The sequence below is a fragment of the Drosophila simulans genome, chromosome 2L (assembly GCF_016746395.2).
Source record: "Drosophila simulans strain w501 chromosome 2L, Prin_Dsim_3.1, whole genome shotgun sequence".
Lineage (NCBI taxonomy): Eukaryota > Metazoa > Arthropoda > Insecta > Diptera > Drosophilidae > Drosophila > Drosophila simulans.
Window position 1 is genome coordinate 21,761,240 of NC_052520.2, and position 68,508 is coordinate 21,829,747.

At 41.1% G+C, this 68,508-nt stretch overlaps 9 protein-coding genes and 2 long non-coding RNA genes across 23 annotated transcripts in view; 8 read left to right on the forward strand and 3 right to left on the reverse strand.

Annotated features, from left to right (window-relative positions):
• The window catches only part of LOC6733109 (P protein), a 2,194-nt gene extending 383 nt beyond the window's left edge, over positions 1–1,811 (forward strand). The window contains exon 1 of the mRNA XM_002080150.4: positions 1–1,811. This exon is cut by the window's left edge and continues 383 nt beyond it. Within this exon, the coding sequence (XP_002080186.2) occupies positions 1–1,690 (1,690 nt within the window). The 3' untranslated portion in view covers positions 1,691–1,811.
• A 1,647-nt stretch (positions 1,812–3,458) lies between these two features.
• Positions 3,459–9,849, forward strand: LOC6733110 (protein tiptop). Of its 2 annotated transcripts, XM_039292304.2 has the most exons (4): positions 3,459–3,689; positions 3,751–4,274; positions 4,812–7,255; positions 7,531–9,849. In XM_039292304.2, exons 2-4 carry the CDS (start codon positions 4,219–4,221, stop codon positions 8,088–8,090), a joined length of 3,060 nt encoding a protein of 1,019 aa, XP_039148238.1. In that variant the 5' UTR covers positions 3,459–3,689; positions 3,751–4,218; the 3' UTR covers positions 8,091–9,849. The 2 variants fall into 2 exon arrangements, with proteins under 2 accessions (XP_039148238.1, XP_002080187.1); XM_002080151.4 differs by having other exon boundaries at positions 3,459–4,274.
• Positions 9,850–15,145: 5,296 nt separating this feature from the next.
• Positions 15,146–17,338, forward strand: LOC27208077. 2 transcript variants are annotated; one of them, XR_001600692.3, is made up of 3 exons: positions 15,991–16,270; positions 16,325–16,356; positions 16,440–17,338. It is a non-coding gene; the product is annotated as an uncharacterized LOC27208077 (long non-coding RNA). The 2 variants fall into 2 exon arrangements; XR_006542046.1 differs by having other exon boundaries at positions 15,146–16,270; positions 16,325–17,338.
• Positions 17,339–21,489: 4,151 nt separating this feature from the next.
• On the forward strand, positions 21,490–23,572 carry LOC27207026. Of its 3 annotated transcripts, none has more exons than XM_016182786.3 (3): positions 21,490–22,720; positions 22,792–23,149; positions 23,307–23,572. In XM_016182786.3, the coding sequence occupies exons 1-2, from the start codon at positions 21,791–21,793 to the stop codon at positions 23,107–23,109; spliced, it is 1,248 nt and encodes a 415-aa protein (XP_016025824.1). In that variant the 5' UTR covers positions 21,490–21,790; the 3' UTR covers positions 23,110–23,149; positions 23,307–23,572. The 3 variants fall into 3 exon arrangements, with proteins under 3 accessions (XP_016025824.1, XP_044779267.1, XP_044779266.1); XM_044923332.1 differs by having other exon boundaries at positions 22,792–22,950; positions 23,002–23,572; XM_044923331.1 differs by having other exon boundaries at positions 22,792–23,572.
• A 743-nt stretch (positions 23,573–24,315) lies between these two features.
• LOC6733112 lies at positions 24,316–27,498 on the reverse strand. 3 transcript variants are annotated; one of them, XM_016177961.3, is made up of 8 exons: positions 27,144–27,498; positions 26,955–27,074; positions 26,856–26,892; positions 26,706–26,797; positions 26,353–26,645; positions 25,996–26,289; positions 25,701–25,941; positions 24,316–25,358 (listed from the first exon to the last, which is right to left on the reverse strand). In XM_016177961.3, the coding sequence occupies exons 1-8, from the start codon at positions 27,259–27,261 to the stop codon at positions 24,448–24,450; spliced, it is 2,106 nt and encodes a 701-aa protein (XP_016025827.1). In that variant the 5' UTR covers positions 27,262–27,498; the 3' UTR covers positions 24,316–24,447. The 3 variants fall into 3 exon arrangements, with proteins under 3 accessions (XP_016025827.1, XP_016025828.1, XP_016025826.1); XM_016177962.3 differs by having other exon boundaries at positions 24,318–25,358; positions 25,996–26,645; positions 27,144–27,274; positions 27,329–27,498; XM_016177960.3 differs by having other exon boundaries at positions 24,318–25,358; positions 25,996–26,645.
• Positions 27,499–36,925: 9,427 nt separating this feature from the next.
• Positions 36,926–37,480, reverse strand: LOC27208954. Of its 2 annotated transcripts, none has more exons than XM_016184489.3 (2): positions 37,330–37,480; positions 36,926–37,275 (listed from the first exon to the last, which is right to left on the reverse strand). In XM_016184489.3, the coding sequence occupies exon 2, from the start codon at positions 37,268–37,270 to the stop codon at positions 37,133–37,135; it is 138 nt and encodes a 45-aa protein (XP_016025830.1). In that variant the 5' UTR covers positions 37,271–37,275; positions 37,330–37,480; the 3' UTR covers positions 36,926–37,132. The 2 variants fall into 2 exon arrangements, with proteins under 2 accessions (XP_016025830.1, XP_016025829.1); XM_016184488.3 differs by having other exon boundaries at positions 36,926–37,288; positions 37,330–37,461.
• Positions 37,481–37,617: 137 nt separating this feature from the next.
• On the forward strand, positions 37,618–39,216 carry LOC27207175. Of its 3 annotated transcripts, none has more exons than XR_001600312.3 (4): positions 37,618–37,961; positions 38,025–38,106; positions 38,157–38,419; positions 38,613–39,216. It is a non-coding gene; the product is annotated as an uncharacterized LOC27207175 (long non-coding RNA). The 3 variants fall into 3 exon arrangements; XR_001600311.3 differs by having other exon boundaries at positions 38,177–38,419; XR_006542079.1 differs by having other exon boundaries at positions 38,025–38,419.
• Positions 39,217–46,746: 7,530 nt separating this feature from the next.
• On the reverse strand, positions 46,747–47,549 carry LOC6733114. Its single transcript, XM_016177959.3, has 2 exons — positions 47,399–47,549; positions 46,747–47,333 (listed from the first exon to the last, which is right to left on the reverse strand). The coding sequence occupies exon 2, from the start codon at positions 47,329–47,331 to the stop codon at positions 46,855–46,857; it is 477 nt and encodes a 158-aa protein (XP_016025831.1). The 5' UTR covers positions 47,332–47,333; positions 47,399–47,549; the 3' UTR covers positions 46,747–46,854.
• Positions 47,550–49,475: 1,926 nt separating this feature from the next.
• On the forward strand, positions 49,476–51,319 carry LOC120284974 (RNA polymerase-associated protein RTF1 homolog). 2 transcript variants are annotated; one of them, XM_039294878.2, is made up of 3 exons: positions 49,476–49,564; positions 49,628–51,009; positions 51,059–51,319. In XM_039294878.2, the coding sequence occupies exons 2-3, from the start codon at positions 49,764–49,766 to the stop codon at positions 51,124–51,126; spliced, it is 1,314 nt and encodes a 437-aa protein (XP_039150812.1). In that variant the 5' UTR covers positions 49,476–49,564; positions 49,628–49,763; the 3' UTR covers positions 51,127–51,319. The 2 variants fall into 2 exon arrangements, with proteins under 2 accessions (XP_039150812.1, XP_039150806.1); XM_039294872.2 differs by lacking the exon at positions 49,476–49,564 and having other exon boundaries at positions 49,571–51,009.
• A 5,259-nt stretch (positions 51,320–56,578) lies between these two features.
• On the forward strand, positions 56,579–58,422 carry LOC6733115 (RNA polymerase-associated protein RTF1 homolog). 2 transcript variants are annotated; one of them, XM_016180526.3, is made up of 3 exons: positions 56,579–56,667; positions 56,731–58,112; positions 58,162–58,422. In XM_016180526.3, exons 2-3 carry the CDS (start codon positions 56,867–56,869, stop codon positions 58,227–58,229), a joined length of 1,314 nt encoding a protein of 437 aa, XP_016025832.1. In that variant the 5' UTR covers positions 56,579–56,667; positions 56,731–56,866; the 3' UTR covers positions 58,230–58,422. The 2 variants fall into 2 exon arrangements, with proteins under 2 accessions (XP_016025832.1, XP_002080192.1); XM_002080156.2 differs by lacking the exon at positions 56,579–56,667 and having other exon boundaries at positions 56,674–58,112.
• A 6,394-nt stretch (positions 58,423–64,816) lies between these two features.
• LOC6733116 (mitochondrial import inner membrane translocase subunit TIM50-A) lies at positions 64,817–65,931 on the forward strand. 2 transcript variants are annotated; one of them, XM_044923892.1, is made up of 2 exons: positions 64,817–65,386; positions 65,447–65,931. In XM_044923892.1, the coding sequence occupies exons 1-2, from the start codon at positions 64,885–64,887 to the stop codon at positions 65,914–65,916; spliced, it is 972 nt and encodes a 323-aa protein (XP_044779827.1). In that variant the 5' UTR covers positions 64,817–64,884; the 3' UTR covers positions 65,917–65,931. The 2 variants fall into 2 exon arrangements, with proteins under 2 accessions (XP_044779827.1, XP_002080193.1); XM_002080157.4 differs by having other exon boundaries at positions 64,818–65,931.
• The last annotated feature ends 2,577 nt before the right edge of the window (positions 65,932–68,508 follow it).

Genomic DNA, 68,508 nt, shown 5'->3' on the forward strand with positions numbered 1-68,508 from the left:
TTTGGAATGGCGGAGCTCCGATTTAAATGTGACTTACCGCCGGACCGAGGTGTGGAGCATTGGCATAAGCAATGATGACACGGCATACGCGAAAGTGTGGAAAAACTTCATGGTCAAGAGAACGGGAGGGGCAGACAGTCAGGCAGTTATCTCGCTGGAGAGTAAACGGAATTCTCCGATATCCCTGCACGTTGTTATAGACACAAATCCGATGGTCACCGATATGTGCCTCGTTTATGCAGGCCTCTTGATCCTTGGACTCTATATGCTGATCATCTTCGACGTAATAGATCACACCTTTGCTGCACTCATTATAGCTACCACAGCCGTCGCGATTCTCGCCATCCTGGAGCACCGGCCCAGCATGCATGCGATAGTATCCTTTGTTAACTTCGAGCCTCTGATGTTGCTCTTCGGGCTAATGACCATTGTGGATATTATGGCGACAACGGGTGTCTTCGATTTCCTGGTCGTTTGGACCTACAGGATTTCCAGGGGTCGACCGTGGCCGCTGATTTTTTTTCTGAGCATGCTGACCGCCTTTTTGTCCGCTTTCCTGAACAGCGATATCATGGCTATGTCACTCACCCCAATAACTATCCGTCTGTGCGAGGAGATGTCCCTGCGAACCAGCTACGTTCTGGTCGTAATGGCTATATTCGCAGATATGGGCGGTGCATTAACGCCTTTGGGAAATCCACCCAATGCGATCGTAACGACAAGTCCGGTGGCGGTTTCAGAAGGAGTTGACTTTGTCCACTTTATAATACACATGATGCCAGGTGTGCTGGCCGCGATGTTCGTGGTCTTTGGTATAATTTACGTGACCCACAGAAAAAGCATATTTGTCCTAGATCAAAATCAGCTGGACCTTATGGAGGAGAGAGCCAGAGGAAAAAAACCGCCCAGCCAGGAAACCCTAGATCGCATAGCTCTCCTCAAGGGTAGCTTGCCAGGCAAGTACTGGTTAAGGCCAGTGGAAGGCTATCCAGAAACTTTGGCTGAGTTGGAGGCAAGCAGTCGGATTCTCGATAAGCCGCTGCTGGTTAGGTGCTGCATAGCCCTCATCTTCGCCTTCCTCTGCATGATCCTCCACTCGATACCCAAAGTAGCAGACGGGGCTTCCTTGGGCTGGGTAACTTTGCTAGCCGCCTTCTTGCTCATTATCCTGGACGACAAAAACGACCTGAACGCCACACTCGGCATAATCCAGTGGACAATCCTCCTATTCATAGCCGCCCTTTTTGTTTTGTCTGAGGCCGTGGATCAGTTGGGATTTTTTGAATGGCTCGGGGAGAGAACGGTTGGATTTCTTAGAAGTTTGGAACCACAGAACCAGATTGCGGTAACCACCATGGTGCTTCTTTGGACAACCGCCCTACTTACAATCTTTATCGACAACGCCGCTGTTACAATATTTATGCTGAGGTTCAGCATCGAGATGGCCAGCAACGATGACATCCCCCTGACACCGATGTTTTGGGCCTTGACTTTTGGAGCCTGTTTTGGGGGAAATGGGTCTTTATTTGGAGCCGTTTCTAATGAGATTATTGCGCTGATCGCCCTACAGCATGGCTATAAGATATCTTTCTGGCACTTTTTCGCCATCGGATTTCCACTAATGCTGGTGACAATGGTAATTGGTTCGGGATACCTTTTAATAGCACACTCAGCTCTAAGTTGGTACTGACATTTGGTTCTTTAGAGAAATATGAAAATAATTAAATCGAAACATTTTTAAAAATGTTGGGTGTGACAGCGTTCTAAGGTATGTAGGCTTCGGAGTGGAGTAGTAACGATCAAGTTAAATAAACAAAAATAAAAAAATTAATGAATGGAACTTATATCCACACGGACAGACAGAAGTGCAAACGAAAGTCATGGTAATTTCGACTCACTCATAACAACCACATTTTCCAAAACTAACGTCAAAACAATTCTAAAATCGAAGTACACTTACATATTCCTAAGTTACAGGTTTCTAAAAATACGGAGTTGTTTTTCTTAATTTAAGGATTTTTTTTTTAAATTTATAGCTAGAAACCCGAACAATAAGAAAGCTTACTAAATTATATAAACATTTAAATATAAACATACATATATCATATACCATTTATTAATAATTATCTAAAAAATTAGCGAGAAATCGCCAAAGTCGAGTTCCCCTACTCATAGATACCCATTAGCTATTGGGAGTGCGGACGAATAGTTCAACATCCTTTGTGGGCGTTGCAGTTTTGGCAGTTTGTTGGCCCGTGTCCGTCCATCTGACCGCCCAAAGATATCAGGAACTTTAAAAGCTAGAGAGGTAGCGATTAAGCACACAGATTCTAGAGACAAGTTTGTTGACCCACGTTGCCACGCCCACTCTAACATCCACACACATCTTCTAACGCCTTTAGGCCGCCCATCACTTTTGAAAAATTTTTAAGTTGTTTCTTATTTTATTCCCCAATGTCTATCGGTATCCAGAAATATTATAGAATTTCGCGTTTCCACTAGCTGAGTAATGGGTATCTGATAGCCGGAAAACCCGACTATAGCATTCTCTTTTATTTAGTTTTAAATAATTGGGATTGTAACACTAATGAAATAAAAATTGTATTTTTATATAAATAAATTCTGTAAGCGGCTATACTGTTCTTTTTAACGAGTGTGAAACACCGAAGACGAACCGTAAAACTAATAAAGGTGCGTAATGGCCGTCTGCGCAGAAGTATTGGAAAATAATAACAGTGTAGGAAAAGCGGGAGCAACTTAAAAGGCGGGACAAAGGTGCATAGCTCAAGATTATTTCAGAGACCTTAAACCTCCCCCTGAGCTTGCAGGTATCCTTTAGCGATGTGCATGCAACAATTGTTCCCCAAGTGACTGTGCCAGCAGTAGATGGCCACACGAAGGCAGGAGCAAGCAAACCATTATAGGAAAAAACTGCGCAAAAATGAACGCTTTTCAAGTGCTGCAAATGGAAACTCTTTAACTTTAACAAACCTCCTCTCTCTCTCTCTCTCTCATTCTCTCTGACGCATTGCTTCATTTTCAATTTCAATAAATAACCTTGATTTAAGCGGCAGCGACGTCAACGTCGGCAGAGCAGTCACCATTTGACCAGCTGCAATACATGCACAAATGCGGGGGCCCCTTAGCGCTCACACACGGGTCAGACCGGCCCCTCCCCACACACAAACACCTGTCACACGCCGCTGTCTCTCACTCGCTCTCTCTGCAATCCCTCTGCTCACAGTGCAGGAGAGGTAAGCGTAAGCGAGAGCCGCCTCCATAAATCAAAACAAAGGTGCACGGCAAAGGTGCGCATGCGTCGGTTGGAGCGTGAGAGCGAACGGCACTCTCGCCCCATCTCATATCCTCTCTTTCATATATCATTTCAATGGGGAAACTGTCTCTTTCTCTCGCTCAACTCAGATGTTCTCTCTTCTGCTGTCGCTCTCGCTGCCCGCTGTCAGCTCTCAACGTTCCGATTGTCAAAAAGATATTTCAGTCGAGTGTTTTAGTTTCGACCTCGGCCGAGATGGAGACTCATCTAACGGCTTTCTCAGCGGCAAGTTCGAAATCATGTCGCCTTTGAACGGTGGGTGGTGCAGCAGTAACGGTACATCGCTCGACCTACGACCAAATTACGAGTGCAGAAAATAGTGTTCACGGAATTAACAGACCTCGAAAATCCAAGTGTAGGCGAATAAATAAACGAAATTATCGTCGAAAGCCATCAATAAATCACTAAATTAATAGCCCTGCCGAGCACCCACGGCACACGCACAGCTGTTGTGTGTGCAAAGTGAGAAGAGGAAGCTGAAGGAAGTGAAATTGGCGGCAGTTTGACCGCAACAGCAATAAAATACGTCTGCAACCCACAAACGCACGCTCACATACACCCGTTCGTCATCGAATCGTCGTGGTCCTCCGCTCCCCAGTCTCCGCCTGCCCCTCTTCGGCCCACGAACCATTGTGACATTTGATTTATTTGACGTGTGTGTTTTTGATAGAAGTTCAACACGAAACTGTCACACAAACACACGTATGCTCGCCGAGGAATTTATTCAGTGAACGAAAATAAAATCAGAGCTCCGTTCGTACTTGGCCGCAGTGAAACGAATCCGCCACCATCGATGACCAGGCGGACGAAATTCGGAAGTATCGCCAGGCAGTCCAGTCATCAAACCCTTGGAGAGCGAGCCCGGATACCCAGTTTTCCACAAAATGATGCTGCACGAGGCCGTCATGCTGGAAATCTATCGCCAGGCGCTGAGTGCAAGGTGAGCGCTTCCTCCGATTTGCTGTTCCACGCCAATAGCGATTCGATACGGGGTTTCCCGAGGAGGTTCACCAGTTCCGTTGGGAGACGCAGTGCTTTGTTTCGACTATTTTGTCGAAAGCGAGCATGAAATACAAAAGCTGCATAAAGTTAGTTAGTTGGTTGGTCATAAACGAAAGATATAACCAAAACAACGCAGGCGGCATTTTAATTCGAGTTTGTTCACCCTGCTTAAAAGTTTGTTGTGATTCCAACTCCTCGCCGATTAAGTTTACTCCATTTGCAATAGACTACAAAATTAATTAATTAGTCAATATAATATAGTGCTTCTGCTCCACATTGGAATGCTTGTTTTCAAGGCCCATATAGTACAGGCTTATTCCGAGTGCTACCAAATTGACAGGAGCACTGCTGTTTTGATGTCCGACATCTAAAGAGCTTAAAGTACGCAATTTTAAATAGAAAAAAATAAACCATTTTGTTTGCATGTCATTGTGACTCGATCATAACTTCCACCATCTTCGAATTTTTATTTTAGTGAGTTAACTAGTCCGCGATGTCAGTCTCGGGAGTCCAACACATCAGCTGGAGCGGGAGCTGGAACGGGCGATGTCCGATGTCCATCTAATGAGTCGCATTGTTCGGCGAGCGATCGTCTGACCCCAGCTGCAACGCCCACTCTCACGCCCACTGGAGCAACCATCTCCCCAAACTCGGTGGGACTTCCCCTGACGGCGACCCTTCCTCCTGCAGCTGCAGTTGCCCTGCTACCGCCCCAATCCGCCGCCATGGCCGCTTACCTAGCCGCTGCCCAACAAAATCACCTTCTACTAACGAATCCCCTGGCGGCAGCAGCTTCACTGGTCCAACATGCAACGCAGCAGGCAGTGGTGGAAGGGGAGGTGGAGTCACCGGCCCTCGATTTTAGCAGAAAGCGGCCTGCGAGCCACGGAGACGACGATCAGGAAGATGATCAGGAACAGGACCAGGAACAGGAGCCCGATCACGATGTCCAGTGCGATAATGGTCCTTTAGATCTATCTGTAAGCACAGGGATAAGGCAAGAATCCGTTTCTCCGCCTGCCAGGAAGATTCCAAGAAGTATATCCGCAGATTACAAGTCACCTCTACCACCTGGCAGCTGGATGCCCCCCATCAACCCATACTTGGCAGCTGTAGCGGCCAAAACGGGCGGATTGGGATATTCTAAGTTGGCACCCAGTGACGCCAGCAAAGCGTTGGAGAAGATGACTGAGATAAGCCGATTGGAAACACCCCCAACAGCTGGTCGAAACTTAGGCGCTACATCATCTCTAGGAGCTGGAGTGCCTGCGGGAGCGAGTTCCAATTCCGGTGGCCGGCACAGCGCGTGGCAGTCTCATTGGCTGAACAAAGGTGCTGATACAGCAAAGGATGTGTTTAAGTGTGTGTGGTGCAAGCAGAGCTTTTCAACTCTGGCTAACTTAACTGCCCACATGAAGGAGACTCAGCATTGCGGTGTGCAGATACCCTCGCCGTTGCCAACCGGAGGAGTCGGCACTCCGACTGCTCCTCCTCCCACAAGGTTGGCCACTTCAGCTTCCAACTCGGCCTGTTCCAGCAGCAGTAGCTCCACCTCCAGCTCTTCAAACTCCTCGAAATCAGAGTTAAATATGCTTATTAAGGAAACTATGCCCCTTCCCAGGAAATTGGTGAGGGGTCAGGATGTTTGGCTCGGAAAGGGTGCGGAGCAAACCCGCCAGATACTTAAGTGCATGTGGTGCGGACAAAGCTTCCGGTCTCTGGCCGAGATGACCAGTCACATGCAGGAGACGCAGCACTACACGAATATCATCTCGCAGGAGCAGATCATTTCCTGGAAGTCTGGCGATGAACGGGAGAGGCCGACAAACCCTGGAGTTCCGTCTACGTCCACCGCTGCTCCCCCTTCGCCGAGTTGCACAGCTCCATCAGTGAGTGCAGTGCTTACGTGTAAAGTTTGTGATCAGGCCTTCGGCAGCCTAAAGGAGTTAAGCACCCACATGGCCCAAAAATCGCACTACAAGGAGTCACCGGCTCCTTCAGCATCTCCTCCAGCTGCCGGCACTGGCAGTCTGAAAAGGGGAAGGCAAATTCGCAACGAGAAACGCAAGAAGTCTTTGCCGGTTAGGAAGCTTCTTGAGCTCGAGCGTTCTGGCTCGAATTCCAGTCTGGACTCAGCGCTAAAGCCCCTGAGGGACTTTGCTGCTGCCACCAAAATTACGTGTGAAAAGTGTGGCAGTAAGATAGAAACTGCGTTGTTTGTAGAGCACATTCGAAAGTGCCTAGGCGAGAGTATTCCAATCCCTCCCCGTCGATCTAAGGCAGGAGTAGATCGCCTGCCAAGTCCTAGTCTAGGACAAGGCGCTGAAAAGCCGCCATCAGTCCTAAATGCCCTGGAGCAACTTATAGAGAAGAGCTTCGAATCGAGAACTAGCAGAACCATGACACTTGGTGGCTATTCCGACGCTGGAACTCCGCTTGGAGCCAGCATCCTAAAGCGTTTGGGAATTGAGGACAGCAGTGACTACACCAAGCCTCTTATGGATGCCCAGGCGATGCACCTGCTCCGATCCTCCTTCGCCTCGAGAGACCGCAGTGCCAGCGAATCGAGCTCAGCTAGTAGGGTGGAATCATCTTACACCCCAGACAGACAGCAGGCCACCCCCCGCAGAAGTCCAGATACTCCTGCTCCGCCGCCTCCCCCACCACCAACCATCAAAGCTGAGCCACCAGAGGCGGAACCCTTGGAGGGTTGCGATCGGGAGGGCTGCAGTCCTCGGCAGCAGATCCAAGTGAAAAAGGAGTTCAGCATGGAAGCAAGTCGGGATAGTCCTCGGTCTGTAAGCAAATCACCTGCTCCGCAGACCGCAAGATCTCCACCAGATAATGGCAGTCTTCTGGCCTTGAACTCCATGTTCGATCAGCTCAGCGGAGTGGAAAACAGCGGCAACAACCACTCGGGTAAGAGAAAATACTCAATATATAAACAAATTGTATAAACAAATTGTTTGAAAGCGTAAGGCTTAACTAAAGACGAGGTATTAGTCCATTGTCAGAAAATCGATTGGCTCAGAACCTTGTAATCTATGCATGCAAATATTATTAGTTATTAGTTATATATTAAACATAAATGAAATGAAATAAATAACGACTCAGTGAATTGATTCATTAGTAAACATATCACTGACTGCTAGATATTATATTGGTTAACAATACTGAACTAATCATTTTTCCAGGGCCCTGCTTTAACAACAACAGCAGCAGTAGCGCCTCCGTCCAGAAGCCAAAGGCCCATCCCCTAGCTGCGCTGCAGAAACTGTGCGAGAAAGCGGATCCCCCAAGCACTGGCCTCCGCAGCGCGTCCTCCACCGGATCCTCCACAGCATCAGCAACACTTCCCTCAGCGAACGGTAACGACCTGGTGGCCTTCAGCTGGGCCTGCAACGAGGCCGTTCTGAGTGCAAGTAATGGTGGCTCCGGCGGCGATTCGTCTATCATTAAGTGCTCCTACTGTGATACCCCTTTTGCATCGAAGGGCGCCTACCGCCACCATCTCTCCAAGGTGCACTTTGTGAAAGACGCAGGCGAGGACTCGCCCCGGCTCAAGTCCCCCGCTGTTCAGAGCCCCAAGTCGATGCCCTTGGCCTCCCCCAGGAGATCAGCTTCCAGGAGTCCGGCGACAGGATCTCAGCAGCCCCCTCCCTCGCCAACCATTAGCCCCTATGACGAGAGTCCGCAGTCAAAGTTCCTCAAATACACGGAGCTGGCCAAACAGCTATCCTCTAAAAACGCCTAAACTGCTGGAGAACGGAGAACTTGTAGAGAAGAGATGTCATCCGTAAAACAGTAGAAAAATCTATTAGCAAAAGTGCTTAAAGGGAATTAACAAATTGGGTCACAGATTGCAGACACGTAAGCTGTATTTAATATGCAGAATTTATCCTTTGGACTTAGGCTACATTTAAATTGTTTGCTTTACGAAGCCAAAATCTTTCAATCAACAGCCCAAAATACATTAAACTGAATAACCATCCTAGTTATTGGGTCAAACTAAAAAAAACGAGGCTACTTTCGTTAATGTCTGTTTATCAAACTTTAGCAATCCGTTTGCAAATTTTTAAAAAACTGCATTGATTTCTGATCATGATTCTGATTTGCACAGCTCTCGCTCTTTCGTACGCTCTTTCGTCCGCTTTTTCTCCAAATATCAAAGTTCTCACTGTCTCTCTCTTTGCCGCTGTACACCCAACAAGATTTCCCCTACTTTTGCTGAATTTAACAGGAAATTTCCCCAGACCACTACGCTCTCTCGAGTAGTTGTTCCCCTTCGTCAGTGACGTCACGGCGATGCTGGTCTGCTGCTTATTGTTTCCCAATCGGACAGCCGCAGTCTAAAGCGCGAGCGAGAGAGGACTAGCAAGCTGGAAATTCAATTACCACCACTTTGACGAGCGGCTGTCCATCAAAGCGAGTCGGACAGGGACGGCCATAGTGGCGGAGTGACGAAAGGCGACAACACGAGTTCGTCAAAGTGGAATTGGATGGCGGCGAGAGAGACAGGCATAGCGCAGTGGGTGTGTAAAGAGCAAGAGAGTGAGTACTCCTACTGAGTGGCAAAAATTTGGTTCGTTTTCGAGTGCAATTGAATTCGGATTTGAGTGCACTCAGGGAACAAGCCAGCCATTACTTATTTATTTATCCGCTACTCCTTGTCACAATGAATGAAAAGGAAAAGGGTGCCAAATCAACACTGTTTAAATCTAGAAAGAAACCTAACCAGCTAAATTGGTTATTCTAAGCAATAACAAAACAAACGCAACGCAGTATACGTAAATCCTTACACTTAAACAATAACCTTAATGATAGAACCAGTTAATGGTTGCGATGCATATGTAGCCCAAACGATGAAATGCATTGATTAAATGTAAATACTAGCCAATGGCACTTTCCTTCCATAAGTCTAAAGAATAATGATATCTACATCAATATAAAGCCACAGCAACGCATGTATACGGAAACAATTTTAAAACGATATATTCATACACATATTAAACTATATAAAACCAATGTATATTAGCAGTTCGAGTCTCAACAATTACTAAGAACTTTGAGTATATAACCTAAGAGTTAAACCTAAGAAAAGGGCAATCTATGCAAAATGTGAACCATATTGTCCAAACAATCACTTTTACCGCCTCTTTCGTCAGGATAATTTATATCTATGATATATGGGGAATAATGGTTACTAACTATGTATACGAATTGTACTTCAGTTTTTGTGATATTATTTTTAAACAAAGCCACCTGCTTCCCCATCCCTCGCACCACAACACCCGTTGTATTTCCCGCAACACCTTCCACCCGCCCCCCGTATTACTCACTTTAGTTATACAAACGCAATAAATGCAGAATTCAGAATAGAATTAAAACGCATTTTTCCAACGATCTAATTTCCTGATTTTAAATCAGTGCACGAAATGCAGCTCAATGGTAACTTACCAAGTAGGAAGAGCAAATAAGGAGTTCAATAAAAAGTTGTACGTTTGACTCTCCAATTGAATATGTTTTTTGTGGGCTTGTGGGAGACATTCTTTTCAGAACGCCTGATAAAAAGAAATTTAGTCGATTTGTTTGCCATATTATTGATGCCTAGAAAATCAGAATGGTAACGCGGCAGTCAAGTGTCGCGACTATTAAATACAAGTTTCTTCTAAGCATTGTTGTAAGTGTTGTAAGTAGATAAGTATCCAAACAACAAAGGTATATTTGTGGCTAAGGGGTTTTCGACCGGAATAAGCTCATCCATTCTGCCGTAAACTCGGAATGTTTAATCTTTATTTGTAGCTATAATACATATAGTATAGCATTATTATAGTATATAGTATAGTATTATAGTATACATTAATTATTGTCGGTACACCCAATGCGACCCATAGAAGGCCTTTGAAGTAAAACATCCTCATACAACAACAAAATATAGCAAAGTTAACCAGAAAGAACCAGATTAAAGAGCTCATGAGCTCGGCAATCTTTGTATTGTATAAATATATTCTATATACCAGTTCAATATATATACATATATCACAGCAAATAATTTGGCCAATATCACGCTCTGTTCTCAAGCTCAGTTTGAGTTCCTTGCCAATCAAAATAAATGGGTCAGTTTAAGTTTCATTTAATCGTGTCACGACGCCACCCGAAAACCTGACATTTCACATTGTAAACTAATATGTGATAATAAACACTCTGAGTTAATTAAACCTGAATTATGGCCTACACGGCCGTCCTAACTCGGCGGTGTGGTAAATTGGTGGAAGGGGAAGTGACTTCCCAGGAACAAGAACATGTGGGAAATGTGAACGCGATTCGCTGATTTATGGGCAAGAAAGGATTGGGACAACGACATCCACATCCCGATACCAGCTTCATACCAAAATTCCTAACCCTCTCCTTCCACTATCCTATTGCCATCTTTTTCGGCCATAACTGATGTCGGCACAAATCTCCTCGGAAATGTTAATTGCCGAAGGATTTATTTTTACTCAATAATTATGGTGTAATTAAGAAATTAATTAAATTAAATTAAAGTAAATTAAATTAAATTAAATTAAATTAAATTAAATTAAATTAAATTAAATTAAATTAAATTAAATTAAATTAAAGTAAATTAAATTAAATTAAAGTAAATTAAATTAAAGTAAATTAAATTAAAGTAAATTAAATTAAATTAAATTAAATTAAAGTAAATTAAATTAAATTAATCTAAATTAAATTTGATTAGAATAAACTAAATAAAATTAGGCTGTGTACACCTATGTGATAGAGGGTAGGGCGTGCTGGATGCCTCACCTGTGCTAAGAGATACATTTTGTAAAATGTTTCACGCAACTTTCCTGGCCCTCCACAGTATTCAGGTTGGTTGCATTGACTGTACGTTCTTCTCGAATAGAGACTCCCCCCAAGAATTTTTTTTACTTGCCCTCGAAAGTTACGCACAGGACACCTTAGGGTTGACCTCCCACCTCCAAGCAGCCACTGCTCCACTCGTTGCTTCTGCTCCGCTTAATGAGATACAAACACATAAATTCTGAAAAGTGTCATGAATAACGGTTTACTTTTTTGCTCTTTGATAAGCCAACAAAACTGCCGACATTGAAACTGTCTCTATGTCTAAGTGGGCGGCTAAAGTGGGTGGCGCATTTAGAGGCAGGTGCGGGAATGCCAAGGTGAGTGGCCAAAGTTAATTCCTAAGTCCTAAGGCGATAGACAAGTAGATTTACTTATGTAATTTATGTACCCAAAATTTTAGAAACACGGTTGAAGCCAATGTGCGAAAATATTAATAGTGGATAATGAATGATAGGATAATGAAATAGGTGACTAGTTAGATACACTTTACTGCAGTTTTAAAATTAAGTCTTATCGACTTCGAGCGATTTAAAGGTTGCCTATATTTTAAATGGTTAGTCCTAAAAATGTACATATTTTTTAAGAAGTGACTTAATGATTTCATGTTTACATGTAAAACTATGAGATTTATTTCGTATATTTATAGAGGAGCTCTATAATGACAATGCACCACTGAATTATTCATATGCATAAAACGCCGTGTAAACATCGATATTTAGTATTCAATTCCCAATAAAGGCAACTCCCTATAAATGTTTTTTTTTTTAATAAAAATACAATTCTTCATGTATATATACTGTTGTGATGTTACGCGGAACTTGAATACAATCTCCAATGAAGTCTACTTGCTGATTGAGCAGCTCATTGCGTTCCCTTTCCATTTTCCAAGCTTAGACATTCATTAGAAATACATTCGTTAAAAAGTGTTCTTTGATAACTGGAAAAATAATAAATAAATAAAAAAATAAATAATAAAAACTGGATAGTCTGGAAATTACCGTCGTAATCGTGGCGATCGAAATCTAAAGGTGCCGTAGGAGATGTCAGGCCTCATATTTAACTTTGAGGTCGTAATTGTTTAATAAGTTTAAACAATTCTATTTAAAACTGCATTTATCTCGTACATATGTACCCCAATTCGATCATTCGTGACCCAAATGGCGTAAACCTCTTGCGGCGCGTTGCTACGATGTCAATCCGTGTGATAATTCGGCCCAACCCCAAGTCTACCCGCCGGAGCAAAAGCACCACTAAATGAGCCTGCGAAAATCTCAGTTCGCTGTGCCCTGGGTCTCTGTGTGCCCATCAGTGAGCCATACGCTTGCCATATATCCTGTGGCATGCATAAAGAAAAGTGTAATAAAATTTGATTTATTGCAGACAAGATTCGAGCTGGATATGTTTCCTCTTACCAGCTGAGTGTATATAATCGTGTATGTTTGTGTGCATTCGCATTCTCATTCGCTGCTGCGTCCACGCCTGCGTCTGGTTTACAAGGCAGCGTCTTCCGCACCCCGCACCCCGCACCCCGCAACCCGCACCACGCCATCCGCTCACCACCCGCACCCGCCCCTCCACTAGGGAGCACATAAGCCCTAGCGAATGAAGCTTCGGATTTCCAACCGACCGGCCACCCACCCAACGCCACCCGCCCCCAAAGCGACTCATGCATCATTCGTCTGGATATCATTCATCTCGTTTGCTGCCGTTTACCTCGGCACATTACCCGCTCCACCCTACGCCAAACACCACCCACCACCCCCACAATCGCATTCACATTTTCTGACACTTTTGCTAAACTTTTGCACTGCAGGCGCTTGTCCTGCGTCCTGTGGCAGTCTCATTAGTCTTTGCCGGGCTTCTGGCTTCTGGCTTCTGGCTTCTAGTCTCGGATTCCTCATCCTCATCGCCATGACGATGGCACTGGCATTCGTCGCGTGGATCTGATTCCATTCCTGGATCTGGTGGTGGGTGGGCGTTCCTGAAAGCTGTCTGCATTAAGTATATGTAGGTATGTCTAAGAGGAAGTGAGAACCTCGTCATTTTTGCGTCAGAGGGAGACGTAGAAGGTCTGTTTCAGTTATTTCCATTTTGTAATTATTCAACTTGGGAATGGTGATGATGATATGCCGAGCAATGCTCACAGGATAAGTTTAAGCCAAGTCGAATATATGGAGGGATGTGTTTTAATACTTTCAGCTGAGTGGTAACTCATGGTGGGTTATAGCATCTTAATTTATTAGCAATAATTTAGTATCATAACACATGCTTTCACGTATGTACCTACAAGTATGTAGGTCGGTGCCTGTCCATGTGCCTGTCGAGCGGATATATATATCATTCAGGATAGTAATCCCTGCACAGCGCACTTTCTAATAATTTGGTTCAATAATTTTCTGCCTATATATGTGTATGTATATACATATATATACACCTTCAAGTCCTTCAAAGTCTGAGTTTTATTTTATAAGTTATAGAAAATCATGGTCTAACTTTCATGGCACCGTGACGTAAGTCGATCAACCGAAAATCAAATTCGCACAGCGTGCTTCTCGGTTTTGATACAATGTGTACTTCAAAGTACGCTCATTTTAATATTTGCTGATGAAGAACTGCCAGGGTGTCAACGCCATTCGTATTACTTACGCGCAGTCGGGCAATGAGCATGTTGAAAACGTTTGCATCAGCTTACTTTATTTTATGTTATAGGTGGTCTTCACGGATGCGTGGTAGTTGAGCTTGAGAACTTTTGCATTATGCTTGGTTAAGACATAAATCAAAATACCATTACGCCCAAAAGGTCCGCCCATATCAGGAGACAACCCATGCTGTGATTTATTAGAAAAACTGCAATGGAAACCCAGAAGGGAAAGAGGAGCAGGAGCAGGAGCAGGAGAAAAGCCACAGCAGCAGCAGAAACGCGTTTCTTTTGATAAAAATTTTGAACTAAATCAAAACTTCATTTCGCATCGGTGCCATTTCTTGCGCCAGGGCCTCAGTTGAGTTCAGTTCGGTTTTCAGTTGAGTTGAGCGAAAACTCCACCCTCATGCAGCAAAAAGCGAGACGGGTACAACATCGAAACAAGAAATGGCGGCAAAACTAGAACATGCAACAGAGGATGCAGGGGGAATTTTACACCGAAAAATGTTTCGAAATCGACGGACCGATTCGATTTGATAATTTCCGTCAATTCTAAAATCAAATAATAAGGCGAAATGTGACTTTATGCTTTCACTCGGAGGTCTGCACTTACGAAATATTGTTTTCTAGCATTTTAGAGCGGTGTTAAGTGTTTCCTTTTTTGGCCGATACATGTAAAAATGAACAAGAGAGAATGCTGTAGTCGAGTACCCGACTATTGGATACCCGTTACTCAGCTAGTGTGAATGCGAACGCAAAATGTAAAATGTTGTCTTGGATATCGATAGATACTGGGAAATAAAATAAGAAAACATTTAAAAATTCACCTGTAGTTCCTGAGATCAAGTCATTCATACGGATAGGCGGTCATTACCCGTTCGACTCGTCTATTGCCCCCGATCAAGAATATACATATATACTTTATATGGTCGGAAACCTGTTACGTACTTTTTAACGAATCTAGTATACCCTTTTTTGACGATTTACGAGTAACGGGTATAAAAAGTACAAATGTTGTCTTGCTATAAGCATGCCATACCATATCAAAGCATTTTGTTATATATCCACGACGTCTTCCCAATGTAATGCGAAATGTTAGGCTAGTGAAAAAGGCGCAGGGAGGTGCTTGAAGGTTGGCTCGTCCTTTTCCTCAACGACGACGCCGCATCGTTGTCCTGCGACTTGACTCGACAAAATTCACTGCTGGCTGTCAGTTCAATAAATCATTTGCGTTTTGACACGGCGCTCCCTCTCCCCCTGGCTCGCAAAGAGCTGCTGCGCCAATGAAAATCCATAAATACAGGAACAAAACAAAAAGGAGGGCAAAAAATTGGAACTAGAAAAATTCAGAGACGCGACACTGAGAAACAGCCCCAACAGCCCGGCTCGCAGGCTCCATGTGGGATGCACATAAATTGCAAGCTGTAGGACCTCTTTCCCAGAAGAAAATTCGCCCGGAGAGTAGTGTGGAAGAGCGGAAGAGAACGACAGCCAGCCAGCAAGTCGAACCTGAATAGGTTTCCACCGCCAGAGTCCATAGATCAGAGCCCCCTTCAGGGTGTCTGCGCCCAGATGATGACGATGATGCTGGGGATGATGGCGATGTCGCCGCAAGGACGCCTCAAGATGCAGTCACACTCCAAGGAGCAGGGGGCAAGATGCGGACCCGCACGGTGGGTTGCGCAATACATTACATGGAGTGTTGGGAACACCGGAGCAAGCTCTTGAACCAGCCCAGCCACGCCCATTACTAACAGATCCTGGTCATGTCAGCTACGCTTTTGATGTGCAGCCAAGAGGCAACGTCTACCACTATCGAAATCAAATGCACACATGCGACTTTAAATGCAGTAAAAACATGAAAAATGATTTCGTCAAGATAGAACGCTTAGTCGAGCACCTTGACTATCAGATACCCGTTACTTAACTAAGAAGAGCGCGACGGAAAGGGACTTCGTAACTAGTGAAGTGGTATAATATAGTCAGAAAAGATACTTAGCAGAAATAGTTCATATTAATTATTTCTTTTACCTTAAAATGTCATAAGTGATTTAAAGAATTACCTCTCCATAATAAGTAAATTTCGGACGAACTGTAAACAATAACGAACATATTTGGAAATAAAAACAAATCAAGCTATATGAAATATTAAATGCCTGCTGTAAGCGAAAATTCTAAACCTACAAGCAAACAAACTGCGGCACAAAACAAGCAAGCGGAGGGAAATGCGCCAGGCGACAATTTCTAATTACGAATTCGCCAGAACACTTAACCCGTTTTTACCGGACATACACGTACCCAGGCGTCCAGTACAATTTCCATAGCTAAACATATACCAAACACCTTTCAGACAACAGCAAAGAGTCACAGGGGATGGAATTGGGGTATAAAGTCATGTTTTGATTGCTGGACGGAAAAAGTTACCAGTAAGTAAAATGTTCTTATAAGGTGTACTTATACTTTTTTTCATACGGCTGTAGTTTTGCCAGAAGTCCGGGCCGATCTTAAGTATGTATGTACTCTTAGTCGACTTACTCTGCGCAGGAACATTTAACAAAACTCAATGTACTATTATTAAATCCTTCTTGATAATAGAATTTAACAGAGCAGTGCAACGAAACGTTACCCCCAATTTCTGATGCTACCGTCATTGTATCTATGAATATAACAAATTTTGTGTTTTGAAATATGAATCCCAGTATACCATTTACACCCTACAATTACCAGGGACTTAAAAAAAGCTCAGCTTGCTACATTTTATGCTGATCCCTGTCAGGCAACAAAACACACATAATCTGCAAAAAGGATAACAACAGGGTGGGGACTGAACGAGAGAAAAGAAAAGTGCCAGAGCACCGGGGAAGGATGAACAAACAAAATATTTATGTCTCCAACACACCTTGAAAAACACAGACGATAAACGTGGAGCAAGCCCAAAGGATTCGGAAAGGCGTGGCATAGATCCTGGTGGGTTTTATGCTTCGCTCCATGCAAAGTACAGGCAACAAACATCAACCAATAATGCAGACGCGATTATGTCCAACCAGAAGCAAAAATAGTTATGGGCAACAGAAGGACAACTCCGACTTTGAATGTGAAGTTGACGCTAGAATAGCAGGACATTCGCATACAGAAAGGATTGGGATTGCTTTTCACAGACACACACTTTTTGAGGAAGCTGCACTCTCACAATCACCAAAAAATTAAAAACAAACAAAACACGGTGGGAACGTCGAGTGGCGAGTATGGAAAAAAGAAAGGACCTCGAAAAGCAGAGACCTGAGAGGCAGCTGCAAAAAACGAAAGTGTTGCACAATGGGCGTTGCTTCAGGTCTTCTGCACACTCAAAAACCTGCCTCCAACCACTCTCTTCTAGGAGGGACACTCACCAACACTGTCCTCTGATTTATGCCACCGACGACCAATTTTTTACACTGTAAAAATGAAAACAGCTAAAATATACAGAATATTTAAAAGTTGTAATGCATTTAAAATAGAAAATCTCCTAGCTTGGCATGATAAAAACACAAGATAGGACTGATCGCCTTGAAAAAATCACTATATATCACTATACTCCTCCCAAATGTTATTAAGTTCGTATATTGAAAGATACTGCCAACAAAGAAAATAATTGTGGCCTGATCTACAATTTACTCATAAGAATCCAAATCGCTTTCCTTTGACCCTTAAACACTCTTCAACGGCCCTGGTATTCCCTTAAACTATATATATAGCTACGGGTATGATAAGCCAGAAGACAAACGAAAACTTACGATAACGACAACATTGAGAGTAAAACACCATGTCTGACCAACAGGAGCAATAGAAATCGCAGCGACAACAAAGAAGGACCTGCGATGATGCCACTGACGAGTTGGAAGTGAGCTGGAGGCAGGTCCCCTAAGCGCATCCACCTCTCGCAGGAGGATCCCTCCTCGTTCGGAAGAGGAAGCATCGCCATTCGTTTGGGTGTTCTGTGGGTGTGTGAGCACTTTGTTTTCTTTTGTTTCCTGGGTTGCCATTACATTCACTCGCTCGACAGCCAGTCAGCGCCAAGACCACTCCGCCCTGTTGGTTGGCCGGCGTCAAAGGACACTTCGCAGACTCCGGGTTGCGAGAGGTCCTTCTAACAAAATTTAATACTTATTGCCCTTCGCCTAGCGTTAGCGGGGTTGCATGCTTGCACACAGAAACGCAAACAGAATTTATGTTGTGACATTTTAAATTGCGCAATTTTTATGAAATCCTTTTGCTGCGCCTCTCCAGCGCATCCTTGCGAATTTCAGAATAACATCTCTTGACTGCAACCGACATTCTCCACCAATCCGACGCGCATTTTTGTGCAGCACTCAAATAGTGGAAGGAAAACAGTACGAATTGAAGCGGGTCCTGCGCAAGCCGCTGTCAGCCTGGCTTTTTATTTATTTTTATGTTTAGACTCGACCATCGTCCGCCAAAACCGAAAATGTGCGAGCCATCGCCCCGCGAGACGACCAGAGAAAGCAGAAAGACCCACCATGATTTACGATGATGATGTGTCCTAGAACGCGGCCGCATCTCCACCAAACTACTCGCACTGCACAACAAGACCTCCAGCTCGTGAGCTCCTCCATTTTTCCCTACGGCTGAGGCAGCTTCAAATATTTGAACACAAGGAATTTCGCCAGCAAGACCTCTGGAATGCATTCTCCTGTCGGGATTTCAAAAGCGGCCAAGTTGGAGCCAAAGCTCCGTTTTCAACTCGCTTCTGCAACAGGATGGGAGTATATCGAACTATATGTATTTAACTGAAACAAAGATACGTATTACATATTACTTCTGGATTTTCGTTGTTTCGCTTATAAAGAATTCTTTTTTGCTTACATAGAGCTGTCGTATGTGTGGTATGAACAACGATCAATGAACTTGTTCTTTTTTTCCTTACAAGCTTTATAGTATAGTAGTCCGATCCAGGCTGTTCCGACTTATAGAAAGAAGACTTTTGGAAACGATTAATGGAGATGCGGAAATGGCGATCGGACTTTACATTGCCGCATATGCCGCAGATTGCTTAATTATATGCAGGTAATTATCCTGCAAGGGATTACAAATTCCCAAATTCAGCCTCTGGAAAATAGTCAAGTTCCCCGACCAGCAGCCCAGCTATTGGAAGTGAGAACGCGAAGTCATTTTTCTCATCATCATTTTTCTGGCATATCTGTCGATTTGCCTCGAGTTCTAAACTCTAAACAATAATAATACTACCAGAATTGTGGTAAAACTTATAAGTGTGGCTACTTTGTATTGTGTCATTTTCTGCAAATTAAATGTGGCTCTTGTTATAGTTGTTCCCTTGCTACTGCATTTTCCATTGCTGGTCATAAAAATTTACGATTATTGCTTTCACATTTTTCATGCTTGTCAATATTAAAAAAGTTATTTTTCACATGAATTTGACTCATTGGATGGATACGCACATATCGCGATCCCAGTTCGACGTACTAAGGATGTCTCCCAAAATTTTATTGAAATCCGCTGATGGAATCCACCATGAAAAAAACCTCGCGAATTGCAGTGGAAAATCACATTTAATCGGTCGCCAACAGCGTATACCACTCATAGCTCCGCACGGTGCCAGGACACGGACATGGACACAAATCCGTAGGACGATGGGCATCGACGATGGCATTCCCATTGTTGTAGTGTTGGAGGATTCGGGACAATTGTCAGGCAATAAATCGATGTGTGTAGGGCTGTAAATTTTTGGCGGATGGCCGATGAAAAAGTGCATATTATGCAATTCGACAATACGCCAAACATGTCGACCTACGCACGACCACCCCGCTTTTGGCATCCACCCCTTCACCAGAGAACCAAAGCCCCCGCCCCTCTAGATGCCATGGCAGTGCAGCGGAAACGGAAGCGCACACACAAGTTCTCTCCTCTCTTCTTCATCTTCGCCTGCAACGGCGCTTTGCATATCAATGAAAATGCATAAATTTTTATTCGCCCTCAATTTCACTGGCGTTTTTTCCTTCTGCGCGGTGCCCGTTCGGTTGCACTCGTTGCATCCTTGCCCATCGTCCGTTGCCCAATCCTGTCGTCCATCAAGGGGCATAAATCAGTTTGAAGGTAGCGGCCGGGCGCAACGAAAAAAGATTTACCAACACGTAACGTAGCGTGGCTCCGGAAGTTTCGGAATAAAATGGACCCATCCTCGGCAGATCAGATCTTTGGGCATCCTCTTTGATGAAACGTAGTCCGTGCACCAGCCAAACACACTGAAAATACCAAAAAATGCATCAATTCGTGCAATTCGAGCTGGATCACTATCGATCGTAATCATACTATCATCGTAATCGTACGCAACATCCAAATGGTTTTCAAAGACATTATTCATTATACACTAAACAGCCAGACAGTTAGCATAAATGTATTTTTCTAAAAAACGGAAGACGAGACTGCGTGTTTTCTGCTTGCATTTAAGGGAACCAATTCGAGTCTTTTCAAATACGAAACAAGAAAACACAGAATGCTATGGTCGAGTTTTTTATGTGGTCGAAAACGCTTTAGATTCTTGAAAAGTATATCGTATAGTGATTAGTTAGTTTTCTAAACTACTCCATCTATATAAATAAAAATAAATATCGTTTAGTGTGTGAGGGGACGGACGGACATAGCTATATCGATTCGTCCGTTGATAGGACGAATTTAATTTAATTTAATTTTAATTTTTATTTAATTTAATTGCTTTTGTATCCGTCTTCAAGTTTGCCAACAACAATTTTTCAAATATATGGTTGTGTGATGGAGGGTTTTCACTTGGCAAAAGACGCAGCCCTTTGCTAAAAACGCAATCCCAATCCTCTTCTCATCGGATCTCAGTTTGGTACACGCCTGTTTGCCTTTTGCGTCTGGCAAAATCAACACGGTAGGCGGAAGATGTTCTTCTTCTGCAGCTGAGTTCTAGAAATCTTACACAGCTGGCAAATATTTACATAAGTCGGGCCAACGCCGGCGAAGGCTTTTTAATTGTTTCTAATTTTTAATGTTGACATGGCGGTGTTGAAGCCACACAAGACATCTGTCCCAGGAAGCCGTTTCTAGTTTACCGACATGCAACGCTAACGTCTATTGACACACCCACATGTGTACACTTTGTATTAGTTTGCCGGAATCTTTTCTTGTTGTAGACTTTTGGTTCTATTAACGGTTCGAATTTCTAAATGAAGATCAACACTAATTACCTAGAATTTTAGTAGTAGCGATTCAGATTATTTTACTTAAAATAATTTATTTCGGCGAATGTTTCAGAAACTCTATGTGTAAAACATATAGTCATAGATATTAGTACATATGCAAGTCGGATTATTTACATATGTATATTGCTGGTAGAGTTGAATGGTGAACTAAATTCGATATAAAGGAGAGCGTGTTCAATCCTGTATGTAAATATATTTTTGATCAGGATGACCAGCCGAGTCGGCCTGGCCATGTCCTTCTGTCTGTCCGTATGACGTTGAGATATCGGAAACTATAAAAGCTAAAAAGTTGAGCTTTCTACAATATATATATATATATATCAATTTTATTATTTATTTATTTTTTTCCCAATTTATTTGATAGGCCAAAGAACAATTTAAATTGCTTATTTTATTAAATATATTTTTTAAGCTCTCTCGCTAGCTGAGAAGTGTGTTCAGCACTTTGTATGTACCATAGCTAATGTTCCAAAACGGTCTAAAATTAGGCATTCATATTTGTAAAGCTTCTGCCTTAAAGTAATTACCAAAAACATATATTTTATTTGAACGTGACCGGGTTTTGCGATAATTACCGTTGTTCGTCGCAACTCGATAGCCAGACAAGATCTCAAATTTGATTTACCGTTAAGCTCTGTTGCCCAAAACCGAAATCACCAGTATCATTTCGGTCGGCGAGTCGGTAGCTTTGGAAATAAGTAAACCATGAATACCTCCCGCATTCTGAGGACAACAAATGTCGTGCTTTTACTTATGGGTTATCAAAGGCATTGGTTTGAAAAAAAGTCGCATCGATTCCGATTGTCCCTGCCCAGTGTAGTTTACATATTTGTCCTCGGAGTTGTTTATACCGCGTGCTTCTCCCAGCATTTCGATGAGTCGTCATCTACACTAAAAGTTTTGGAAGATATATCACCCTTCCTATTTGGATTAATCAGGGTGCAGCTTGCCTTGGGAGCGAAAGCGTTCGCTTATGCCATATATTCTTCGGTGAAATCTGTGGGCGCAATTAACTCCCTGTTGAAGGCTCTGCCATCTAGGAATTCCCAATTCACACAAGACGAAGCCTCGGCCTACCTCCTACTGACTTCAACCTTTGGTATACTCTTCTGTTTCGCGGCCTACATAGCATATGAAATGAAGTTCGAGCTACCCCCTCTGCCAGATGCTATGCTTGGGATGGCTCTGCTCTTGCCGCATTTCATTTTAGCCGGGTCAGTAAGATTGTACACAGTTCTCTCGTGGTTGAGTAGAGGACAGCTAAAAGAGCTTAAGAAAAATGCCGGAGAGGAGTTAAGGGCTAATTTGACGAAGGACCCGGGCAATATTGCCTCCGCCTTATTTACGGTTTCCACGGAAAGCTTGGAAAATTTAAAGACAAAGCTGGAGATTCTGGAAGCCAATTTTTGCATTTTCGCCCAGTCGTTAAAACATTCTATGCTGCTTCTTTTTGCAATGCACGCAAACTGCCTTTTGGGAGGATTTTATACGCTTACGTACTACTGGAATACCTGGTACGTTCTGTTCGAGGATCGCAAGAGAAGAATCTTCTATGCGGCAAATGCCTCCATATATGCCTCTATAGCCAGTGATTACATCTGTCTGATGGTTGTTTTGTTTATGATGGAGAACGAGGTAAAATAGAGATAACATTCATATACATTTTTTTGTTTAGATATTGAAAACTAATCGAATGAATCTCTCAGCGGCGAAACTTTATTGAGGCTATAGATTTATTGCTGGCCCAGAGGAAATTGTTTTCAAAAAACTTGCGACCTATCGCAAAAGATTTGAGAGGCGTTCTTAAAAAAAAATGTTTTAAGTTTGGTGGACCCTGTCGGCCAAATATTATTTACGTCAGTTTGGTTAGTTTTTGCGATTTGATCGAGAATAGCTTTCATAGGCGGTACTTACAGATGGTATGCCTTCAAATCATAATAATAACATTGATTGTGACTGTTCATTATCTGGAAGACGAAATTTCGTTGCTAAAGGAAGAGTTCAGAAGCACCGACGACAATTAAAAAGATATTGCTTATATTACACGTAATGGTCGGTCTGTAGGTATGTATATCAAGCCGTTAATAAAGTGGTCTATATAAATATATATATTTATATTTTTGTCTTCGTTTTGCCGCCGTCCCACTTCGGTAAGTTCATACTAATTACCATCATATGCGAACTTAATCCATAAATTCATTTGCTTGCCAGATTGAAACAGGATGGACCAACAAATCACTATTAAGTTGCTAATAAAATGGTTCAAACAGAAATTTGTGCGACTTCGCTAGAGATGAGCAAACTCCGGGAAAGTACAGCTTTCTGTATAAATTGACCGCTGATAAGTCGGAGACGGAATCGAGTTTTATTATGCATATTATCGAGTAGTATTGATTTGAATGGATTTCTGAACATTGGAACTTAAATATTATGCACCTAAAATAATTCCTGTAAATACGATACAGGACAGTACAACCGCTTTGCGTACAGTTTCTTTTCTTTCCACACGAGCAAAATCATATATTGTGAGATAACATCTCGCAGAATGCCGCAAATAAACATAATTCGTGTGTGAAAATCTACATAATATTTACTGTGATGCCAACAACCATCCAACCATACGACGACCCACTCCCGCCCAGGCTGGTGCACCAACCAGTTCATGCATACAGGTCTATAGAGATGCTGATGAGCAGATAAATTCATTAGGCAAACCAGTGTAATTGTTCCTCTACGGCAACGACGATGCTGGGTCGAAAAGAAAGTGTGGCGAGAGGGTGTGGCGGACATTTGGCTCAGCTGGCAGGGCAGACGGCGTAGGAAGAGCAGACGACCGCAGATCTTAAGTTTTACCCCGGAGGCTGGAGCTGGGAGTCACGTAGCCGGAGTTTCCTGGCGAAGCGTTACTAAATACAAATTAAACATATCCATAAATAATGTTTAATAATATTAACATGGATATTAGCAGAAGTTACATACATACACTCCCACTTGGGTGCTGCAGATGCTTTCTCCTGTTGCACTCAGTTGTAAATGTTGGCGCTGCAACACCCTAGACCCCAAATGCATTCCATTAGGCATGGTGTTCGTGGTTTATGGACATGTCGCCTGTGCCAACTGGATGTTTGCATGCTCAGAAATTGCATACGTACAGGGGTGATTCCACAGCTTACTTATTGCTAATTCCTATTACTTATTTTTAGCATACATCCCATTCTAAAATAATACACCCCGAATATGTGCAACATGATTTGTTAGCGACTTCTTCGAAAACATAAGCACTCATTTATCCATCGTTTAACATTTTGAATGATAATTTGGTTTTATTAGACAACTTAAATAACGATTCGAAATTTAAAAGATTACTCTTTAAATGCTTTCATTCGATGCTTCTTCTTCTTCGCTATTTGCTGCTCTACGCGCAACAGTTGCATTAGCAAACGTTTCTGGCGATCCTGCTTCTTTTTGATACTGTAAGAGCTCTCCAATATGCTGTGAGGTTTCTTCGGTGCATTGGGTAACACATTTGGCGGATTTCTTAATGGAGTTTTCGTCGACAGCTTTGAAAAAGTTTGTTTTTGATTCCTGAATTTTGGAGAGTGTGGTCGTTTTGCGGTAAATTTAGCAACTGCATCAGATGAGAACTTTTCTTCGTTTCGTTTCATGTTTTTTATCGGTATTCCCAATGAAGATGAGCTATTTTTTTCACCCCGTGCATCAGATTCGGAGAAAGATGAAACATCATCTGTGCTTTCTGTGGTGGATTCATAGCTAGAAGACTCAGAGGAGTCGCTAGAACTGAAAGTGCTGTCGCTAAGTCGTTGTCGTTTTCGTTCGAGCCGTACAATTATGCTGGAAGGTCTTCGTATATTGCTTAATGAAATTTGAGGTTGTGGATTTTTGCTGGCAGAGTATCTAGGCAGTCTTGGAGAACGATCTCGTTTCTCTAAGCACGTCAAGAAGGACGATCTATTGGCCTGAACAGTAGATCGCAGATTCCGAGAATATCTAGCGGGCGGAGGGGTACGGATAGGCCGATTCCCTGCCAATGAGTTATGATATTGCTTCTGCTCTGTTAATAGTTCACTGAAGGTCGGCGTTTGAAGAAGTGGAGCACGCTTGTCCACCTCTGGCTCATTCTGTGTGTAGTAGGGATCGTTATCCATGTTGTTCATGCCGAACGATATATCTAGGCTCTCAGGCATCCTCGACATTGTCTCGATCACTGCCATTGGGTAGGTATCCCTAGCTGGTAAGACGCATGTTGACCACACTATGTGAAAAGAAAAATAAATTGGTTAAAAATAAGTTTCTTTGTAACTTGTATTAAAACAGATCAAAATCAGCTTTTACTTGTGGGGTTGGATATAACTCCCTTTGCGCGTTGTAAACTGCCAATTTATAATATCCACTGAAAGGGATATTACGAAATATCCTTCTATTACCTCGGCATATTGATATTTTCGGTTTTAAAAAGTCTTATGATATGTTTAATGTTAATTATATAATGAATTTGAGATTTACCTGTATTAATACATATTTTCTCTAACTAAACTTAACTAAAACTAAAAAAAATTGCACAAGTTTTGATGAGCACTTTTAAAGTGTAACTTACCTGGCGGAAAAGTCACTGTAGGCACTGGCAGACATTTTTTTTCAAACATTACATATTTTCCCAGTTTGTTCAAATTTGGATGGCGAAACCGACAATTTTGGCCCCAAATGCAGGAGTTGCGGATGTGATAGCGACAAAAGGGCATTCTGTTATCCTCTTTTTTAATAGTATTACTTGAGACTTCATTATCTTCTCCGAAAAGTTCGCCATCTTCCAAATCAACAGATTCAACCTGATCATGCTGCGGTGTGGAAAAAGTGTCTTCAAATAGCTCACAAGACTCTAACCTACTTACTTTCTTATCCACCGATATATTTCTCTTTTTAAAAATAGTATTATCAAACTGGCAAAGTGACGTTTTCTTAATCAAGTTATGCGGGACATCCAAACCTTCGCAGGACACTTCACCATCCTCCAGATCTGATGTCTTGTAAGCACATCGAACCTTCTGCGCTTCGGAGGTGTCATCTTCGGATAATTCACCAGGTTCCAATATATTCTTTTTATGCTGTTGACAGATAAAGTGATCGCTTCCCTTCTCGGATTCTTTTACATATAAGCCCTTGTCCACAGGTTGAACTCGATTTTGCTGCGCTTTCAGTGTTACTCCAATATTATTTTTTTTGTGATTTCCGTCTATTAAGTTGTTCACCTCAAGGTCCGAAAAATGATCTTTAGCATTGTCCTCATAAGCAGTTATCGTGAATTTCGCAGGTCTGTTTTGGGGATTCTTATTTTTTTTTGGGCTATCCATACTGTCAATTTCGCACTCATCTGATAAAAATGTTGGAATATCCTGGGGGTCTTTCATTGTGGAGCAAAATATGTCATTGGAATCACCGTCGTCGTCTAGGCCTGTAGCACTACTTTCAAATCTATAATTTTCTTTCCTTAATAAATCTTGTGATTGCGAACTAGACGTTCGCGCAGAAGACATAGTGGAATCTTTTAGGGAATTTAAGTTTTAGAATTAGAGCTAAAAAGGTTACTTATTACACCTCTTACCGAAATCCGTTAAGCCATGAAGAGTATAATCGAATGGTTTGTAAACAAAACTGGATTGGCTGGAAGATGTTTGCGGGACTGCTTTTCGAACACTGAAATACATCGAGTTATTAACTACTGGTACTGTTTATAAGGGCGGAATGAACAGACCTTAAGCTTTTTGATAAAGTTCTGCTGGTTGCATCACCTGAAATTAATGTGTGTAGTATTTGAGAAGGCTATTAATTGATTTTTTTAATATATCCGCACCAAAACAAAGGGATCTTGCTTTTTCATTGGCCGCACAGCATTGCATCCAGTGTTTTGTAATGTCTTGCGAAGCCTCTGATGGCTCAGTTATCCCAAGATTCACGGACGAAGCAGCTGCGGCTAAGGGTTGCACCCAATGTTTAAAAATTACAAATCTTACAAAAGTCATTCCAAATACAACTACGTTACCCATGGTGTGATGTCCATTGCGCCTTGAATATCTAAATGCTTTTTCATCTTCCTTTTGTGCATTTTCCAGGTTTGTCAGTGGGATCACTTTGTCTTCATTTTCTTCAGAACGTGACATTTTATTTGCAGAACTTGAAAACCATGTATAAGAATGGCTTAATCTTCCTTCCGAGAAATCTTCTCACCTTCAAGAGCTGTTCTAATTAGCTCTGCCAAGCAATTTAGCAATAAGTTATTCAAATTATCTTGTGCCTAAATATGACGTGCAGAACGTAGCCACCTTATGAAGCTTGACAGCACCGTTAGAGTTGCCATGCAACTATGATTTGTTAGCGAAGAAACTATCGGCGTTACTGAGAGTGCCGATATTTCTAAGAAAATATATCTGTCAGGTCTGAAAAGCCCATTTTGTGTTGTGTAATATTTATACTTTAGCAAATGATATGTTGATTCCATTGCCATACGTTTAAATTGTGAGTTCTTCACTGTTTAATTATTCCAACGTTCGTTCTATACTGACTTAAAATTTCGACAAAATAATATATCAATTCGCTAAAATACTTTACTATAGAACTAATAATATTCAAATTCTTATAATGTCATTACGGTTTTAATCGTTCTTTATAAGTAATATGGGCTTATTCACGCTCTATTTTCATAGAAACTATATCTCAAAAGTTTGATGTATTTTTATTTCTGAGCATGTGCTAATAATAACAATGGTAAATAGGAAGGTATAAAGTGAAAAAGAAAATTATAATTTTAGTAGGTATATGCATATAAGTAAGTGTTAGATTCGTATTTGGTTTTTGTGAGTGTATCCCTTTCAATTTATCTACTTCATATACAAATATTTTCTTCAATTTAAACGTATTATGTTTTTATTAACCACATTCACAAATAAAATGATATGAAACATAAATTTGTTTTAAAGAAAGGTTTTTTTTTTAAGTTGTAGTTCTGATTCTATTAAATTGATTTATTTTTAAATTTCCATCTTCTTATTTTTATTCTTTTGTTTTAACTTTACATCAGGACTTTACTTTCTTTAATTTCACTTTACATATATAATTTCTTTCCGATTTCAGATCAGAACTTATATTAAAATAATATATACAAAAATGTATGTGACGACTTTTAATTAAGACTGGCTCAGAACGACCTGATCTCGGCAAACTTTCGACGATGGGAAAAATTCACAGATCGCGGTGGAACATTTCTTTAAGCCCTAAGTGGCGTGATGCTAATTTATGTTGTTGCTGTGTTGATATCAATTGCGGCGTTCATTAATTTGTCGATAGCCACCAATCAAATCGTCAAGAATACCCTTTTGAACTGTGATAGTCTGGTATGAGCTGGGTGCCTAGACTAGAAGATATGCCTAATTTTAGGACTTTAGGATTTTAGGAATTTGTCATTTTTTGTCTTTTTATGTGCACTCAAAATGAGCTAAAAATGGTTTGAACGTAGCTTCCACTATGGTGTTCTCAAATATGAAAATGTAACCCGTAGAGGTGACAAATAATTATTTCACAATAAAACAAGAAAAATAAGTAATCGCTCGAAAAATGTTGAAAGGCCGTACCCGTGAGCTTTGAAAAACGTTATTGGAGGTAAGGGATAAGTCCGATAAATTATAGCTGAGCTATACTATATATTTGATATCGGATAACTTACCCCTGGGCTTACAAAGTAGAAAGCCTAATCCAAAATCAAAACCCATGCATACTTTTAGGGTTAATATCATATTGAATTAAGATTTAGATTTGGGCAAAATCTTTCGATTTTGTTTATAGGTGCTCTGGTTTTCGCAAAATTTTTGCTATCGGAGTGATCCGTTTGTTTCTGCTGAAACAACTGACTTATTTTGTTTGCCAAAATCAAAGAACGTGAATATATTTTGTACTTGCACTTGCTTGTTTGAAGCCACGAGAAGGCAGAAATTACTGTTTGTATTCATGAGTAAACAGCTGTTTTCCAGACAATCGAGCGGGCACAATTACTTTCTTACCATTTAAGGAATTGCATTACTTACAAACAACACTTGAGCACCTCCTTAAAATTAATTAATGAATTCCTTTGTATTTGGTAAGTATTTTTACCTGCCTGTTTTGTTTCGCGAACATTGTGGCAACCTTCGCGATAGCTTTGCCAAGTCGATCATTTTTGCGAACATTTTGTTTGTCAAATTTGAGGTGGTGCCAGAAATAAAATAATATTATAAAATAACTAAATACTAGAATGATCTTGTGGTGATGTGGAATGAAAATCAATAGATCACTGAGTAAACTATTTTTTACCTTAGTTAATAATATCTGATTTAATATAAAAAGAGGCATTTAATTTTCATTTTGGCCAGATAAAAGTGGCCGTTTTACACATTGAAAAAATTGTACGAATTCAACCGGAGCACCGATTTAGCGATTTCAAATCGAAATCGTAAAATTCTTACGAATTCGATTACGGATTATACATGGTGGTGGTGATTTTAACGTATTTAAGGATATTCAACATGTTTTGAGGTGTGGGATTTGAAAGGACCTCTACTGAGTTGTTATTGTTAAAAATGATGCTTCTATGGTTAATAAGATGGTGTGTGTTATTTGTGTGTGTGTCGAGTGTGAGCCGTGTGATTATACCCGATTCTCGTAGCGTAGAAGGGTATACTACATTCCTTGAAAAGTGTCTAAGGAAGCGTTTCCGACTATTTAAAGTATATATATTCTTGATCAGGATGAATAGCCGAGTCTAACGCCTTAAAGCCGTCAAACCGGTCATGCCCACACTTTTGAACAATTTTTAAATTCGTTCCCATTGAATTCCCCAATATCGATCGATATCCCAAACAAACGATGAAGTTTCGCGTTCGCATTCTCACTAGTTGAGTAACAAGTATCTAAAGTAAGCCTTAATTTGCACTTTAAGCACGCCAAAAACTTTAAAACGTTGTCTCTAGATTACATCACGGACTGTTCCCTTTTGGGAATAACCGCTTGAAGCAACAGCATTAATTTTCACCAAATTACCTGACTGTATTACTACAATGGGTGGGTGACCCTTCGCACCCTGCCAATAGCCCCGCGAAACTAACAGAAACATATTAAGGTTAATCGAGAGTACAAGCAAAAGTCGGCAAGAGGCGAGACGCAGACAAGTCGAGAAACAAATGCTGCAATCAATGAATACAGCGCAAAAAACGCAATGCGGCAAAGAAGTTACCTGACGGAAGGCAAGTGAAGGGGCTGTCCCAGAGGACTTGTAAATATCAACATGGCAAACAGGTAAAAAGTTTTCCTCTTGTTCTTTGGCATTTGTTTATTTGTCCGGGTCGAGACCGAGCCATAATCGTTTTTCATTTCGGCCTTGTAGGAGGTGCACCTTAGATATTACTCCCATCTTCGCCAAAGGCACTGAACCAAATTTTCACAGAACATAATTATATAAAATATATGTTTCGGTAATAACAATCTGGTACAATCTGGCGGTTGTAATAGTCATGTTGAATTTACACCCGTTTCTCGTAGATAAAAGGGTTTACTCGATTCGCTGAAAGGTATGTAACATGTAGAGGGAAGCAATTCCGGCTATATAAGTATATATATTCTCATAGCCGAGTCGATCTGGCCTGTGCGTCCGTCTGTTTTTTTTTTTTTTTTGCCAAGCCTATTCTTCTTATTATTCTTCAATATTATTCGATATGCCAGAATAATTATGAAATTTCGCGTCCTCACTTCCATTAGATGAGTAACGGGAATCTGATAGTCGGGGAAGTCGACTATAGCATTCTCTTTTATTAATTTATATTATTAGACTTGCCAATCCATATGGATTTGGATTTGAACTCTTTTGGTTGAATACAAGGACCACGAGGAACTCTCTAGTTCTTATACATGTTACTCGCAGAGTAAGATATTCGTTGAAGGAAGTGTTTTCAACCCTGAAAATATTATATATTCATTATCAGGATCAGTAGTCTCGGAAACTATAAAAGCTAGAAAGCTGAAATTAGGCATCCGATTCCAAAGAGAAAGCTGTCACGTCCACAACATTGCACGTTTTTTTTGTTGTATTTTCCTTTTTTTCTGGCCATTTTTTATTGCAACGCCAAAAAAAAAATCCTAGCACTCCCACTAGCCAAGTATATATTATTGGTATATGAGATACCAAGTATCTAATAGCCGAGAAAATCGACTTTAGTTAAATATGTATATGATTAGGACGATACAATTTTTCTACTGTTTTGGATTTTAAGCCCCTTTTTTCTAAGTGCGCCCTTTTAAACAAGGACGCAATTTAGTTTTGAGCGTAATTTCTTTTAATAGCGTTAGTCGTCAGATAAAATTTAGCCGGAGTAGAGTAGCAAGCCCCAGCCAGATGTCGCGCGCTGACATTGGCATTGTACTCTTCGGGAGCTCCACCTCAGGTCAAAGGAAAGTCCCTGTTTTGGCGGATGTCGCAAGTAAATTGCTTGGTTGGGGTCATGTCCAGGGGCCAAGGTTGGCGTCTTTTCGGCTTGTTTTATTGGAGGTAAGGGCGTATTGGTGGGGAAAGGTTTCCAACTGCCGCTTAGGTTGACGTTTCCTGGGCCATGACGATTTCATTTGCATTTTATGATAATTGAACTTTATAAATATGTCACGACAGCATCTTAGGGGTGCCAGAGCCAACACAACACACAGCGAAAGAAAACATAATGTTTCCTTTCAGAGAGTGGTCCCTTTACATTCTGGGTGCCATGGGCTTTAAGATTATATTGAAGTGCCACCATTAATTTTAAATACTTATGGCCGTGTGGGTTGCTCTATAAACTAATAAGCGACTGCAATTAAAGTATGTAAAAAAATAACGTTAAGGGACGGGTTTTATCAGAAATATCTTAAATGCGCTCCACAAAAATATCTAAAATTATAACATCCCACCTGGGATCTCAGGGTTAATACCTGAATGCCGAAATGACAGACAGTGATACAAGACTTGTTTATAAATATTAATATACAGTTTCTTAGTCTGTTTTCCGCATGATAAGTTGTGGAAATCCCTTTTCATATTATTCAACCTATCTTAGAAACCGTATAGTACCTGATAGGAAAAATCGGTTGTTTGATAATCTTCCTCATCTGTAAACTGCGGGTTATCGACTAGTATTTGGAAAATCAGATCAATTGCCATGTGCAGCTCGGTTGTAGGTCCATTATATCACTAGCCTTGTAAAACTTACTTTATTTGAGACAATGAGCTTTAAACATGTGCATTTGAATCTGTACATTTTGTTTTATTCATTACCCACCTTGGTTAAAAATCATGTTAGTGCTCTGAACTTTAATAAATATAAATAAAGACTTTCCATTCACGTTTTGGTTATGGTTAATAAAACAGTGATATGTCGTATTAAAATTTGATATAAGGAAATCAATGCCCCTTTTTACAATTTCTACGATTAGCCGAGTATCCATTTTATGACAAGCTGCATAATTAGCATAATACACCAAATTTTAAAGTATCAAACAATGTCTGGTTTGGCAACTGCCACTGAAAAATTATGGAGAGCCAAATCCTTAATAAACTGCTAAAAGTTGATGCTGAAGTCAGGGTGATCGAAATTCCAATTTGGCTTCCGGATCCAACCAAAGCAACTTCATAGAGTGATCAGCTTCACATTAGAGGCGATGGAAAGGAAAGAGGAAGAGGTCGTCGTTTTCTGGGACATCCAGCAAGCATTTGATGGAGTGTGGCACCGCGGGCTCCTGCACCAAGAAACAAACTGCCCTTGAAAAGCAATGTTATGATATATAAGAGCATATTGGCTTCTGCCCTTATTTATGATATCCAAGAGATATCCAGGTAGTGGTGCCAAAGCCCAACTGAACAAATTACGAATACTACAGTCGAAAACCATGCGTAAAATCACCGCATATATTGGATATAACCGGATATAACAATCTTAAGGTCACATAAAAGGAGGCAAAATCCAGAAGGTGACCAAAAACACCGAGAGAGACTGGACTTACACCCCAACAGCATAGCAAGGCGACTGGGCGAATTTCAGATACACGGACAAGACTTAAGACTTAAACGTCACCACCCTCAAGATCTGCCAGATCGGTATTTGACTAATCTTGTATGAACAAAGGTCCCATTGATGTTATTCAATATAAATATCTATAAATGTTTATGTAAATAGCTGTAAATAATTGTATAAGAACAATTTCTCATCAGATTAAGATGACAGTAGTAGTACGCTTTTCCTATAAATATACATTTCCATCTGAAGTTTAAAAGCTTTGCACCTACAAAACGCCCAAAACGGCCACGCCCACTTTTAAACAAATTTAAAATTTTTCTCAAATGAAAAGATGAAATTTTGCGTTCGCATTATTAATAGCTCAGTAACGGGTATCTGTAGTCGACTATAGAACACTCTCTTGTTTAATTTTGATAGTCTTTGATCCTACCTTCAGCATCATTTTAGTGACCTGACCAACCAATAATGGAATTTTTTGTGAATCTTTCAAAAGAAGCCATTCGCCGCGCCGAATAAATATAAGCTTTTTATTTTCCAGAAAAGGAATTACAATCTGTAAACGTATTAGCTATCTAGTTCTTTTATACACTAAATCCAATGGACTTCGTCTATCATACATATAAATGAGGAAAAACTACGTAGAATGGTTCGATGAATTTGATCTTTTTAAAGCCCAGTGCTCACGCTATTAGAAAGCAACGCTCTGCACACGACAGAGGGCCACTTGGTATATAAGCTGTATATCTACAGTTTTGTTATTAAAACCTAATATCTAAGCAAACACTAAGTTAAGTATACATTTCATGAAGTCTTCAGAAAATGCCATGTGTATTTAAGACGTCAAATAAACTGAAATGATTTAACCTTTATCTTTCGTATCTTCCCTGCGCGAACGCCCAATTTCCGTAAGGACTTCTTACCCCTCCGCAAACAGCGAACAAACTGAGATTCCTGCTAATAACTCACCTAGTCAGCATCCTTCCTTATTCACCCTTTCAAAGCTTAGCGTAAAAATGAACATTTAACGCCTCATTAGAATCGGGACAACAAGCTATCCTAACAGCAACCGCCGACGTATCCATCTCTGGGGCGGCTCTACTCGAGTCAGCAACAAGACGCCGGCAATGAGTTAACTCCGGCATAAACAGAATATATGGCCGCAAAATCCCAGAAGCGCCTAGCAGGGAATGAATATTAATGAGACGTCGTCAGTCTTTCGTCAAATTAAAACACAGCTCCAACGGGCCAGAACGGTGAGCTGGGACGGGTGAGCTTGGAGGTGGGGAGTAGTCCTGACAGGAGAGGACACATCTTCTCGGGTGTTGTGCGCGCACATCCTGCGGTAACTTTCCTAATTGTTGTCAGCACAACGCGAATAAATCAGCAGCCGTGAAGCTGGGCCACTACAACTAGCTGATGGCCTGGTGGAATTTCGGCACTTTGTTTTCCCCTAGTTGAGTCGAGTATTTCGCACAGGGGTGGTTGGATGAGGAGGAGGGGGAACAGCACTTAACCCTTTTGGGCAATGTGACTCTGCCAGTCACCGCCATCGTCACACGTCAGCGCACTATCATCGGCTTGTTTACACGCATAATTATGTGTGCCGGATTCCGGGAATTGCTTCAGGCTTCCGGCTTGCCCACTCCATTTGGACTCCTTGCCCGAATTATCCTTGCGGCTTTTGGGGGCTACCACGCCAGACTTAATGCAACGTGACAGATTTCTCACTTGAACTTAAGATGACGGAAAATGTCACAATTTGATGCTGATAATATGCTAATGGGGCTTTGTTTGTTTGATTTATATTCCCCTCCTCATGGCTGCAAAGAGAAGGTGTTGACGCCAATGGGGGCAACTGGAGGTCAGATAAATTGCTATTTAATATGAAAGTGCTTTTTCAACTTATATGCAAACATCGATTTCGATGAGTTGATAGTAGGTATTTAAAGTTAGTATTTTAGGTAAGCTGTTTTGTTCCATAATATGTTAACACTTGCTAATAATTTGGCGGGCTTAGAACGATTATATTTTTGCGGCTGACTTGCGACGGTTAAGAAATTTGCAATCAAAACAATAAAATAAGAGAGAATGCTAAGTCGAGTTCCTTGACTATCAGATACCCTCTACTCAGCTAGTGTCAATGCGAAGGCGAAATTTTTATAATTTTTCTGGGATATGTATAGATATTGGGGAATAAAATAAGAAAAAAAAATAACAACAAATAGAGGCCGCTGTGTGCTATGAAGTAATGAATGAACAGCGTAATGAAGTTTTTTTTATTAATATTTATTAAGTGAAGAATCCGTACATCATAATATTGTATCTTAACATCACAGTGTGGAGAAGTATTCTTATCAATTACCAAACACTATAAAATAAAATAAGTGGAGTAGGAACATAAATGAAGAGTTTTTACTGCTGCCCAATTGTCTTGGCGAAGCCTTGCCGTTTAAGTCTTCTTAGAGGTCGAGCGGGGATGAGACGTCTTGCAAGAAGACTGCTATGGCTCAGTAATCTGTCACTATATCGACTTGTATGTCTCCCAATTTGTGACTCAACTGTGTGAATATTGAGGTCTTTATGGAGTGTAGAGTTACGTACATACCAGGGGCAGTTGGTTATTTGTCGTAATGCGCGATTTTGCATCACCTGAATACGATTATAATTCGATTTGGCTGCAATTCCCCAAATCTGGATCCCGTATAACCATATCGGTAAGATACAGTGCGCATACACAGCTCTTTTGCACCTCATCGAAAGAGTGCTCCTTCTATTCATGAGCCATCTCAGCTGTTGTGATCTGTGGCCACATTTTTTTACTGTGTTTTTTAGATGCGGCCCAAAGGTGAGCCGTTTATCCAGGGTGATACCTAGATATGTTGCTTGCAGGGGCTGATTCAGGGTAACTCCTTCTAGCCGAATTGGAGGGGAAGTATGCAACCACCTGGAGGATATAAAATTAAACGGGAAATCTTAGCAATTTGGTAGGAAAAATATAGTGACGATAGTGAAGACAGCCAATTTATGTACACAAAGTAAGGAAAATCTAGTTTTCTGACCAAAAACAATCATCAATCGAGATGTAACGCAAAAACTCAAGCCCGTGAAAGTGTAATAGGCATAAGGAAGCGTTTCCGACTATATAAAGTATATATATTCGTGATCGGGATCAATAGTCGAGTCGATCTGACCATGCCCGTCTGTCCGTATGAGATTCAGCATGCAGATTGTAGAGACAAAGCCGCTTTGATAAAGGTGTTGATATTTTTTCGGAATTTTATCCGTCTTGTAAATTTCTCTCGATTTGCAAAAAAAAATTGCCACGCCCACTCTAACGCCCTTAAACCGCCCAAAACTGCTAAGCGCACAAGTGTGTGGACGCAGAAGATAGAAAGTTAGAGTATGGTACGAAGAGTCTCAACTAGATTACATTTGAAAGTTATTTATAATTATAAAAGAGAGTTGAGATGAGACATGCGAGCTTCCTGATCTGCATGGCCACTTTTGAAAATGTTCAAACAATTTCTTAAATTGAAAATTGATTATATGCCAGAAAACTTTGGCGTTCGTTCTACCTGAGTAACTGGTATCTGATAGTAGGCGAACTCGACTATAGCGTTCTCTCTTGTTTTAATTAAGAAATGGCCGTCTGTCGTAATGAACTTCGAATTTTCGGTAACTTCAAAGGCTATCCGGTTGGCGCCGACCCACGTCCGCGGAAACACCCCCAAGCTGAGCAAATCTTCTGAAAAAGGTTTTGTTGTTTTGGATATTATTATTTCTTATACATAACAATTTCACTCGATATGCCAAGCATATTTTCGCCCCATCTTAACGCAGACCAACTGCTCAAAACTGACACTCTCTATTTTTACTATAACAATTGGGAGTTTGTTTGTATTTTAATAGTTATTATCGGCTTTATCTCAGTCAAAGCGGAAGTACACAATCGCAGCCTCGGTCTTGCCTACGATAATTTCCTCACTATTATCGGAATAAACCGGATAAGGGCACAGGTGACAGCGAACACAAATATATTGGCACGGACCTCATCTTTGGAGCGCTCCTCGATTCTAATCGGCTCAATGGAGAGTGCGCGAAACATCTTGGCTGCAAATGTAGGCTGAGCTTCAGTTGATATCTATCACCGTTTTACATACTTACATAGATAGAGTAACTAATTTAGAAGTTTTTGTCTTTCGCACTAATGTGTTGTGGTTAACCTGTCCAAGCGATTTAGATATGGAACAAAGGCTGGATCAAGTCAGACTATTGAAACAATCTCTGATAGATTATTCAATGACAGTACGATTGTTTTGGCAAAAAATTTAAGTTGTTTAGTTTATAGTACACACTATTCACTTACGCCCACAAGCCGCCGGCGAGTGGAGCTAAAACCCATAAGCCATACCCGGACTATGAAACGCGAACACATTTTTTGCAACGCCCGCCAGCCGCTGAAAGCTGTCAAAGAACTTTCTAAGAAATTTTCAAATCTACCCGGAGTCTGAAACGACAAACGACGATTTCCCACAGAAATCTGACGATATATAGTGCAGGTTCTCCATAAAGATTTCTTTAACTTTTGCGGACAAGCCTGCGAAGCGCTTGCAGCCATTTGACCTAGGGATCCCCGCAGATGTTAAAGAAACACTAAGGTTCTTTAATGCTCTTTACTTGGATGCATTATCGTTGTCATTGACAGCAGAATTGGCAAGGCTTGCTTAAAAAGAGATCCTGTTCCTTGTTCCTTGATCTTATATCAATGGAAGAACCGTGGAGGGTCACAACGACTGGTAAGCCTACTATTACCTTCTATAAAACATTCGAGGGCATATGTCTAAGTAGAGTTATTGCAGTAAAAAGCGAGCCGGATGCCATTCCCGATGGCCAGTTTTGTTTTAGGCACAATCATGGGACCCCGTTCAGGAGCTTTCGTCCGTGAGTGGCATGATGGTCTACTTTATAAGTAACTGCTTATCCCATAATAGCTGAAAATTGGCCACAGCAGTGTTCCTTTTAAGGGAACACCATTCCACAATCCCCACAGGCGCAGTACTTGGGTCTGATCCTGGACAAGCGGCTCACCTGGAACAGCTCACAATGAAAATCGCAGCTTAATGTCGGGCTATGCTTAGTGAGCTCAACTGGCTGCTGTAGCCAACTAGCAAGCTTACTCTGGGCGATCTGTAGACAAGAAGGACTTCTTTGTTTCTAAACTCCTAAATTTATAAATATTAAGTTGGAGTGCAAAGTAAGTGATGGATTAAGAATTCGATGTACAAATAGTTTGTGTTTGTATTGTTACAAAAAATATCTGCGTATTTCGCTTAAATTTAACATTTAAGAACAAGTACACATTTTTGTAAGAACAATAGACCAACAATAATCATATATAAATACTCTTTTTGTTTCTGAAACCTTCTTTTGTCTCCCCCACCACAAAGCATCAAAGCGGTTTATTGGTTGCAATGCCGATGGAATCGCTGGACTGGGCCTAAGTCAAATACCGTGTTGTGCGCCCATTAGTCCGAGCAGATTCCGGTGCACATTATTTCTGGCCACGGCACGTGTCTGAACCGCAAACAGATGAATTTTTGCAGTGCCGAGTCTCGTGCGATGAGGACAACGAAATATGAGCAGGCGGCAGGCACTAAGGGCAGTTTGCGTATTCCAAGTCTCGGTCCAGGAACTGAAACGGGAGCAGGACCCGTAGCTGGAGCTGGAGCCGGAGCCGGAGCCGGAGGAGCACTGCAATTCGTCCTCGGGGTCTTTTTGGTGTTAATAATAAATAAACGGACCGGCCTTGCAGCAGGAGTCCTGCCCGTGTTTTGGACACACTGTAGCGGATTTTAATGGACGAATGCGAGTGCAGCGGCGGAGTGGAGCTAAAACCCATGAGCCATAGCCGGAGCACACCTTTTCCCAGGTGCATGTGTGACACCCGAACCCTTCCTACGTTCCTGCCTTGAAATACAGCATTTGCTCGTCCATCTTTTGATTTAGCACCGACATAAAAATGATTTATCAGTGACATTAAAATAATGCATACTGTGGCGCATTTTATGTGCGAATGGATTTTCGCGCCTTTTTGTTCTCGCACTGCGCATGGTGCGGGGCAAAGTGGTGGGGTGGAGTCGCTGCAGTCGCATTTACCCCTTCCAAAAGTTCCCGCCCGACCAGAAGCATCCCGCGGCGAAAGAGGCGAGGCAAGGGTAAATCATATATGAGGCATACGGGCTTCCCGAACAACCGTCCGTCCGTCCTCCGGTCCACATCAGACCTTGTGTGCCGCCGTCACCCGAATGTTTTACGGCCGGGGTGTTTGTGACCAGTCTCCTCCAGCTGCATCAGCCGGGTTTGTGACTGGGAGGGGCTGCATGCACCTATCCGGAACTAGAGCGTCCTCTGGCTGCTGTGGCATCGTGAATGTAAACCTTTGTGCGAATATTGCGCACTCGTTCTGGCTGCCACGCGGCGTGCGATGTGTGCGAGCTGCACTCAGAGAAAGTCTTGTGCCCAATGACCCGAACAAATTAAAGAACTTAGAGGTGTTCTAAGAGTCAAACAGATCTTTAAGATTGCTAAGTGAGTCATTATAGCGACAGATCACTTTGAACAAACATTCCCATAGTCGAAGAGCGATACTTACTCGACTTAACGTGCATTTCGCTGCTGTTTGGAATGTTCCATAACTTGCACCCAGATGGGTGACAACTGCGAGAGCGTCGAACGGGAATATCCTGATGTTGGCTACTCGTAGCAGGCTATCAACTGGAACGTGGCTAGGATGCCCTGCTACCGAAATGGACGACGGCATATGGAACTCATTAGAGAGGTCCAGTGTGTGCGAGCTTAATGAGGACGACACAGGAGCGAGAAGAAGGCGCAGGCGCTGGACTGGGGTGCGGGATGCAGGGGCGCTAGAGATGGGACAGATGGGACAGATGGGACAAGGGACATGGACATGGACATGGATATGGATGTGGACATGGGCAAGCACATCTGCAGACGCCGCTGATTGCCCGGTCCAATCTCAGTGGTCGCACGATTCCCATGCCGTGGCCAGTTGGCAGCGTCAGCATAATTTCCTGATGCTAAATGCCAAACGCAGGACAAGCAGGACGAACCAGAGCGGGCCAGCCGAGCACTTAAGCCCATCCGCCATCGACTGACCGACTGCCAGCGAACGAGTTTGCAAAATGCGATTGGACTTCTGTAGCGGGTTTGGTTCGGGCTAAGGCAGCCCGAATGGGAACAGCCCAGAGGGTAAAGGGTGGGCAGGATGTAAGCATGGCAGGATGGCAGGATGGCAGGATGGCTGGGCAGAGTGATATGCTGCTGCAGTTGTAGTGGTGGCTCTGTGTCATTGTCTCGTGTGGGGACGGCAGCGGAGCGAGGGGCACCAGGGGAGGAGCATCAGGAGCAGGACCAGCATCAGCAGCAGGGTAATTTAGAGAAGCATACATACACACCGCCACACCTGTTTTGGGTAATTTATCTCGAAGAATTATTATTTCAAATATTTTGAGGGGATGGGGTGCACTGAAAGAAAGTGGATCACAAATATCATGTTTGATTCTTAGCCAGCTATTGAGGCTATTTGTGTAGAACACATTCAATTCAAGTTCGATTAAAATATGCCTTAAAAAGCAAAGCATGTCCTAAAACGGAGGGGAACGGAAGATAACTACCGCAACATGTATTTTTCATTTTCAACACTCGGTATCTGAAAGTCGAGGCACTTGGCTATAGTCTAATTTTTGTTTAAATTTAAACGCCATAGAGGGCTGAACAGTTGTTCAGTGCAAAAGGAGCAGACGGAGATGGAAGCGGTGGGCGACGCACCGAAATAAAAGGATTTTAAAATGGTCATTTGATATGAATTATGCGCGGTGGTGCAATTACAGAGTTCGTCCCTCTGCCGTGCTCACTGCGGCATGAACCCATCCTCATAGTCATCCTCAGCTGGGGAATTTCTCTCTCCCGGACAGTGATGCCTTTGTCTGACTGTGATGCGGTTACCTCGTCGTTTAGAGGAGGTGTTTCCGGCTGCTGTTCGGCTTGCTTACGACTGCCCGCGCGGGTGGACCTCTTTTGGCGCCCGCGACTTGGACTTCATCGTTAAATAATTAAATCAGCTGCTAGACTAATATATTTCTCTTAATTGCGAGTTACTCATGGCTGCCGCGTACCCAAACTGTCCGGGCCATTTGGAGCCCATTTTCTGATTTATGTTGCACATAAATAGCAGCGCTCCAATAGCTAATATAGGTGATGGGCTACATATGCAGAGTGTTTGGGATTTTCGGGCGAAATAAACGGCCCAATGGGGCTGGGATTCGGAAGTGATTTGAAGCCACTTCTACTTTACTTAAATCATACAGATATATGTACCTACAATTGCCAATAAGATTGACGAATGAATACGGAAATATTCGAGTTTTTTGAATGAAACAACACTTTATTGTGTACATTAGCAATTTCAGTAAGAACCAAAGCTAAATGGGAACAACAATTCTAAGAAAGTAATCGTTTCGTTGAGACTTTGTATCAAATCCATCACATATTTATTACCATTATCAATTATTTTGCTTAAAATTGATAAAAAGAACCTTAAAAATCAGTTAAGAAACGATTTTCATAAGTTCATATCCGAAGGACCCTTCGATCATTGTCTGTTCTCATTTTATTGATTGATTATTGGATTGATGTGCATGCAAGAATGTTTCTCTTACGGATTAGCAATTTCTGACTGAAATCAAATACCTTCTATGTTTCTGACCATAAGCTGTTCTTATTTCTTATACCAAATATTTGTACCCCTTACTCCTAGAGTAAAATGGTATACTAGATTAGTTAATTATGTAAAGTATGTATGTATGTAAATAGATCTGGTCATATCCTTCAGTCCGTTCGTCTGCCTGTTTGAATACCTCGATCTCAGGAACTGGAATAGCTACAAAATTGAGATTAAACATGAAAAACAAATGCTACTCCCACAAACCAACCAAAACTGCCAAGCTCACACCATGGAACAATTAATATAATTTTTTTATTTTAGTTTTTTTTTTTGACCAATTTTTATTGATAAGCTAAAAAATGTTTTAATTTCTCGTTCGCTCTTCCATTAGCTAAGTAGCGGGTATCCGATAGTCGGGGAACTCGACTATAATGTCCTTCCTTGTTTTAAATGTATACACACGGGTAAGGAGCTTTTATTTTGTTGACAATTTATCGATAATCCAAAGAAGGTAGAAACATCTAAACAGGTATCTAATAGTCGAAAGAGTCGACTATATATCCTAAAATAACGAAGAGCTCGTACATTTGTCCAAGAAATAAAGCATTACAATCAAAATATTTTATTTATTTTCATAAATTTCCGACGAACTTAATATTAGTATTATAAAAAAAGTTCTGATTTTCCTTGAACAAATTTATTATCACACTTCATTAATAAAAATGTAACCTATTGAATATAATTAAAATTGAAATTTAAACTAAACCACACCTTTCCAAGACTTTTATACTCGTTACTCGTAGAGTAAAGGGGTATACTAGATTCGTTAAAAAGTGTGTAACAGGCAGAAGGAAGCGTTTCCGACTATATAAAGTGTATATGTACTTGAAAAGGATCAACAGCCGCCAAGTCGATCTGGCCATGTCCGTTTGTCCGTATGAGATTCAAGTAACTATAAAAGCTATAAGGTTGATATTAGGCGTACAGATTCTAGAGACATAGACGCAGCGCGGGTATCTGATAGTCGGGGAACTCGACCATGGAGTAATCAATGGGAAATCAACAAAAATATTAAAAATAATTGCTGCGACACCAGGAACACTTTCCTGTCCCGAAGCCCCTCTCAGTCACCAAAGGTTACAACAAAGAGAAAAAATGGAAAAAATAAATGTAAAATTAATCGGCAATAAATTTAGCAGCGTGTCGAAAACGGCACACACATCCGGCGAAGGGGGCGACGAGGGGGAGAGTCGAACATGGCAGAAATTCGGCCACGCCAAGAACTCATAGTTCAATGTCCTGAGCAGGCGACGCCTTCCATCGGCAAAAGAACGCCGGGACTGGCACCTTTCATGGCCAGCGCATTTATAATAAATTGAATAGCAATAACTCAACCTCAATCAAAAATCATAATTCATGGAACTCGACAGCCCTGAACGAGGGCGACTCCAACCCCAAGTTCGATATGCAGCTAGGAGCACTGCGATCTTCCTTCTGTTTTCCCTTAGCATGGGAGTATTATGAAACTAAGAGGTGTGTGCTATTAAAAGTCCCCTTTTTCAGGAAATATTTCTTGGACACACTAAGGCAATGCCAGTCGAATCGAAGGCAGTTCAAAAAAAAAAGTTGCATCGCAATCCATTGGCGACGCAGCGCCAAATTATAGATTTACGGTGTGACATGAGGCACAAATGTGTGAGTCGGGCCGATTGTTTAAGTGCTTCAGAGACGTGGATTTATAGACAAAGACATAAATACAAGACGCACTGCGTCTGGCGGCGGGAAGCGAATCGGCTGGCCCAAGACCGAGGCAACAACGTTAAAAGTGCACCACCGCCCTCGGCAAAGGCGGAACACGCCCAAAGCTCATAAATATCCTGCCAGTTAACCGAGAGTGTGCTTGCGGGGATCCTTGGGGAAGCGAGAACGCATTTTAGGTGAAAATAATCACCGCTTCACATGAAATCATTCGGGCCAGAGAGAATGCAAGGGCTCCAGGAACCAGACGGAAAGGGAAGAGCCAGGAAAATAAATTCATAGTCCTCCCAAATCAAGGACAAACAACTCAAAAGTGACAATTTTGCTGCGGTCTGGAAAATCGTTTAAATGATTTTAAGCCGTGATTTGTGGCAAGTACAGAACACAAGATTAACGAGTGCTTGCTTGTTGGTAACTATCCGAACAGTTCAATGTGTCCAAAGATTGTCTTGGAGATATTTATTAGTAGGAATTATAGCTATAAAGAAATGCAGATTTCAGTTCCAGTTTTGCGGATAACGTTCCATGAATTTTGTATTAACAGTCAAGTCATAACAAAAGACTATTTTGCTAGTGTCATTCAAAAAAATGGTGGAAGGGCGGGCAAATAAAAAGTTCATTCCGTGTTCCGTTATTTTCATAAATGCATGCACAAAAGTTTACTCATAGAATACTGTACCCCTTTTTCTGCAGAAATCTGCTAGATTCAGCAAAACAAAAATTATCGGATCATTAAGATTTTATGATTTCAAAGTTCCAAAGGTCCATTTGAAGCTATAATTAAAACATAACTAACTTTTACTACTGCTTATTTTTTAACTTTGAAGACTATCATGCCAAGCTTTGAAAACTTTAATGTAAATGTAATGTAATAAAATGTCAAAATAAAATTTTAGTCTGATGAAAAATGTACATTCGCATAGTTCAGGTATCAGATCATCCACGTAAGTACTTCAATGGGTATTTATATGTAAATTATACTTGGCATGGAAAAAAGGGGACAAGAAGGACATTCGCAAAAGGATGCGGATGCTCGTCGCCGGGAATATTTCTCTACTGTATACAAAATGCCAAGCAATGTAGTAAGCTTGCAACACCTTTGAGCATACAGTCAGTAATAGACCCAAAAAAATGGTCATTCAACAACACGGGATGCGGAAGTAATTTACAATTTGGTAGAAATAAAAATCAACCATTAAAGCACCTGGAATCGCAGGATCGGAATGTGGGTGGCCCCAACTCAAATGAACAAGATTTATATTCAAATAAAACTGCGCCGCATTAACGTTTTTATTTTTTTCCACCTCAATTTCATCTCAATTCTGGCGGCAAGTGCAAATGCGTAAGTAATCGATTGCGTGTTTACGTAGAGTGCAGCAAGAATTGCACCTCGACTCCAAGTAGAGGTACAATAATACCCTTTGTCATGGCCCACAACAGTCAAGGCTAAGTTACCGACGCTCAGGGGTTTGAAAAGTAGATATTAACTTTAAGTCCAGTTCTTTAAGTCCTTCGATCGATTCAAAAATTAAATTTTATGGTTCTTCAAAGACGTTTATTTTGCTGATAAGAATTTACCAAATATTTTTCAAACATTTCTAAGTTTACATTGCTTGTTGGGCAGGACAATTACAGCATAGAAACTCGGAAAAACTTATCTGATTTGAGTTCCCCGGCTATAAGATACCCGTTACTCAGCTAGTGGAATTGAGAAAGACGAAATTTCATAATTTTTCTGGGGTATCGATTGATATTGAGAACAAATTTAAAATTATTTAAATTTATTTATTTAATGTTTTTCGCATATTGATAGAAAATTGCAAGTCTAAGGAAAATATGAAAAGATATCAAGACCTTTTTCAAAATTGTTGCGTTGCAACTTGGATCAACGAACTATAGAATGTATGCTTAATCTCAAGATTGTAGCTTTTATAGTTCCTGAGATCGAGGCGTATTCGGACAGACGAACATGGCCAGATCGACCCGGCTATTGATCCTGATCAACAGTAAATACACCTTATATGGTCGGAAACCCTTTCTTCTGCCTGCAACATACTTTTCAAAGAATCTAGTATAGCCTTTTACTCTACGAGTAACGGGTATAATTTCTTAACGGCTGGGCTAAGCACCGATCTAACTTTCTAACCCTTAATTTTACATCCATAATATTTATCCCTATAGATTTATATATACGCATATGGCGCTTGTTCAAAAGTATCTTATTAGTACTGCCATAAAAATGATTACCGAGAATCGCTCTAGAACTCTTTTTTTGCCAATACAATCCAAAAAGGCACTAAAAAAGGAGACGTTGCCAACTTGCCCTTGATACCAGCAAAATTACACAAAAGGGTAAATATAATATACCTTTCTTGTCTATATCTCACAGCCCCCTCGATCGTTATCTGTTTTCATTGTATTGATTGACTATTGATAGCTGTGCATGACAAGAATGTTTCTTTAACGGATGTGCAAATTTTTCCCACTTATCTTAAATTTGTTGAGTCCCGTGTTGTAGGTTATACATTAAGTAAGCAAAAGTAGTGCTTTTTATTACACAATGCCCATGGCCCAAGAGAGTCAATCGCACATGTGTTCTTCGCAGAGTTCTTGTTCTTTGATTCGAGCCACTTTCTGTGTTAATTGTTTGGTGGCACAAATGTTTCTAATTACACCCACACCTTGAGCGCAACTGCAGCTTATGTTTCTCCAATTCTCTTGTCTAAGGCATCACGGATGTCCTTTTGTATAATAACCGTAAGACATGATTTGTTCGGAATCATTTTCTCCAACGGTAATTATTTCGCTCGTATTCCATTTACGCGCGCCAAAACAGTTAAATGTCTTACAAGTTTCCGCTCCCATCCGTGACATATTTAATTGCCCTAAGGCTTCGAATCGAGACATTAGAAAAACCTGCTGTTCTCAACTAATGGTCGTGTGCTATTTTCAAAGGTGCATCGCGTCCTTTTTTAAAAAGCGAGCTTCATAAAGCATTCGGGTGCATAGATATCAGATACTATATTTGACTATTTCACTGTTGAATAGAACAAGGCTGAAAAATTAAAAGAGATGGGTACTTGAAATTAAAGACGACCAATATATTTTAGAGTACCCTTGTGTTAAAAAGTGCACATAAAATAGAAATGGTATCCCAAATTAATAGAAGGAAAGAAGGGTCCGTTTGCTTATTTAAATGTTTTCTGTGTGATAATTCTCCAAGACTGCCGTGCCAGTTTCCAAACTTTGGCCGGTCGATTTGTAATGGCACCCACCATCACTAAAAAGATAGCTCCCAATAAAATCGTGCCGATCTCCAGGAAAGTAGTGTTTGTACGGCGGCTCAGGCCCGACCAATTGGTTATAACATCTATGAAGTTGACGAGATGCGTTTCCATGGATTCCCATACCCCCACCATCAATGTTTCGCCAATAAGGATGGCGATAATGGTCTCAAGGATGAACTTTCCCCATCGCGGAATGTTGCTCCAGTGCGTGGGTATTACCTCTCTGTCGCCCAGCAGATCCATCACTGACAAATAGAATAACTGGCTACCAAGGACGGGGGTGTCTGAAAATATACCCGGATCTAGGTGAATGAAGAGCGTTGTGTGGAGCACCATGTGCACCACGAAGGCCAATAGAACAGGCGTGGGACTGGTCATTTCTTTGGAAAGGGATACTGGTTAACAATCGGGTATTGCATTTATATAGAAGTTAGAAGTGACTTGCCTGCGCGGTAAACGTGTAGATATTGTAAACAAGTACAAGCTGCACAAATTTAGAATAAATAAGCTAAAAAATACAAAACAATGTGTTTGTTGCAATTTAAAATGCTTGCTATGTCGGGGAATAGTTTTTGTATTGTGTTGGCAAGTTAAATGAAAACTTTAGGGGCTCGTGGAGCTCGAAAGCATGTTTATGAAGTCTTCGGTTTATACCTTCTCCTTATTTTTTGTAATATGTAATGTCAATATCTTTATGGGAGAGGTTAGTACGTGCTTCAGTGTTCACTTTGCCTGTAAAAATTGGCTTTGGCACTGAATGTTTAATTCTGTCAGCTAAAAAATGCATAAATATCATTTTAATTAGAAAATTAGCCGAAAATATGCAGCTCACGTTAATCGTATGACGTCGTCGTCGTTGCTATAGTTGCAACATGGAAACGAAACTGAATCGCAAGTGAAAACCCAGGTGGAGGGGATACGAATCCCATGCCATATCCAGGAGATACGACAACAACTGACTGTGTGCTCGCGCCCCCAACACACTCACCTCGAATGCGGAGCACCACCCCTGGCCCACTCCTTGCTCCTAATACTTGAAATCATTGCTTTTAACTTAAGTCAGTGTTTCTTGCAAGCAATTGCTGTGTAATTATTATAGAGCAATACCATTTTCTTGTGCCGCCATTTTAAATTGCAGTTAGATATCCAATGGATATCCAATACCCAGCCAAAAGCCCTCATCGCTAAAAATAAATTTGAATTTTTATCAAAGCAAGGAAGTCGCAAGGCTCACTCTGATGAAGTTTTGTCATTTAGCCAAATAAGAATAGTCGTATTGCTCGCCAGGCCCACTAAATGGTGCACTTATGTTTGCATATACTTTTCCCCCTGCTAACTCAGTCACCTCACCTGTCGTGGATTCTAGCTTATTACGGTTTTTTGTCCTTATGAACAGCCGCCACCAAGAATTCCAATATCAAAACTCATATTTGCCGATGTCGAGCGAAGCAAATTGGATGAGAAACACTGAACAGCTGCGAGAACTTAACATATTTGTAATATTACAAAAACTGCCGGCTGAATATCCGGTAGTTTTAGTATTGAACGAAATTTCATAGAAATATGGTTCCTGGTGAGGCCTACCTATTTCGCATTTTTGAATAATGCATCGAATTTTCAATTAAACTTTTCATACCCGTTACTCGCAGAGTAAAAGATTGAAAAGTTGGAAAGTTGAAAGTGTAACAGGCAAAGGGGAGCTTTTCCTTTCGCGTTCGCGTTTCCACAAGTTGAGTAACAGGTATCTGATAGTATAGATAGTCACCCGTAGAGAAAAAGGAATACTAGATTTGTTGAAAAGTACGTAACAGGCAGAAAGAAGTGTTTCCAACAACATAAAGTAAATATATTACTGATTTGGATGAATAGCTGAGTGAAACCCATTCTGTCCGCCTGTCTGTTTGTCCGTATGAAGGTCGATATCTCAGGAACTGTAAGAGGTACAATGTTGGGATTCAGAACGCAGCTTGCAGATACATGCGTGCAGCACATGTTTGTTGAAACCACCCAATACAGCCACGCCCACACTTGTGCAAGATGTTTTTATAGTTTTTCATATTTTTATTAGTCCTGCCACACCCACTCTAACGCCCACAGCCCACGCCAATACTTTTGAACAATTTCAAACAATGTTTTCTCATTTTATCCCCAATATCTATCGATATCCAAAAATAATTAAATTTCGCGTGAGCACTTCCAGTAGCTGAGTAACGGGTATCTAATTGTCGGGGAACTCGACTATAGCATTTTACCAGTAGATTATAAATTTACAAATTTAAAAATATATCAACACATCTTTTAAAAGTGTGGGCGTGGCAACCTGGGTTAACAAACTTGCGCTGCGTCTTTGTCTCCAGAATCTGTAGTTTGCCGAATCTCAACCTTCTAGTTTTTAAAGTTCCTGAGATCTCGACGTTCATCCTGACAGACGGACATGGCTAGATCGAACGGCTATTGATTCTGACCAAGAATATAGTTTCCTTCTGCCTGATACATACTTTTCAACGACTCTAGTATACTCTTTAATCTACGAGTAACAGGTATAGAAATGTTTGCCTAAATGATTAATACAAATGTCACAACAGCTCGGCATACATTTTTTTCGAACCAAGTATACTATGGAACAAACGTACTATTTTCTCAGCCTAAAACTAATTGGTAATTCATGTTACAGCTGAAACCTCAAAATTTCTTCAAAAGTCTCGGTGAATTGGATCGAACTCGATTTATGAGTGGGAGGAGTATTCAACATTCCATTGAAGTTGGGAAAGAGCTCAGGGACATCGCAGGGACACTGAGAGGATTGCAGAATGGATGAGCGCTCACGGACAAGACGAAAGATCACAAAAGTGCGGGAGTCTGGTGGCAAAACAGCACATGCTTTTGAGCGATTATTGGCAATTCGCAACAATAAATCAAGCAAGGAAAAATGTTCCGAAGACCGTGCAGAGCAGACGAAGGCTAGTAATGATTGCCAGACACAAAAGCGTACGGATCTAAATATCAAGGTCAAAGAGACTTATTCCGGCGATTCCTCGCCTAACAGTGAGAGAGACAATGCATCCCAAAACGATGCGCAAACGAAGGTTGAAAGCGAAGAATGCGTATCCAACCTGGAGCAGCTAAGTCGAGCAGTGTTAAAACGGAGCGACATAAAGAACTTACTGGATAAACCTATTTTCGCGGAGGCTGTGATCGGATCCTTTGTGCGTCTAAATGTCGGAAAAATCTACTGCATCTACGAAACTATTGCTCTGCATCAGGACAGAAAGGACTACCGGGTAGACGGTAAGCGTACGAATCTGATCCTGGTCTTGAGGTTCGGTTCCGAAAAGCGTTATTCACGTATAGACGTGGTTTCCAATCAGCCAATAACACAAAAGGAATTCTTGGTGTGGTTGGAAAGCAATCTGCGCAATCGATGCACTTTGCCAACACTTAATGACATCGCCAAAAAACAGGTGCAGGTAAAAAATGCCTGTAAATACTCGTACACTGAAACTGATGTGGAGAAGCTGATTCAAGCCAAAAGAGAAGCTGGTAAAAAGCAAAATGCCGCTTACAGAAAAATTAGTCTAATTATAGAGCGTGATATGGCAGCGGGTATGAACGACGTGGAAAAAGTGCAAGTGTTGGAGAAGAAAATCCTAGAGATCGACCAGGAACCCAGAACCCAGATCGAAAAATCTGGCCAGCATCGGTACCAAGTCCTTAGTTCTACACGCGTGGTTCATGTGCCTACCATTTACAGGCACGAGTTGGGTGTGCCTTCCGGCGGCAAAAGTTCCTTTGATAAGCGAACCGCGAAGCCCGATCAACATGAGCTGGAGAAGTATATGCGACGAAAATACAAAAAAAGTGCTGTCGTCAGTCGCAGTCGATTTAAAGAAACATTTGAAGATTGCGGGGATTCTTCAGCTATGGTCAACAAAAGTCATACGGAAAACCAAAAGAAAGAGGGTGATGCTGAGACGAAGGCGGAGAAAGTGACAGAGGAAGATCTCAATTTGCAAAGGTTAAACACTTTTAATATTGAATTAGATACCACGGGATTGGGTAAGGGCTTTTTACTAGATGTAACGAAAGTAATACTATTTTCTTATAGTTCCTTTTCATGAAATTTTCCCGAATGTGAAGTTCAATAGTCCTTGGGACGAGATAATGAAAGGCTAGATTGCACGGGCAGTGCAATCTATTGATGTTTTGTTGACCCGTTCGCTAGTTCCGCTTTCTCGAGCGGCAATTGGAAGTGCCGACTTAATATGTGCTCGACCAGATAGTGTATTTTTAAAGTCCATATCCCTGTGTAATGCAAAGCTACCCCCTTGGGGAATTACTTTATAATAATACGTTTTTGCAAATCGTTTTCAAAATGTTTTTGATATGAATATCGATGGAAATTGGAAATATATTATGTGGTCAATGTGGTTTATGGAGTCTACCTGTTTCGTTTTCTCGACGGATCGAATGTACAATAAAATTTAAACCAAGAAACATAACAAATAAAGATATTTTATATTTTATATTTATTTAGATATATTATAAAATAAATATCAAGTATGGACGCAGGTGGGTGTGACGTTAGAGTGGGCGTTGCCAATATGTGTTTGGCATATCGATAGATATCGGAAAGACCAATACCAAAATAAAACAAGAGAGAATGCTATAGTCAAGTTCCGCGACTATCAGATACCCGTTACTCAGCTGGAAGTTTGAACGAGGAATTCAAATTTTTTTTTAGAATATCGGTAGAAAGTGGGAAAAAATTTACAAGACTAATAATTGTAATCTTGTAACTACATAATCATAAAAATGTGAAAAAATATCAACACGTTTTGTGGCACTCAAAATGTGGGCGTGCCAGTTTTGTGCGGTTTGTGGGTGTTGCAGTGGGCGTGGCAACATGGGTCAACAATTTTGCGCTTTTGTCTCTAGAATCTGTATGCTGAATCTAAACCTTCTATCTTTTATAGTTCCTGAGATCTCGACGTTCATACGGGCAGACGGACATGGCTAGATCGACTCGCTATTGACCCTGATCAAGAATATATATACTTTGTATAGTCGGAAACGCTTCCTTCTGCCTGTTACATACTTTTACACGATTCTACTATACCCTTTTACTCTACGAGTCACGGGTATAATTAATATCAATTTGCAAAAAAAACTTTTTGTCACACCCACACTTTTGAAATGGTTTTCTCATTTATTTCTCAATTAATTTACCAATATTTATATCTATATATAGAAATATGAAATTTCGCGTTCGCATTTTTACTAGCTGAGTAACGGGTATCTGATAGTCGGGGAAGTCGACTATAGCATCTGGTTTTTCTCTCTATTCTGGCACCTACTTAATTATTTTAAAAATGGTCGCAATGGTCATAAACCATTTGCTGCAATTATCTGCTTCAAGTTCGCTTTACGCCTTTGGGAATATATTTAGCCAATTAAAATGGACGAGGATGCTTGTGGAATTCTTTGAATGGTACCGTAGGACGCAGCTTCTTCCCAAAACTTTTTAAGCACAAGTTTTGCTTAATTTATAACGAGGATTACAATAAACAAACTAATCTGAGGCAATAAACACTAACAATCCCCCAAAACGATGCCCGAAGATGCTGTGTGGTCGGTTGTGCAGTCGGTGGGAAGGAAAAGGGAGGCAGGAGATGAGATTTCGCCGCTATAACGAGTTGGAAGTCCTCGTGGGCATTGGATTTTATAAGTTAACTCGCAGCAATCCGTTGGCATTTTAAATATGCCATTTCCGTTGTGAGATTATTTTTCGATATCGTATGATTAGAGATGTTTACGAGTGTCTAGTGTCTACAGAGCTGTGGCCAGAGCTCTGGCCAGATAGGCATCTTTAACCCTATTGCCAGCAGTCCGCAGTTCGGATATTTTGCAGCTTTTCGATTATGGGAAAGGGCTTAATGTGCGTGCCTCATTGGTTCAATCCTTTTTTCTATTAACAATAAATTCGTGCGAGTTTTGTTTAGAACACAACGATGGTCGAGATGTGTGTAAAGAGCGGTTTAAGGAAGGAATTAATGTACAAATTTAATAAGCAAGTTTTCATATCAAATGCGATTTATTAACACCCTAAAAATGTTTATTTTAAATGCAAGCTTTTTGTTTCCATGAAAAATGTTTAATTACCAAAACGGCTTTTAACAAAAATGACAAAGAATAAGGTAGAGGGAATTATCTATTCTGTTAATCTTGCAGCCCATGACCAATGTACCTTTTTAGGGGGATGTAAGACACACAAAGCAAATCGGTTAAGCTCGAAGCGCGTGATACGCAAAAGGATGCCATTAAGGACAACGGTTACAATCGTTAGTGAAGCCATTAGTTCGGAGGGCCAATATGCGAAAATCACATTTACACACACGCTCGCTGTCAACCCCATCGACTTCACCCGGAGTGTTGCAGAATAAGTGTATAATTGCAAGTGGCACAACTTTCGAAAAAAGAGAATGTCATGTAATAACTTTAGCATGAAACCCGCAGCTCCCAAGTGTCCATCTTCCACTAATGTGTTCCGGCTGCGATGGGACGCCAGTCTGCGACAGGGGAGGTTCACGAAGTTGGCAATGACAATGGCCCAAGCTGCGAAACAATTACAATAAAACAAAGGCCAAGACCAGGACGGCCAGTCAACGTTTCACCAACGGAAAATAATTTCAGGGATATTATCGCCACCTTCGGCAGATGTCCCAAGTGCGATATGACCCGAGCCCAACGGACATGACTTGACCAGGTTCCAGGCGGGCATCAACATAATGTCTACTTTACAATGTGGATAAACTTGAGGGAAAACGAAGTCACATCCTTATCAACCCCGAAAGGGCCGGCCAGAGATGTTAACCGTGGGTAAAGATACCTTGAATCCGAACATACAGTAAATAAGTTGCGTTAAACTGAAGGCATACCTGTAAGAAATTGAAAGATTCCTTGAACTCATCTCTCACAATCATCATCTGCATCCAACTGTAGGTCAGCCGTTCCTTATCATAAACTGTATTTGGATTTGGCACAGTTTGCTGAGTACAGCCCTGTATGAAGCCTTCCAATTGTCTGATGGGCAGCGACTCGTCCAGAGTATTCGCTACCCACCCGCACGCCACAATGCAATAAGCTAGCGCTGTCCCGCCCATTACGGCGACGTGGGAATGGTGGATGGTGGGGCCACCTGGCACAGCCGGAGACAAATCCGAAATCCATACTCATAAACAAATGCAACTAATCGCCGTTCGTGTTGAACGTGTTCACGGCTGGGAAACGAGGAATCGTGGTCAGCCAGAGCTTCAAGTTCTGTTCGCATTTCTGCTCCACAACTAGTTCGGGGTCCATATCTGCCTCGCGTTGCAGGTATAAGTTGGTGCGGGCTTTTGGCTCTGATTCTGATGGCTTTTTGTATGAAAACAGATATGGCAGGACTACCACTGCATTGCAATGTTTTTGATTTTGTAGTTAATTAGGTAAAATCATAACACAGGAAACAAGGAGTGACAAGAGCTCAAGTGGGTGGTGGCGGGAGGTTGTTTATTTTAAAGAGAAAATGTGCGAAACTTTAGATTTTGGTTTGCATAAAACATGGCACTATGGTCCAGAATTCGTTTTTTTTGGCATAAAGTCTAAATTTTTATGTCAATATATCGTCCTCTAGCAATTATTTTCTAATAGAAAATTGATCATATAAATAAAAACCAAAAACAAAATTGACCGAAAGCTTCACTAAATCGTTTTATGAGCTTTTAAAGTTGAAGTGTTAAAAAGCTGATTGAGAGAATGCAATTTCCGAAAAATTACTTGCTTACTTTTGCATGTGGTATGATCGTTAATACGCATCCAAAAATTATAGTAAAATATGGAAAATAAATGCCAAGGTATGATGTTTTTAACTTATTTAGGTAATATATGTATAGTTGTACTGTTTTTATGTTGTGTGACATCCAATTTATGTGTATTTTAACAGAAAATTCTAACGTGTCCCCTGTGTTTCGTGGAGTATAACTAATTTTCTGACAATTTCTGACAAAAGTTAAAAACGTCAGTTTGTACCTTTAACTATTGTCTTTCACGGTAAAGTAATATCTTTTGCCCATTTTTGCTCGTTTTTTTAAAAATTTGATTTTATATAGGCAATTTTGAGTTCAGACATAGCGACCTCCTGGACATTTGGAGGCGTAACAATAGGCAAATAAGTTATGTTTCAGATTACGTTTATTCCGCAATCAACAACAATAATCAGGAATCGAAACAGACAGAAGATATTGACAAAAAAATAGTAAATTTTGAATTATTTATTAAAAAAAAACTGCCCGAGTGTAACAGACAACCACACCGATTTATTTCCAAACATACCAAGTGGATGGCGTCTAAGATAATGATTCTTGTTAGTGATTTTGAAAACTCCAAGACACCCCAGCAAATTGGACGCCGAAACTTATCTTACCAAAATGCAGGAGAAAGATTAAAAAGGAAACTGAAAATACGAGTGAAGCCCGGAATAAGCTTTACAAAAGGGATCGACTATCACATGCAAGGAAAAATAGTCGGATCAATAGGATGAGTGATATTTTCCACAGAGCGATTGATAACTCGGACCCACTATTATCAACAATTAGTTTAAAAGAAAGAGAGAGAAAAAATAGGAAAAACCACTTCCGAAGGCAGTAATAAGTCTTTTGGAAATACAGTATAATTTTAAACCTGATCCATGAGACAAAATATTGGATTCACAATCTGATTCTGATTCGAGTTCAGATTCGGAAATTTAAAATGTAGAACTAGAAAAAGAAGAGGGCGATTATTTTTAAAACAACAATATACACGACTTTAAAAAAAAAAAAAAAAATGATATTTCGTTGACTCCTGAGTCATACCAGTAGTTAATATGGGAGGCAAGAGAGGGCGTGGTCGCACAGACTTCAAATTTTCTGTGCAAACTATTTGTGATTTAACAACAAAATGTACAAAGTTTCAAGTCTGTAGCTCAATTTTTAAACTTTATGCCAAAAAAATCGAATTCTGGACCACAGTGCATGGAAGGAATCTAGCTTCGGCAAGCCATTAAAGTAATTGTTCAGGAACAAGAGATAATGCTATAGTCGAGTTCCCCGAGTATCAGGTACCCGTTATTCAGCTAGGCGTAACCGGTTTCGTGGCTTTAGGGCGTTAGAGTGGGCGGGGCAAAAAGTTTTTTGGCAATTCGATAGAAATTTAAGCGACTAAAAATTATGAAAATATATCCAACACTTTTTCCAAATGTGGGCGTGGCAGTTTTGGGCGGCTTTAGGGCGTTAGAGTGAACGTGGGAAAAAGTTTTTTTTTGCACATCAATAGAAATTTACAAGACTACAAGACAAGAATGTGGAAAAATATCGACACATCTTTTAAAAGTGTGGGCGTGGCAACCTGGGTTAACAAACTTGCGCTGCGTCTTTGTCTTCAGAATCTGTAGTTTGCCGAATCTCAACCTTCTAGTTTTTATAGTTCCTGAGATCTCGACGTTCATCCTGACAGACGGACATGGCTAGATCGAACGGCTATTGATTCTGACCAAGAATATAGTTTCCTTCTGCCTGATACATACTTTTCAACGACTCTAGTATACTCTTTAATCTACGAGTAACAGGTATAGAAATGTTTGCCTAAATGATTAATACAAATGTCACAACAGCTCGGCATACATTTTTTTCGAACCAAGTATACTATGGAACAAACGTACTATTTTCTCAGCCTAAAACTAATTGGTAATTCATGTTACAGCTGAAACCTCAAAATTTCTTCAAAAGTCTCGGTGAATTGGATCGAACTCGATTTATGAGTGGGAGGAGTATTCAACATTCCATTGAAGTTGGGAAAGAGCTCAGGGACATCGCAGGGACACTGAGAGGATTGCAGAATGGATGAGCGCTCACGGACAAGACGAAAGATCACAAAAGTGCGGGAGTCTGGTGGCAAAACAGCACATGCTTTTGAGCGATTATTGGCAATTCGCAACAATAAATCAAGCAAGGAAAAATGTTCCGAAGACCGTGCAGAGCAGACGAAGGCTAGTAATGATTGCCAGACACAAAAGCGTACGGATCTAAATATCAAGGTCAAAGAGACTTATTCCGGCGATTCCTCGCCTAACAGTGAGAGAGACAATGCATCCCAAAACGATGCGCAAACGAAGGTTGAAAGCGAAGAATGCGTATCCAACCTGGAGCAGCTAAGTCGAGCAGTGTTAAAACGGAGCGACATAAAGAACTTACTGGATAAACCTATTTTCGCGGAGGCTGTGATCGGATCCTTTGTGCGTCTAAATGTCGGAAAAATCTACTGCATCTACGAAACTATTGCTCTGCATCAGGACAGAAAGGACTACCGGGTAGACGGTAAGCGTACGAATCTGATCCTGGTCTTGAGGTTCGGTTCCGAAAAGCGTTATTCACGTATAGACGTGGTTTCCAATCAGCCAATAACACAAAAGGAATTCTTGGTGTGGTTGGAAAGCAATCTGCGCAATCGATGCACTTTGCCAACACTTAATGACATCGCCAAAAAACAGGTGCAGGTAAAAAATGCCTGTAAATACTCGTACACTGAAACTGATGTGGAGAAGCTGATTCAAGCCAAAAGAGAAGCTGGTAAAAAGCAAAATGCCGCTTACAGAAAAATTAGTCTAATTATAGAGCGTGATATGGCAGCGGGTATGAACGACGTGGAAAAAGTGCAAGTGTTGGAGAAGAAAATCCTAGAGATCGACCAGGAACCCAGAACCCAGATCGAAAAATCTGGCCAGCATCGGTACCAAGTCCTTAGTTCTACACGCGTGGTTCATGTGCCTACCATTTACAGGCACGAGTTGGGTGTGCCTTCCGGCGGCAAAAGTTCCTTTGATAAGCGAACCGCGAAGCCCGATCAACATGAGCTGGAGAAGTATATGCGACGAAAATACAAAAAAAGTGCTGTCGTCAGTCGCAGTCGATTTAAAGAAACATTTGAAGATTGCGGGGATTCTTCAGCTATGGTCAACAAAAGTCATACGGAAAACCAAAAGAAAGAGGGTGATGCTGAGACGAAGGCGGAGAAAGTGACAGAGGAAGATCTCAATTTGCAAAGGTTAAACACTTTTAATATTGAATTAGATACCACGGGATTGGGTAAGGGCTTTTTACTAGATGTAACGAAAGTAATACTATTTTCTTATAGTTCCTTTTCATGAAATTTTCCCGAATGTGAAGTTCAATAGTCCTTGGGACGAGATAATGAAAGGCTAGATTGCACGGGCAGTGCAATCTATTGATGTTTTGTTGACCCGTTCGCTAGTTCCGCTTTCTCGAGCGGCAATTGGAAGTGCCGACTTAATATGTGCTCGACCAGATAGTGTATTTTTAAAGTCCATATCCCTGTGTAATGCAAAGCTACCCCCTTGGGGAATTACTTTATAATAATACGTTTTTGCAAATCGTTTTCAAAATGTTTTTGATATGGTTTGATATCTAAAAGCCCTGCACTCGACTATTTGGTTTTAAAAACAAAAAAATAATAGTAATTAAGTTCCCATTATTGTTTCAAAGGTATTTTTAAGCTTACATATTTTGAATAATATAATTATTTGTATGTGGTAACACTCCAATTTAGTGCGAATCTTAAAAAAGCGCTGACCTATAAGTGCGACTTCTATAATCAACATTTGGGTCCGCACAATCTCCTAGTGCGTGTCGCCATTAATAATACAAGTAGCATCTCATTCCTAGTCCTGGTATCAAGTGGAATTGGAATCATCTACACGGCTGGGTCATAGGTGAATGGGTGTGTGATGATAGGATGGCAAAGGCTGCTTGACTGGCAATAAAATAAATACCATTTACTGATGACTCATCAACATAATTTTTACGATTCGCCCAGTTCGATGAATAAACAAATAAACCAACCGAACTGGGCAAGAAATCGAATCCTGGCTGAAGCGGTGACTGCTTTGAGCTCGTCACGCAAGCATTTCGCATGCATCGACTTTTTATGGCAGGCCACCGACGAAAGCAAAGCGCATGGACTGGAATCGACAAATAATGCAGAATCATTTAACTGACCTCCTCGACACTTCTGCCAGCGCCTTGCTGCCCCCAGTTAAAGTCATAAAATCCCGCAGCGAATGAAATTCTCATCAAGTCGTAAGTTGGCACAATTTCAGGTTGCCGCTAAGCAACTGAGAACAGACCAAAATGATTCTGCTTGGAAAAAGGACCTGCGTACTGACTATCAGTGTTGACGGATTTTTCCAAAAAATCTTTGCTAGGCACCGCAGAGATCAAAGAATCTATCCAAACAGAACCACAAAACGGGCAATTTTCTGTGGGTAATGGACTCCAATGAAAAATCAACCAGTCCAATTTAAAAAGAAATTCAATGTTTTTAATTAATTCCCGAAAGTATTTTTCATTAAATTAATAAAATAAAATATATCTAAAATGTTCTTGAGTATTTAGCACATTTTTCGTTTCGCGACAAAATTGAATTCATAAATACCCTGAATCAATTTTTCTTTTGTAGGTAATTGTAGAAATATTAAAGCTATTGCCATACGAAACATTAAGCCCATTTAAAATCGCTGAAGATGTCAGGAAATATTGTAAGAGTTTGGCTTAAAGAACATCCCATCCACATTTGTGTGCTCATTTTTAATATCATGTTGTTTTTCGGTTTTCATTGAGGCCGAATATCGTATCGGCAGCGTATTAAGGTCTATAAGGTAGTGCTAGCCAAAAGTGGAGAAAACGGAATCCCTGCACTTCCCAGCTAGCCTGTCAGCAATGGTGGTCACTGATGCAAAACTATTAACCCACGATGCCCATAGCCCCAGCAGTCGCGTGTGACTAACGTAATCAGGTCACGTAATGCCCGAATAAGATAGAAGAAATCAGCATACACTCAGGACTAAGACTGTCGAAACCCACCCAAGGAGAGTTCCGGACGCAGGTCCATTGTGATACAATTTTTGTTATCCACGTATGTATGTACATTGAAGACAATAGACAGAAAACAATAGACTTGAAAACAAGTGTGACAGTTTTCATAACTTAACTTTTGGCTTGTGGAGATTTTGAAATAATTTTCATTGAATGTTCCATGCTAAGCACTACATTTTCCCAAATCCTTTTATTAATAAGCGACAGGACTAAAAAAAAATTAAATATGCCCCACGATAAAGCTCAACGAATTGGGTGATCTAAGCCACATGGTTCCTCTGTGGGTTCCATTAAAATGTAAAACCCATTATTATAAATGCATGCCACTGACCCATAGCATAAAAATCCTAAGTTTCCAATGCCCGAATATCTCGCATAAGTTTCATTTTATTTTGATTTTTACGATTGCCCTACGGGCTGTGACTGTCCTCCTTAGAAGTCCCACCTGGATCACTTGCCAAATTACCAAAGACGGAGCCACAAAAATCCGCAGTGAAAAAAAGACGATGCAAAAAGGCTGGGGAAATAGTCCGAAGTGGCAGTTGGGGGTGGGACATGGGCTCATGAGAGCTAAAGCAGGGAAAATGCCTATTTACGAGCTTGCATGTTGCCGGACACATGGTAATCATATATTTTGGTCATATCTGTGGACCATAAAACCAGCGTTCTTATGTGCCTGTCAATGTGTTGTTTCATGACATTTATTTCGCTTGTTCCATCCCTGTTTTGGACTTGTTCGAAGCTCTGCGTGCAAAAGGAAAATATTTTAGTGTCCATTTAATGTCCAATCTAAGATGAGCTCGTAACTTTTGATCGAATAAACGAGCTAGGGCCCAGAAGCCGCCCATCACGGTCTTTGTGGGTTAAATGTGGGGTAATAGTTGAATCCGAGCAAAGTGGAGGGAGGAAAGGATACCGCACTCGGATTAGCCACGCAACCTGGTTTTGCGAGTCTCCGGAGAAAATACTGCAAGACCGCGTTGACTGATAAGCAGAAGATTTTTTGTGGGGTGTCTTCGTTTTATCATGGATTTCCGGAAGTATTGACTGTTGCTGTAGGAGCTCTGACTTATAAATATAAAATTAAAATTAAAATGAATTAAGTTATTATCAAAACTAATTAATTAGAATTAAAAAGTGCGCCTGGCTGTTAAACATTTAAATCGCACAAACAGCAGGCAGGGCAGCATCAATACAACAGCCATGCTGGTTTAGGCGCCGGTCACACGCAATTCACACCGTCTGCACAACTCTCGACAATGCCGAACACGAAAGCCATAGAGTAGATTTGCTACGGGACCCAAGAGACTTGAAGTAGGAGTCCTTTTCTAAGCCTGCGAGTCCCCATTTATGTGATGACAGGACGGAGCCTGAGGTGAGTATACAAGTCTCTTCTGGCCGAAAAAAAAGGGTAGTACCCACTAAAGAAATATAGAAGCGTTCATTATACCCGTTACTCGAAGAGTAGAAGGGTATACTAGATTCGTTGAAAGGTATGTAAACGTTTGTTTCTAAGTGTTGCCACGCCCACTATAACGCTCAAAATTCGCCCAACAGCTTTTTGCCCGCGCCTTTTGAAAATGTTTTGATATTTTTTTAAATTTTTTAGTATTCTTGTAAATTTTTATCAATTTCCCTAATACATTTTTGCGATGGCCACAATTTGATTAAATTTTTTGATTTTAATTTTTGTCTGGCCAATTTTGGCAACGCCTCTTCCTGGTCACGCCACATTTTTAAGCAATTTGTAAATATTTTTCCATTTTATTCCCCAATATCTGTCGATATCCCAGATATATCCCGATATCCCGATTATGCAATTTCGCGTTCGCATTTCCGCTAGCTGAGTAACGGGTATCTGATAGTCGGGGGAACTCGATTCATGGTGTTTTTTGAATATCGTTATCCCAAAATTTGCATTTTAGAAAACATACGCGTACCCAGCCGCGAAAGATTTCAAAGAATTAATTTAATGATACTATTTCAGGCGGTGCGCGCGTAAATAATTCATGTAATCGTCAGACTTGGGTCAAATTAAAAAATATTTTACATTGTCAAAAAACTGGTGTGTACTGAACACTATATGATCAATAACATCAAGGTTATATTTCTTTGTTTTTTGATTACTCCTGCCGCAGTTGCGGGTATATATAGTGACATATTCACATAATTAGCACTGCCCAAAGAAATAATGAATTCATGCAGAGTGGCAAAGTCCACACAATCCACATCCACTCATTGTATACATTGTATCGCTCCCGAAATAATATAAACAAACGGGCATTAAGTGACATATTCACATAATCAGCAATTTTCAAAGAAAAGATCATTTCTCCGATCATTTTTATTCTTAGCGTTGTCCGTAGTCCATTGACGGGACATAAGTTCGACTCGATAAAACACAAGCATTTCGCTCTATAGAGGTCCTGCCGTTTCCTTTAGACTAAATAAGTCCGGCTATATTTGACATTTGGAAGGTTTTATGCACTTGGCTGTTGTGCTGATCAAGAATATATATGTTCTATATATTCACTGGCTTAAAAATGTAAAAGCTTCATACAGAACTGTGATGCGCATCAAATGACTGCAAAACAAAATTGAACAAGAGAGACGCCGAAGTGGAGTTCCTCAAATATCAGATCCCAGTTACCCAGATAATGTCCATGAGTGCGTGGGTGAGATGGGCCATTAGGAAAGGCACTGCTTCCGAGATTGCACACTTTTAAAGCGGAGTTGGCAAATTACTAGAAATTAAGAAGACATGACTGAAACAAAAAGCAGACCCGCCTATGGGTTGTGATAACAATACATATATAGTGACGTATTTGGGTGGTCAATTATTTCAAATTCAAATATTTCTCCGATAATTTTTTATTTCTTAGCGTTGTTCTTAGTCATCTGACGGGACATTAGTTCGACTCAAAGGTATAACAACAATTTTACTATATACATAAACAATCGCGACCAAAAAGAGTTTTTGCTTACTAAAATAACTCTTAAGCAGCCAATTTGTATAATTTGTTTGAAGCTAGATGCCTTCAAGATGATTGGTAAACGTAGTCCTTTTTATTGGACTATATTGAGCTAGTTTGTCATTTCCACAACATTTGAGTCGCACTCATTTTCGCATAAATTGCGGAACCGATTTAAATACTCCAGCAGACCGAACCAATTTTGAAAAGTGATTAAATTTAACTGGCTAACGAGCTGAACTAGGAAATCAGAAATTATGAGCCATGGCAATGGAGTGGATATTGCAGGCGGCAGAAAAAGGCGGTACAGCGAGTGGATGCAGGAAAGATGGGGAAATGACAATGGAGTTGCAGAAGGACATGTGCCTGCTGACTACTTAAAATCTGTGCGTCTGCACGCATTACAAACGAATTACGAGACTCGTTGGGCAATTGCAGTTCATTGTTATTTAATATGTCGCCCGTTCAATGGCGGAAGAGACGGAAGGACCAGCAGGAACACCAGGAGCCGAATAGTCAACGAGAACACGGTTGGCAAATTATACTTTATGGCGCCAGGACACTGGATAGCAGCACAAGGGAGCAGCAGACGCAGGCGGCTTGACAGTGATTGCGATACAAACGATTGCCAACGTTTCCAAGTGGATTATTACCTCATGCCAATTATCATATCAACGATACACAGGCACAGGCACAGGTCTCGGTAAATGGGCAGAAACACACACTGAGCCGCACTCGAAAGCGCAGGACACGCCAGGACGTGGCACATTGGCTGACAAGTGAAAGGCGGAGGGGCCCGCCATTGAACCGGCCCAAACTTCCAGCGCCCATCGCACTTTACGAGGTGTTGACTGTGTCGGCATCTGGCAGCTTCTGTCGCTCTCCCTCTCTCTCTCCCTCTCTCTCTCTCTCTCTCTCTCTCTCCCTCTCTCCCTCTCTCTCTCTCTTTATCGTCGCCCCAATTTGGCTCTTGCGGAATTGCATGTACAATTTCAAATGGATTTCGATTGTTTATGACAAATCGACTATCCGAACTGGCATTGCTTGATTATGACCAGCTCCTACCTGAGGTCCTGCGTCCACCTGTGCTGCTTACGTTCCGATATAGGATAAAGTCAAATTATTTGTATGGGCCATATGAATTCAAAAGGGATGAGAGCTGTTCATATTTGGTAAATCAAATGAAAACACCTCTTTACGAGGTAAAAAACAAGTGACGAATAAATCGCTTAGTGCGGTAATTATAGTCAAACAGCATATAACATAACGCACGTAATAATCGGGCTAGCAGAGCGCCTGCAGCCGTCATTCCAATTTTCGTAGTCAAAAGGTATCAAAATCAGCAAAAATTTTGTGTACGTCTAGACCAAGGTCACAGGGTCACATTCATTAATTTTGGCCCTGGGAGAAATAGTCCCACTTACGTTCCCTCGCCCGATTAATCGCAGCGACAAGGAAAGAGAGGGCTGCGATGGGCTCTTCTGGGGGGTTTGCTCGTTCTTCCGAAGATGTTTAGGTCGACGGGAATCCTGCCCATGCGTGTCTGTCAGTATTTCTGTCAGTATGTCTGTCGGGCTGTCTGTTGGTATGAACGTCAAGATCTCAGTAACAATAAAAGCTTGAAAGTTTAGATAAAGCACACAGATGTCCGCCTCATAGACGCAGCCGAAATCTCCTTCTTTAACGGAGAACAACAAATATTTTGATGAAAAGTGACGAATAATGACATATTTAAATGAAATATCTTTTTTCGTCACAAAAGTTTAAATTCGAACTATGGTCTCCGGTTGGGATCGTCACTAGTTTTCACCACGATATTGTTATTTTTTAATTTACGCCAAAGTAATGTTCGACTATAACGTTCCCTCTTGTTTCTTTCAATATAAATACTGCAAGGTTTGGATTTCCGAAACAAGTTGTTGGATTTGGGTGTAATCGCTCATACATGTCAAGGCTTAGTGTTTTAAGTCAATAAAAAATAACGTCGAACTCAAATGTATAAAATTGTATGGTTTGGAACTTTAAATAAGTCGATTGGTTACATCGGGAAAAAGAAGACCCGTCTTCTGAGTCCATGCGAGAAAATATGCCTTAATACAGCTAGAAAAACAGTACAGAGATGCGACAAAAACTATTCACCACCAAAGTTAAGTAGAATCAAGAATTTCTATACCTACAGTTTTGTACTGGGGAGTCTCTTCAGTATGGTCATGTGGGCCATCTATAAGCTGGGCAAGCCCGAGGAAGACCATCGGGGTCCCATAGAAGATGAGTTCAGTCAGCTTCCCTGGTTCCGCCAGTACTTAATGAGGATGTGGCACACACTTCAGTATTATGAAAAAATGATGGAAGAACCCCAGATGGCAAAGCTGCTGCCAAACGTTGTCCCACCGCCGTATATACAGCCTCCCTATTCACTAGTCCTGGAAATCAAAGACGTACTGGTGCATCCAGATTGGACTTATCAGACGGGGTGGCGGTTTAAAAAGCGACCTGGTGTGGATTACTTTCTTCAGCAGTGCAGTCGAAATTTTGAAATTGTTATATATACTTCAGAACAGGGTATGACCGCATTTCCCCTTCTGGATGCTTTAGATCCCTATGGCTACATAAGTTATCGGCTAGTAAGAGGTGCCACGGACTTGGTGGAGGGTCAGCATACCAAGAACCTCGATTATCTTAACAGGGATCTGAGCCGTGTGATAGTGGTGGACTGTGATCCGTATACCACTCCCATGCATCCCGATAATAGCTTGGTGCTCACAAAGTGGCTGGGTAACGATGATGATGTCCAGCTCTTTGATCTCACGGCTTTCCTGCAGTTGGTTGCCGAACACCAAGTAAATGATGTAAGGGAGGTGCTGCGATACTATCGCCAGTTCGAGGACCCCATTGAGCAGTTTAAGGACAACCAACGTCGACTGCAGGAGCAGAATCAGCAAAGCATTCAGAATTTACCAACTAGTGAACGTCAGTGGAACTTGACTTTATTGGGACGCTCCCTTCGAGGGTCTTCAATCAAATAAATTTTCGTTTATGCATTTATTATCTAGTAACCTCTTGATCTCGGGAACTAAAAAATCTAGTAATTAATCTAGCAATTTATATGTTAAAAATTGTTTAGCTTTTTTTCATTTTATTGTTTTTTTTAATTATTTTCATTGACTTGCCAGTTGGAAAACCACAGAGGTTTTGATTTTTATATCCGTTAACCGAAGTTTAAATTGGTATACTACATATACTGCCATTGCCAAACTAAACATAATTATACCCATTACACGTAGAGTCAAGGGGTATAGTAGAATCGTTGAAAAGTATGTAACAGAAGTAAAAGTGTGTAGAAGGAAGCGTTTCCGACTATAGAAAGTATACATATTCTTGATCAGGATCAATAGCCGAGTCAATCTAGCCATGTCCGTCTGTCCGTATGAACGTCGAGATCTCAGGAACTATAAAAGCTAGAAGGTTGCGATTCAGCATACAGAGATTCTAGAGACATAGACGCAGCTCAGGTGTGTTGACCTATGTAGCCACGCCCACTCGATCGCTCTAAAACCGCCCAAAACTGCCACGCCAACATTTGATGAGGAGCACTGTAGAGATATATTGAAACAAATCCTTGAAGGTCGCAGATATATTCAGCCGTAGTAAAGTGCATTATATCAAAAACACCTAAGAAATGTATATTGTAATTATTATTGAAAGGCGTGACTGCCATGTGTCCGGATTATTTTATTAAACTGGTAAGCGGTAATGAAACACATGTAAGGTAACGAAGGGTCACCCAAAAGGTCGCGCGATCGCTCTGTTGCTGCCCATACCACCATCCTTTTCGAGGCACTTTGCGATGCAAAAAGTTTAAAATTTATGCGAACCGAACCAGGTGGAAAGGGTTTAGCGCTGTAGGAGTCAGATGGACATCCGGAGAGTAGAGCACCACTTTTGTGCTTGACCTCGCAGCAACCTGCTTAGTCTCTTGACTACCGTTGGCAAAGCCGGGATGGGATGTAAGCTTGTATACGTATGTGGTCGCCTCTTCGGTGGTGCGTTGTTATTTTATGGGACCGCCGCCACCACCATTTGCTATGAAAGCATTTCCGCCACCGGCAGCACCAGCGACAAAGCCAAGGAGCAGCATGGAGTCCACTTTAATTTTTGTTTTGTTCATAATTTACGCGACGCAACATCAATTAAGTACTTGGCCGGAAAAGCGCATACCTGCAGCTGAAAAAAGCGGTCATAAATTTGCACCCTAAAGTGTTGGCGAGTTGCCCGTCCCAAACAGTAACGTACATCCGCCATTCCATAGAGGATTCGGACTCTTAAAGAACGCAGTCGTCAGGGGGGAGGAGGAGTCGGTTGTTCCACAAGCGGACCAGATGCAAGGTGCTGTGGCATAAATAGCCAACGCCATTTCGGCGTTCGGATCTCGGCGATCGAGATTTATCTGACATTATAGAGAATATACATTCTTGGCCGACAGCAAGAGCGAACTCTTAACCGGGAGGAATCAGACAACAGGAGATAGCTAATCGCAGAGTACACAAGATTCGTTGAAAGGGGTGTAATTTTAAATCAGAAACAGTACCACTTCGATCTGGCTATGTCTGTCTGTCCGTTCGCATGAACGTCGGGATATGGGGAACTATAAAACTATAAAAGCTATTTTTAATAATAATACTTTTTAAAAGTTAATGGGTTTTTAAGAGTAAAAGGGTGTACTAGATTCGTTGACAAGTAGGTAACAGGCAGAAGGAAACGTTTCCGACCACACTTATATTCTTGATCAGGATCAATAACCGAGTCGATCTGGCCATGTCTGTCTGTCGGTCCGTCCGTCTGTCCTTATAGCCATATGAGCGCCTCGATCTCGAAACGATAGAAGCTAAAACACTGAGCTTAGGCATGGAGATGCCTCCAGATACCTACATACATAGAAGTAGTGCAAAGGTGTTTCCAGATGTTGTTCGCCCAAAACTGCCACGCCTACATTTTGAAAAATGTTTTGCTATGTTTTCATTGTTTTATTTGTCCTTGGGGGTTTCTATGAGTCGAACAAAAATTTTTAGTTTTTAATTTTTTTTTATATTCGAATATTGATAGAAGTAAAAAAATTACATAAAAGTTGTTGCCAAAGCACATCACATTGACAAGAAAAGCCAGAGAGAATGCTATAGTCGAGTTCCCCGACTATCAGATACCTGCTACTAAGGTTGTGTGTGCATTTGCGAACGCGCAATCTTATCATTTTTCTCTGGTATTGATAGATATTGGGGAATAGAATGAGAAAAAATTTAAAAATTTCCAAAAGCTTGGACGTGATTGAAATGATTTTTGGCAAATCGATGGAAATTGACTATTAGTCTTTTATGAAAAAGTATCAAAACATTTTTCAGAGTTAGTAGCCACACCACAACACACTGGGCCAGATTCCCTTTATTTTGGCATAAAATAAAAAAAAAATACAAAAAAATATAAAAAAACTATATATTATGAAATAGGGACACTAGGGACACCAACAACCATGTGCACATGGGTCTTGCGCTGCGTCTAGGTCTCCAGAATATGTATGCTTAATCTCAACCTTCTTGCTTTTATAGTTTCTGGGATCTCGACGC

Coding starts and splice junctions, on each gene's coding strand:
- LOC6733110 (XM_002080151.4), top strand. CDS start 4,219: ATGATGCTGCACGAGGCCGTCATGCTGGAAATCTATCGCCAGGCGCTG. Junction 4,275..4,811: donor CGCCAGGCGCTGAGTGCAAG/GTGAGCGCTTCC, acceptor TTTTTATTTTAG/TGAGTTAACTAGTCCGCGAT. Junction 7,256..7,530: donor CAGCGGCAACAACCACTCGG/GTAAGAGAAAAT, acceptor TCATTTTTCCAG/GGCCCTGCTTTAACAACAAC.
- LOC27207026 (XM_044923331.1), top strand. CDS start 21,791: ATGAATACCTCCCGCATTCTGAGGACAACAAATGTCGTGCTTTTACTT. Junction 22,721..22,791: donor TGTTTATGATGGAGAACGAG/GTAAAATAGAGA, acceptor TGAATCTCTCAG/CGGCGAAACTTTATTGAGGC.
- LOC6733112 (XM_016177962.3), bottom strand. CDS start 27,261: ATGTCACGTTCTGAAGAAAATGAAGACAAAGTGATCCCACTGACAAAC. Junction 26,893..26,954: donor AGCAAGATCCCTTTGTTTTG/GTGCGGATATAT, acceptor CATTAATTTCAG/GTGATGCAACCAGCAGAACT. Junction 25,359..25,700: donor TACAGTGACTTTTCCGCCAG/GTAAGTTACACT, acceptor CTTTTCACATAG/TGTGGTCAACATGCGTCTTA.
- LOC27208954 (XM_016184489.3), bottom strand. CDS start 37,270: ATGTTTCGCGCACTCTCCATTGAGCCGATTAGAATCGAGGAGCGCTCC.
- LOC6733114 (XM_016177959.3), bottom strand. CDS start 47,331: ATGACCAGTCCCACGCCTGTTCTATTGGCCTTCGTGGTGCACATGGTG.
- LOC120284974 (XM_039294878.2), top strand. CDS start 49,764: ATGGATGAGCGCTCACGGACAAGACGAAAGATCACAAAAGTGCGGGAG. Junction 51,010..51,058: donor ATTAGATACCACGGGATTGG/GTAAGGGCTTTT, acceptor ATTTTCTTATAG/TTCCTTTTCATGAAATTTTC.
- LOC6733115 (XM_016180526.3), top strand. CDS start 56,867: ATGGATGAGCGCTCACGGACAAGACGAAAGATCACAAAAGTGCGGGAG. Junction 58,113..58,161: donor ATTAGATACCACGGGATTGG/GTAAGGGCTTTT, acceptor ATTTTCTTATAG/TTCCTTTTCATGAAATTTTC.
- LOC6733116 (XM_002080157.4), top strand. CDS start 64,885: ATGTATAAAATTGTATGGTTTGGAACTTTAAATAAGTCGATTGGTTAC.